A 72089-nucleotide genomic window follows, 5' to 3' on the forward strand; every position below is an offset into this window, starting at 1 on the left:
TATACAACTCTTCTTCCAAAAATCCATTCAGGAATGCAGTTTTGACATCCATCTGCCACATTTCATAATAATAAAATGCGGCAATTGCTAACATGAATCGGACAGACTTAGGCATCGCTACGGGTGAGAAGGTCTCATCGTAGTCAATCCCTTGAACTTGTCGAAAACCTTTTGCGACAAGTCGAGCTTTGTAGACAGTAACATTACCGTCAGCGTCAGTCTTCTTCTTGAAGAACCATTTATTCTCAATTGCTTGCCGATCATTGGGCAAATCAACCAAAGTCCACACTTTGTTCTCATACATGGATCCCATCTCAGATTTCATGGCTTCAAGCCATTTTGCGGAATCTAGGCTCACCATCGCTTCTTCATAGTTCGTAGGTTCATCATGATCTAGTAGCATGACTTCCAGAACAGGATTACCGTAACACTCTGGTGCGGATCTTACTCTGGTTGATCTACGGGGTTCAGTATTATCTTGTTCTGAAGTTTCATGATCATCATCATTAGCTTCCTCACTACTTGGTGTAGGTGTCACAGAAACCGGTTTCTGTGATGTACAACTTTCCAATAAGGGAGCAGGTACAGTTACCTCATCAAGTTCTACTATCCTCCCGCTCACTTGTTTCGAGAGAAACTCCTTCTCTAGAAAGTTTCCGAATTTAGCAACAAAAGTCTTGCCTTCGGATCTGTGATAGAAGGTGTATCCAATAGTTTCCTTTGGATATCCTATGAAGACACATTTCTCCGATTTGGGTTCGAGCTTATCAGGTTGAAGCTTTTTCACATATGCATCGCAGCCCCAAATTTTCAGAAACGACAACTTTGGTTTCTTGCCAAACCACGGTTCATAATGCGTCGTCTCAACGGATTTTGATGGTGCCCTTTTTAACGTGAATGCGGCCGTCTCTAGAGCATACCCCAAAACGATAGCGGTAAATCAGTAAGAGACATCATAGATCGCACCATATCTAGTAAAGTACGATTACGACGTTCGGACACACCATTACGCTGTGGTGTTCCGGGTGGCGTGAGTTGCGAAACTATTCCACATTGTTTCAAATGTACACCAAACTCGTAACTCAAATATTCTCCTCCACGATCAGATCGTAGGAATTTTATTTTCTTGTTACGATGATTTTCAACTTCACTCTGAAATTCTTTGAACTTTTCAAACGTTTCAGACTTATGTTTCATTAAGTAGATATACCCATATCTGCTTAAGTCATCTGTGAAGGTGAGAAAATAACGATATCCGCCACGAGCCTCAACATTCATCGGACCACATACATCTGTATGTATGATTTCTAACAAATCTGTTGCTCTCTCCATAGTACCGGAGAACGGTGTTTTTGTTATCTTGCCCATGAGGCACGGTTCGCAAGTACCAAGTGATTCATAATCAAGTGGTTCGAAAAAGCCCATCAACATGGAGTTTCTTCATACGCTTTACACCAATATGACCTAAACGGAAGTGCCACAAATAAGTTGCACTATCATTATTAACTTTGTATCTTTGGCTTCAATATTATGAATATGTGTATCACTACGATCGAGATTCAACAAAAATAGACCACTCATCAAGGGTGCATGACCATAAAAGATATTACTCATATAAATAGAACAACCATTATTCTCTGATTTAAATGAATAACCGTCTCGCATCAAACAAGATCCAGATATAATGTTCATGCTTAACGCTGGCACCAAATAACAATTATTTAGGTCTAATACTAATCCTGAAGGTAGATGTAGAGGTAGTGTGCCGACCGCGATCACATCGACTTTGGAACCATTTCCCACGCGCATCGTCACCTCGTCCTTAGCCAATCTTCGCTTAATCCGTAGTCCCTGTTTCGAGTTGCAAATGTTAGCAACAGAACCAGTATCAAATACCCAGGTGCTACTGCGAGCATTAGTAAGGTACACATCAATAACGTGTATATCACATATACCTTTGTTCACCTTGCCATCCTTCTTATCCGCCAAATACTTGGGGCAGTTCCGCTTCCAGTGACCAGTCTGCTTGCAGTAGAAGCACTCAGTTTCAGGCTTAGGTCCAGGTTTGGGTTTCTTCTTTTGAGTAGCAACTTGCTTGCTGTTCTTTTTGAAGTTCCCCTTCTTCTTTCCTTTGCCCTTTTTCTTGAAACTAGTGGTCTTGTTGACCATCAACACTTGATGCTCCTTCTTGATTTCTACCTCCGCAGCTTTCAGCATTGCGAAGAGCTCGGGAATAGTCTTATTCATCCCTTGCATATTATAGTTCATCACGAAGCTCTTGTAGCTTGGTGGCAGTGATTGGAGAATTCTGTCAATGACGCAATCATCTGGAAGATTAACTCCCAATTGAATCAAGTGATTATTATACCCAGACATTTTGAGTATATGCTCATTGACAGAACTGTTCTCCTCCATCTTGCAGCTATAGAACTTATTGGAGACTTCATATCTCTCAATCTAGGCATTTGCTTGAAATATTAACTTCAACTCCTGGAACATCTCATATGCTCCATGACGTTCAAAACGTCGTTGAAGTCCCGATTCTAAGTCGTAAAGCATGGCACACTGAACTATCGAGTAGTCATCAGCTTTGCTCTGCCAGACGTTCATAACATCTGGTGTTGCTCCAGCAGCAGGCCTGGCACCCAGCGGTGCTTCCAGGATGTAATTCTTCTGTGCGGCAATGAGGATAATCCTCAAGTTACGGACCCAGTCCGTGTAATTGCTACCATCATCTTTCAACTTTGCTTTCTCAAAGAACGCATTAAAATTCAACGGAACAACAGCACGGGCCATCTATCTACAATCAAACATAAGCAAGATACTATCAGGTACTAAGTTCATGATAAATTTAGGTTCAATTAATCATATTACTAAAGAACTCCCACTTAGATAGACATCCCTCTAATCCTCTAAGTGATTACGTGATCCAAATCAACTAAACCATGTCCGATCATCACGTGAGATGGAGTAGTTTCATTGATGAACATCACTATGTTGATCATATCTACTATATGATTCACGCTCGACCTTTCGGTCTCCGTGTTCCGAGGACATATCTGTATATGCTTGGCTCGTCAAGTATAACCTGAGTATTCCGCGTGTGCAACTGTTTTGCACCCGTTGTATTTGAACGTAGAGCCTATCACACCCGATCATCACGTGGTGTCTCAGCACGAAGAACTTTCGCAACGGTGCATACTCAGGGAGAACACTTCTTGATAATTAGTGAGAGATCATCTTAAAATGCTACCGTCAATCAAAGCAAGATAAGATGCATAAAAGATAAACATCACATGCAATCAATATAAGTGATATGATATGGCCATCATCATCTTGTGCTTGTGATCTCCATCTTCGAAGCACCGTCGTGATCACCATCGTCACCGGCGCGACACCTTGATCACCATCGTAGCATCGTTGTCGTCTCGCCAATCTTATGCCTCCACTACTATCGCTACCGCTTAGTGATAAAGTAAAGCATTACAGCGCAATTGCATTGCATACAATAAAGCGACAACCATATGGCTCCTGCCAGTTGCCGATAACTTGGTTACAAAACATGATCATCTCATACAATAAAATTTAGCATCATGTCTTGACCATATCACATCACAACATGCCCTGCAAAAACAAGTTAGACGTCCTCTACTTTGTTGTTGCAAGTTTTACGTGGCTGCTACGGGCTTAAGCAAGAACCAATCTTACCTACGCATCAAAACCACAACGATAGTTTGTCAAGTTGGTGAACATGCCCTGCAAAAACAAGTTAGACGTCCTCTACTTTGTTGTTGCAAGTTTTACGTGGCTGCTACGGGCTTAAGCAAGAGCCAATCTTACCTACGCATCAAAACCACAACGATAGTTTGTCAAGTTGGTGCTGTTTTAACCTTCGCAAGGACCGGGCGTAGCCACACTCGGTTCAACTAAAGTTGGAGAAACTGACACCCGCTAGCCACCTTTGTGCAAAGCACGTCGGGAGAACCGGTCTCGCGTAAGCGTACGCGTAATGTCGGTCCGGGCCGCTTCGTCCAACAATACCGCCAAACCAAAGTATGACATGCTGGTAAGCAGTATGACTTATATCGCCCACAACTCACTTGTGTTCTACTCGTGCATATAACATCAACACATAAAACCTAGGCTCGGATGCCACTGTTGGGGAACGTAGTAATTTCAAAAATTTTCCTACGCACACGCAAGATCATGGTGATGCATAGCAACGAGAGGGGAGAGTGTGATCTACGTACCCTAGTAGACCGACAGCGGAAGCGTTATGATAACGCGGTTGATGTAGTCATACGTCTTCATGGCCCGACCGATCAAGCACCGAAACTACGGCACCTCCGAGTTTTAGCATACGTTTAGCTCGATGACGATCCCCAGACTCCGATCCAGCAAAGTGTCGGGGAAGAGTTCCGTCAGCACGACGGCGTGGTGACGATCTTGATGTTCTACCGTCGCAGGGCTTCGCCTAAGCACCGCTACAATATTATCGAGGATTATGGTGGAAGGGGGCACCGCACACGGCTAAGAAAATGATCACGTGGATCAACTTGTGTGTCTATGGGTGCCCCCTGCCCCCGTATATAAAGGAGCAAGGGGAGGAGGCCGGCCGGCCCTATAGGCGCGCCAAGGAGGAGTCCTCCTCCTAGTAGGAGTAGGACTCCTACTAGGAGGGGGAAGGAAGTGGGGAGGGAGAAGGAAAGAGGGGGCGCCGCCCCTCTCTCCTAGTCCAATTCGGACCAAGGGGGGAGGAGGCGCGCGGCCCACCCTTGCTGCCCTTCTCTCTCTCCACTAAGGCCCATATGGCCCATTACTTCTCCCGGGGGGTTCCGGTAACCCTCCGGTACTCCGGTTTCCTCCGAAATCACCCGGAACACTTCCGGTGTCCGAATATAGCCATCCAATATATCAATCTTTATGTCTCGACCATTTCGAGACTCCTCGTTATGTCCATGATCACACCCGGGACTCCAAACTAACTTCGGTACATCAAAACTCATAAACTCATAATATAACTGTCATCGAAACCTTAAGCGTGCGGACCCTACGGGTTCGAGAACAATGTTGACATGACCGAGACACGTCTCCGGTCAATAACCAATAGCGGAACCTGGATGCTCATATTGGCTCCCACATATTCTACGAAGATCTTTATCGGTCAGACCGCATAACAACATACGTTGTTCCCTTTGTCATCGGTATATTACTTGCCCGAGATTCGATCGTCGGTATCTCAATACCTAGTTCAATCTCGTTACCGGCAAGTCTCTTTACTCGTTTCGTAATACATCATCTCGCAACTAACTCATTAGTTGCAATGCTTGCAAGACTTATGTGATGTGTATTACCGAGAGGGCCCAGAGATACCTCTTCGACAATCGGAGTGACAAATCCTAATCTCGAAATACGCCAACCCAACATTTACCTTTGGAGACACCTATAGAGCTCCTTTATAATCACCCAGTTACGTTGTGACATTTGGTAGCACACAAAGTGTTCCTCCGGCAAACGGGAGTTGCATAATCTCATAGTCATAGGAACATGTATAAGTCATGAAGAAAGCAATAGCAACATACTAATCGATCGGGTGCTAAGCTAATGGAATGGGTCATGTAAATCACATCATTCTCCTAATAATGTGATCCTGTTAATCAAATGACAAGAAATGTCTATGGTTAGGAAACATAACCATCTTTGATTAACGAGCTAGTCAAGTAGAGGCATACTAGTGACGTTTAGTTTGTCTATGTATTCACACAAGTATTATATTTCCGGATAATACAATTCTAGCATGAATAATAAACATTTATCATGATATAAGGAAATAAAATAATAACATTATTATTGCCTCTAGGGCATATTTCCTTCAGGGTAATGCAAGAACGGGAGCATGAGTAAGCAAATTCTTAAGCTCATTGAAAGCAATATCTTGAGATGTTCCCCAAACAAACGGTGCATTTTTCTTACTCAAAGCATGCAAAGGTGAAGCAATGGTGCTAAAATCCATCACAAATCTACGGTAGAAACCGGCTAAACCAAGAAAACTACGCACTTGTTGCAAATTGGTTGGTTGGGGCCAAGTTTTAATAGCATTGATCTTAGATTCATCAACATGAACACCCTTAGAAGAAACTACGAAACCCAAGAAAACAAGCTTGTCAACGCCAAATAGGCATTTTTCCATATCAGCATAAAGTTGCTCTTTTCGAAGAGTTTGTAGCACGGTTCGAAGGTGGGTGACATGCTCTTTGAGATATTTTCTAAACACAAGGATATCATCAAAGTAGACAACAACAAATTCACCAATGTAAGGGCGAAACACGTAATGCATAAGACGCATGAAAGTACCGGGTGCTTCCGATAAACCCATAGGCATGACTAACCACTCATAGAGACCAAACTTTGTTTTGAAAGCGGTTTTCCATTCATCACCCTCTTTTATGCGGATTTGATAGTAACCACTTTTAAGATCAATTTTTGAAAAGATAGTGGCACCGCTAAGTTCATCAAGCATATCATCGAGGCGTGGAATGGGGTACCTATATCTAACGGTGATAGCATTGATAGGTCTACAATCGGAGCACATGCGAAAGCTACCGTCACATTTTGGCACAAGAATGACCGGTACGACACAAGGACTCAAACTTTCACACACATGTCCATGGTCTATGAGATGCTTTACTTGCCTTTGTATTTCTTTGGTTTCTTCGGGGTTGACATGGTATGGAGCTTTGTTGGGAAGCGGCGCTCCGGGGATGAGATCAATTCGGTGCTCAATGCCTCGTAGTGGAGCTACGCGAAAACATCTTGGAATTCCTGCAATAGAGAAGATAACACCACAGGTAGATCGTGAGAGTTGTTAGTTTTTGTGACCTCGTCCTTGCACAATAGGACATAGTGTAGGACACTTGATGGGTTCTCACACACTTCTCTCATCTCACATTTGGTGGCAAAGAGAACTAAGTTTTTCTTGTCGCTCATCGTGGAGGCACTCAATTTGGGCTTGTGGCGCTCACTCTCTTTTTGGTGGGTCGCTCTCTCACTATTTTCTCCACGATGGGTGGCTTGCTTGTCGGCGAGCACTTGGCTTGGAGACATAAGACGTAGCACAAACTCTTTCCCTTTCATCTTGAAGCTATAGTGATTTGTACGCCCATTGTGAATGGCACCACGGTCAAATTGCCATGGCCGTCCAAGGAGGAGGTGGAAAACGGTCATCGGAAGGACATCACATTCCAATGTGTCTTCATAGGCGTCGATCTTGAAAGAGACTTGTACTCTATGCTCGACTTGTATGGTCCCGGTGTCGCTTAGCCATTGAACCTTGTAGGGGTGAGGGTGCTTCATCTTGACCAATTGGAGCTTGGAGCATAGTTCTTCACTTGCTAAGTTGTGGCAACTACCTCCATCGATGATGACCTTGACGGAACGTCCATTGATGCCGGCCTTTGTGTGGAAGATATGGCATCTTTGATCTTCGTCTTGTTGATGTTGAAGGGTCAAGACCTTGGAGACAACAAGAGCGGGACTTGAATCTTCATCGCAAAAGACTTGGTCATCTTCATCGTCATTGTTCACTTGTCGGTGCATGGCCACTTGCTCAAGAGCTTCCATTTCTCCTTCACTCATGGAGTCATAGGTTCCTTCGTCGTTGAGGATCATGGTGCACTTGTTTGTGCACTCGAAGGACTTGTGGCCTCGGCCTCCACATGTGAAGCATTTGATAGAACTTGTCTTGATGGTCTCATCGGGTGGAGTAGATGATGATGGAGCTTTCTTGAAGTCGCTTGTAGTAGGAGGACAACTTGAGCTTGTCGAAGCTTTCTTGTAACTTGACTTGTCGCCGTTGCTTGTAGAAGGCTTGGTTGAGGTAGAAGGTGTTGGAGTCGTCGAAGCTTGATTGTTGGAGAGGCCATAGGACTTGGATGAGAACTTGGCATACTTGAAGTCATCTTGTACTTGCCGTTCTCCTTTGGTAGCTTGATGCACTAGCTCGATGAGGTTCGAGTATGGTTGGAAGTCGGCGATCTTCTTGATAGGATGGTTGAGTCCATTCAAGAACCTTGCCATAGTTTGCTCATCATCTTCTTTGACATTGGCTCGTATCATGGCAATCTCCATTTCCTTGTAGTAATCTTCAACGCTATTGGTTCCTTGCTTGAGTTGTTGAAGTTTCTTGAAGAGGTCGCGGTTGTAGTAGGTAGGCACGAATCGTGCTCTCATGACATCCTTCATTTGTGCCCAAGTAGTGATGGGTGGATCACCTCTTGCCTCGCGGCGCTCAATGACTTGTTCCCACCAAATGAGGACATAGTCTTGGAACTCAAGGGATGCCATCGCGATCTTCTTCTCTTCTTCGTAGTTGTGCAAGCGGAAGATTTTGTCAACCTTCAATGCCCATGAGATGTACTCTTTGGGGTCATTGCTTCCATTGAACTTGGGCATGGTGAACTTGAGCTTGCCGTAGCGTTGCTCTTCATTGTGTTGGGGTCGGGGATGATGACGCCCATGTTGTAGATGATTGTTCAACTCGTGGTGCTCTTGGCGAAGATTGGGTCCATTGTCTTCTTGCTCTCGATGGACTTGATGTTCTTGTCTCGCTTGAGGGGGAGCTTGTCTATCTTGACGAGGAGCTTGTCTATCTTGACGAGGAGCTTGTTGATGCACATGTCTTTGGAAAAGTCTTTCTTGAGCTTCATCGCGAAGTGCTTCTTGATGTAGTCGAGCTTGTCGGCCTCGGTCGGCTACGGCACGACTTGATTCATGAAGGGCACGTTGCGCTTCAAGTGCTTGAGCTTCACGGAGTTGTTGTTCTTGGCGTTCCGCCTCGGCGTCTTGTGCATCTTGATGTTGTCGCGCTCGCTCCTCTTGTTCTTGTTGACGTTGGCGTTGCCGTTCTCTAGCTAGCGCAAAGGCTTCTTCGGCTTGACTTCGTCAATGTTCTTGCGAGTCGGTGTCTCGAAGTGGATTGAGGTTTGCTTGACGCTCGTTGCACGCGGCTCGACGAAGAGTGTTCGATGTCGGTGTACTTGAGCCGGAGAGGGTGAAGTCGGAATGGTGACTTGAACGGCTCCTTCTTGAAGTGGAAGAAGAGCGGTTGAGCAACAAAGCGCGAATCTCGTCCATCCTTGTGTCATTCTCTTGCTTGTGATCGTCGAGCTTGTGGTCGAAGTAGTCCCTTGTACGTTGCTCGGAAATTCGCAAGTCGGCGGCAAGGTTGTCGATGCGTTCACTCATAGCTTGTTGCTCTTGATGCAAAGCACGTTGTGCACCAAAGAGGTGACTCTTGGTGACGAAGGAGTTCATGTCGTCGTCTTGCTCCATGAAGAGCGGGTTGGTAGAAGTACTTGGCCTATCCATCATTCCAAGACAAGTGTGAGTGGAAGAAAGGGAAGAACCAATATCAAATGTACCTTGACCGATGTTGACAATGGATCAAAGATGATTCCAATGTGTAACAAGGAAATAGCACAATTGGTACCAATTCTTGTCGGTTCTCACACCTACACAAGTAAAAGCTTATGGTGGAGCTCGGTTAGGATGGTGGCACAAAATTTGATGCAATTGTAAGTGAGACTCAATAATGCTGGAAAAGATTCACGAATTTGCAAATGCAACAAGTAGACCAAAAGCAAGATATGGTACACGGAAACACACACGCAAATAGATAAGATGGGGTTATGCAACCAAGGATGAGCCAAAATGTGGAATTCACCAAGATGCTCTTGTTGCACAACACTAGAGAGACGCTAGCACGATTGCACAATAGGTGGATACGAACTTGTGCACAACCTACTAAGCAAAAATGCAACGACTTCTATCCCAAGTATGCTATATGTATGATGTTCCTATGCATTGATCCAAGATTATCGAGTATGACAATCTTAATGTTGTATGATGCTATGGTTCTTGCTCTTTGCTTGTCTTTCCTCTTTTGCTTAAAAGCTTGTTTGGCTCTTTGATGTTTGAGCTCTTTTCTCATGCAATGCTTCACGAAGCAAGAGAGCAATTGTGTATGCGACAACAACTTTGTGACACAAGTGATGATACCAAGAGATGCAACACGATGATGGTATGTATGCTATGGGAAGTATGAACACTAATGTGCACAAGTCACGTTGCCGGCAATACTCAAGGGCTAGTCTCGATGGGTAAGTGACGCAAAAGTAAGGCTATGATGGCTATCAATGTAATGGCAAGAATGATATGTCCAATACCAAGATGAGGTTACCGGTCTTGCTTCCGGTATGGTGTTAAAAATGGTGGCACGAAAACCAAGTCGTAGTCGAGGTGGTCGTTGTTGATGACGCGTCCGTGGCGAAAATGAGCAGCGGTAATGTCGATGTCGAACCGTACCGAGATAGCCGAAACATAAAAGGATATGGTACCGCAACTCAAATTCTCAAAGCAAAATTTGGCAAAATTGTCGAAGTTAGTAGCGGGAAAGGCTAGGGTGGTGCTATGCGAGAGTGGTGGGGGTATGCAGAAGTGGATGTGGGCACCGGGACGAAATTTGGCGAGAGTTAGGCGGGAAACGTATGGTGGATGGGTTGTTTTGCTGCCAGGGGCCGGATGTCCGGGGGTGATGGCCGGATGTCTGGGGTGCCAGATGTCCGGGCTGGTCGGGCCGGATGTCCGGGCGCTGGATCCGTGGACCAATTCGAAGAAAACCGCGTGGAGAGGTCAAATCCGGGGCAAAATTCGGGGGATTTTGTGGATGGAATTTGGGGAAAAGATGGGGGAATGCTAGATCTACCTGCAACACACGAAATCCGCGAATCAAATCCAACAAAACTTCATCACACCAACAAATCACAAAATTTTTTGGGGCTATTTTTGTGGGGCAATTTTCGGATTAGGACGAAAAACAACAAAATCAAGCTAGAAAACAAAAAGAGGGGGCTCCGAAATCGTGATCAACGTGGCTCATGATACCAAGATGATGTAGGGTGGAACCCTAGATGGCCGATCTTTCACGAAAGGAGCGGATCCCAAAGAGAAACACGAGGACCACCAGGGGATACACGAGGGGAAACACGAGAGAATCACTCAAACCAACAAGATTCGATTACACATGCGCTAGATCCAAATAACACAGAGGTACACGATGATCCAAGGTCAACAAAGGATGATACAAAGTAACCGGTTCTTCTCCTAGAAGGAGGTCTTGATGGGGCCGCCCAAGAGGGGGGTCTTGAATCCAAGTCGATCTTCTCCGAAGAGGGGCCACAGTCTCTCTCGAGGAGGAGATCTGTATGGATGAGCGAAGCTCTATCTCACATATGAGCAAACAAACGCTACCCCTAGAAAGAGGAAGGGGATGAAGTATATATAGTCTAGGGGGGGCGAGAGGGTACATGGGCTTCGGCCCTTCACTGTTCACAAACAGGCGAGGCCGGATGTCCGGGCGTCGGGCCGGATGTCCGGGGCTTCAGGAGTGGCCGGATGTCCGGGCTGGGGAGCCGGATGTCCGGGCTGGCGGTGAAGACTTCTGCGGGCTCTGGATAGACGAGGCCGGATTTCCGGGCAGAGGGCCGAATTTCCGGGGCTTCGGGGAAGGCCGGATGTCCGGGGCGCGGGGCCGAATGTCCGGGCCCTGTAGTCTTTTCTGGCTGGGCTGCGGCTGCTGTGGTGGCATCTCCAGGGGCCGGATGTCCGGGGCCTGAAAGGTGAACTTGCCCGTTTCCGTTGGTTCTCTTCATCCGTGGACTTGGCGGCTTGTCCGTCTTCACGTGCATCTTCGGGAGGCTCCTCTTGACACCTGATCATGCATAGCATATCGGACTTAGGTAGTAACCATGTCTCGAGTGGATCATATGTGATATCACTAAGGAAAGAAGTCACCTCGTTCTCGAGAGCTCTGGCTCGTGCTCGTGTCACGGGTCCTCTTGGCTCTTGATGCGACGATGGTAGGTCCATGGGGATGATCATGGGATGCTCCGCATCAAGCTACCACTAAACGTCACTGAAGTGTGGTCATGCTTTTTTTGAACTCATGAACGCTGGGATCATGCGACAAAGAACAGTTCAGTCTGAATTCTGAACATAAGATTTTGTTCATTTGAATACACTATGCATTTACACAGATCATATTGAAAGGCAAAGCCTCGCTTAAAAGTGTCACACTTAGTTTAGATAGTACTACCAAAGGAGCGGTGGCAACAACGGATGTCATGTAATACTTGAAGAACTATTCAATCTGGAATTTGAACAGAAGGCCTTCTGCATTTGTAATACACTACTTATTGACTCGGATCCTGTACAACCTTGTCCAGCAGTTCAATCATTACACATTCTTGTTGAATAAAGTAGGTGAAATAGGGGGGAGGGGGGGGGGATCCTGCAATGGAGCACTGCCAGCAATTGCTTGATATGGTTTTTGAAAGCTTTTCTTGGCTAATATTGGTAATAGTGGTACACCAAGAAAGCTAGAGGTATGTTAAGAGATCATACGTTGTGCTGAGAATGTTAGGATAGACATTGTACTCTTTGGCAAAGACGAATGGTACGACCCCTTGCGGAAGAGCAGCATGCAATGCGAATTCATCACGTTACTCAACTCTTGATCTGATTTTCTTCAGTTGATTATACTTGCTATGTGTAGAACAACAGCGATGTGCAAAGAAGTCTCCAAATTGGGGTGTACGTACTTGAACAATGGGGATGTGCAGAAGAACCCCGCGAATCCCAAAAACCAGAGAGGCGGCGGCCATGATCATCGGACCCACAAGAAACCTCACAACCATCGCATAAGTCTTTTGACAGCCCTAATGGATAAAGGGAAGTTTCTACTGGCTGCTCGAATATTCAGACACGGGCACACACCGAATATACCATCTCTTATGACTCTGATGATGTATACCCATGAAGTGATTCAGGTGTTCGAAAGCTGAGGTGAGGTCTAAACATTCTGTAACTTCGGTTTTGTTACCTGGTTGGTGGATTATTCATGACTACTGGATTACAAAGTAGACCCCCTTTTTTTTATCAAGTTTCAGTTGAGGTCACTAGCAGAATATGTGATCATCAAGCATTGGAATCACGCACCATGCTCCTTCATGTTAGCCTCGTCTTCATTGCTGACGTGTTGTTCCAAACAATCTTATTACCGTTTCGATGTGATGCAAAGTGAATTAATGAACATCCCATCTCTCAGTTTGATACTAAAGTTGTAGTAATGCTGCGTCAGTTAATTTGGATCAGGGAGTAACAAATTCATCATGTCCTTTGGTTACGTCATGTATTGAAGAAAGTGCTAGGAGATCTGCGTCATGATTTTATCGTGTGACAGTTGATGTCATCGTGTGTTGTGTACTTGTGAGCAGGGTGGTTGATGAGCATCCTGAACTCTTATGCTCTGTTAATTCGGGAGAAAGGAGTGATACATTGTATTCCCTCCGTCCGCGAATAAGTGTACTTCCACCTTTTATCCTAAGTCAAAGTTTTAGAATTTTGACCAACTTTATAAGGAAAAGTAGCAGCATTTATGACACTAAATTAGTATCATTGGATCCGTTTTGAAATGTACTTTCATAATATACCAATTTGATGTCATATATGTCACTACTCTTTTCTATAAAGTTGGTCAAATATTGAAAACTTTGCCTTAGGACAAAAGGTAGATGTACACTTATTCGTGGACGGAGAGAGTAGTATGTACTATGTACTCGCAATCTCTGCTGTCTCCTTTCTCCTCTGAAGATGGATGTGGATTTGACTCTGTGGTGGTGAATGCTGTTTGTAAATGGCACTCCATTTCTTTGGGCGAGTGTGGTGCGCCTTCCTCCAGTGCCGTTTTACTCCTCAAGGTAGATAGATAGAAAGAATCTAGACATGGTTTCGGGCTGCAAATCTGCATTGATAAATCATAATGAACCATGTAACCCTTGTACATGTCATTATGATTACCTTCCTCCAATGCCGCTTTACGGGCAATGTAACCCTTTTGTGGTCATTGTGACTTGATGTACCTAAGCCGAGGTAAAACAAGTATCGACTGAGAAATGCAGTATTACATCTGCAGACCTATACACTGAACTAGGCGCACTTCTGGAGCTGCAAACGATGGCGCCAATGGAGAACACCCGCAATTCACCGCCATGGAACAAAATGGACGCAACTGAGCAGCAGGATGAGCTTATTACTTTTACTAGAGATTGAGCTGTGGAGCAACGCATGACCAGATCATAACCAAATGGATGCAACTACACTAGCAAGGATCATATATTCGTATCTGCCGTGGCCTGGCGCCATGATCGACAACCTTGGCCTGATCGCTGGAGCACCAGCGAGACGGAGCGCGCTGATTCCTGAGCTGCTGCACGTGGAGCCCCATGAACGAAGTGGCCGTCAGCCTGTTCGACGACACGGTCGGCAGCGTACGCGAGAGCCACGACTCCGATGGCGTCTTGGGCGACGGCAATGCGAGCACCATCTTGTCGTCACGGCGAGCCATGGTCCTCTCCTGCGAGGGAGGTAGGGCGGCGGGAACCTGGCCGACGCGTTGAGCTGCGGGGTGTCTTCCCGCGCGTCGCCTTCGCCGTCGGCGGCCTGACGCAACTTGGGATTGGGGAGGCGGCAGCGGCGAGGCCGCACCGCCGTCGGCCCCGTCGAGGACCAGGAGCAGGCCAAGATGGGGTGGCCTTGGGATGCACGGCGCCTCGGTCCGATCGCCGCAGCGAGCTGATGTACACCTCCTCCCAGCTGCTTCCCTGCAGAGCACACCCAGAGTCAAGATCAAGACGTGCATGCATGGCTTGGCTAGTGATACTCCATGAGAACGTGAAACAAGCTGCTGCTCACCGTGACCGTGCCAGCGTCGAGATCAGGGTGCTGCCCGACCCGCGGCAGGAGCGGGTTCGTCTCGCGCCGGCTGCTGCCGCAGCCGGACAGGAAGCGTCGCGCGCCTCGGCGGCGCCTCATCGTGGACCGCGCCGGGTTCAGGAGCAGCAGGGCGCTCTTGGCGCACCGCGCGGGGAGCAGCCCGCACTTCCTTTTGGACGCGAAGCCCGCCGTGCTGTGCACCTCCCACTCGTCGTCCTCCCCGTTGCCGTCCGCGTCCTTTACATGGTTACGCTGCACGTGGACGTGGCTCGCCGGCAGGTGCTGGACAGGGAGGCGCCCCGGCAACCTGTCGCTGGTGGGGGTGCGCGTGTTGGCAGCAGCGGTGGCGGCCTTCCGGAAGACGCACTGCTCCTTGGCCGCCAGCAAGAAGCGGTCCATCATGACGCTGCCGCGGGGGCTCGGGCTCGGGGCCGCCGACGCCGTCGCGCCGGCCGCGTCGCTGCAGCTCACGGTGTAGCAGCTGTCGGGGCGGGAGAGCGCGTCCGAGAAGCGCACCGCGGCCTCCTGGTCCGGCCCGGGCAGCGGTGGCGTGCCTACGCCCTTGGGGTGGCCGGGCCGGCGCTCCCACCCGAACGGCACGCCTCCGGGGCGGGGGGTGGCATCGTCGCAGCGTTCGCCGTACCGCAACGCGCCGCCCAGGCCCAACCCGCCGTGGCGCCGCACGGAGAGCAGCGGCGCGGCGAGGTCGATGCGCTTGCTCGCCTCGGCCATGGCCGAGCACTAGCTCTAGCTGCGTGATAGTGTGAGCGACCTCGATCGATCGCCAATGAGCCACTCTAACCACCGATCTGGCCCTTAATAAAATAAAACGCAACCCGTTGGATGGATGGACCTGCTCAATCAAGTGGAGTAGATCGTTGTGATAATGCCGGCAATGCACGGACGTGGCCACATGATCCAGCACGCAGGGGGTAATAACACTGTTCACCTTGTGCCGCTGTACGTGGTCGATTTGGTTTGCTCGTCGTCGGCTGTCGCTGGATGCATGCTGAAAGGGGAAAGTACTTGGACGATCCGGCGTCCTCCTAGGCTGGCTGGTAAATTCTCTGGGAACTTGCACCCCAATTTCGATGGTATATACGTACTGTGATGTGAGGTTGTCGTAACAACCGGTGGGTGACATTGTCCATTTTGTCGGCCGGACAGTACCGTTAGTACTTGGGTAGACGCACGGTCATGGTCAATCATACATGGTCGTGACTCGTGATAGGATACCATGCAGCTTGCATCGAGACACGTCGTTTTCGTCGTCGCCGGGAGCGAGAGAGAGCACCGTCGATCGACACTGTCCATTCTACTCTCCTGGTGTGATATGTGCCTCGGGCCCTCGGCTAGTAGTACTATAGTCCAGCACCACTAGACTGGGGGAGTGGCGCTTTAAATTAGGTGGTCTTGGTTTTTTGCATTTAAGCTGTAATGCTGGGTGCATCTATGCGGCCAACGACTCTGATCTGTATTCTGTCTCGCTCACTAGCTTGTTGTTTTGCATTCAAGTGCCAATTTACACCTCTGGACCAGACCAACACAAACTTAATACTACGATCATTCTTGTATTCTGTTGTAGAAATATCTACCACTAATAATACATACAAGTAGGGAACAATGCAAAAATTCGCAGGGGCACGCGAGTGCGGGGGCACGCACCTGTCAGGTCCCGTCGTCCGCTCATTTTGCTCGCGTGTAGAAATATCTCCTTATATCATGATAAATGTTTATTATTCATACTAGAATTATATTAACCAGAAACTTGATACATGCGTGGATACATAGACAAAACACCGTGTCCCTAGTAAGCCTCTACTAGACTAGCTCGTTAATCAAAGATGGTTAAGTTTCCTAACCATATACATGTGTTGTCATTTGATGAACGAGATCACATCATTAGGAGAATGATGTGATGGACAAGACCCATCCATTAGCTTAGCATAATGATCGTTCAGTTTTATTGCTATAGCTTTCTTCATGTCATATACATAATCCTTTGACTATGAGATTATGCAACTCCCGGATACCGAAGGAATGCCTTGTGTGCTATCAAATGTCACAACGTAACTGGGTGATTATAAAGATGCTCTACAGGTATCTTCGAAGGTGTTTGTTGGGTTGGCATAGATCGATATTAGGATTTGTCACTCCGAGTATCAGAGAGGTATCTCTAGGCCCTCTCGGTAATGCACATCACAATAAGCCTTGCAAGCAATGTGACTAATGAGTTAGTTGCGGGATGATGCATTACGGAACGAGTAAAGAGACTTGCCGGTAACGAGATTGAACCAGGTATGAAGATACCAACGATCAAATCTCGGGCAAGTAACATACCTATGACAAAAGGAATTGTTGGGGAACGTAGTAATTGTTGGAAATATGCCCTAGAGGCAATAATAAATTGGTTATTATTATATTTCCTTGTTCATGATAATCATTTATTATCCATGCTAGAATTGTATTGATAGGAAACTCAGATACATGTGTGGATACATAGACAACACCATGTCCCTAGTAAGCCTCTAGTTGACTGGCTCGTTGATCAATAGATGGTTACGGTTTCCTGACCATGGACATTGGATGTCGTTGATAACGGGATCACATCATTAGGAGAATGATGTGATGGACAAGACCCAATCCTAAGCCTAGCACAAAGGTCGTGTAGTTCGTATGCTAAAGCTTTTCTAATGTCAAGTATCATTTCCTTAGACCATGAGATTGTGCAACTCCCGGATACCGTAGGAATACTTTGGGTGTGCCAAATGTCACAACGTAACTGGGTGGCTATAAAGGTACACTACAGGTATCTCCGAAAGTGTCTGTTGGGTTGGCACGAATCGAGACTGGGATTTGTCACTCCGTGTAAACGGAGAGGTATCTCTGGGCCCACTCGGTAGGACATCATCATAATGTGCACAATGTGACCAAGGAGTTGATCACGGGATGATGTGTTACGGAACGAGTAAAGAGACTTGCCGGTAACAAGATTGAACAAGGTATCGGGATACCGATGATCGAATCTCGGGCAAGTATCGTACCACTAGACAAAGGGAATTGTATACGGGATTGATTGAATCCTCGACATCGTGGTTCATCCGATGAGATCATCGTGGAACATGTGGGAGCCAACATGGGTATCCAGATCCCGCTGTTGGTTATTGGCCGGAGAGTTATCTCGGCCATGTCTGCATGACTCCCGAACCCGTAGGGTCTACACACTTAAGGTTCGATGACGCCAGGGTTATAGGGAATAGATATGCGTGGTTACCGAATGTTGTTTGGAGTCCCGGATGAGATCTCGGACGTCACGAGGAGTTCCGAAATGGTCCGGAGGTAAAGATTTATATATGGGAAGTCCTGTTTTGGTCGCCGGAAAAGTTTCGGGTTTATCGGTAATGTACCGGGACCACCGGGAGGGTCCCGGTGGTCCACCAAGTGGGGCCACCAGCCCCAGAGGGCTGCATGGGCCAAGTGTGGGAGGGGACCAGCCCCGGGTGGGCTGGTGCGCCCCCCCACCAAGGCCCAAGGCGCAAGGGAGAGTGAAAGGGGGCAAACCCTAGGCTCAGATGGGCCTACCTAGTGGTGTGCCCCCCTCTCCCCCCCTTGGCCGCCCCCCTAGATGGGATCTAGGGCTAGCCGCCACCCCTAGGGGTGGAAACCTAGGTGGGGGCGTAGCCCCTCCCCTCCCCCTATATATACTTGAGGTTTTGGGCTGCCATAGACACGAGAACATCTCCTTCTTGGCGCAGCCCTACCCCTCCCCCTCCTCGTCTCTTGCGGTGCTTGGCGAAGCCCTGCTGGAGTACCACGCTCCTCCACCACCACCACACCGTCGTGCTGCTGCTGGATGGAGTCTTCCCCAACCTCTCCTTCTCCCCTTGCTGGATCAAGGCGTAGGAGACGTCACCGGGCTGTACGTGTGTTGAACGCGGAGGTGCCGTCCGTTCGGCACTAGGATCATCGGTGATTTGGATCATGATGAGTACGACTCCATCAACCCCGTTCACTTGAACGCTTCCCTTAGTGATCTACAAGGGTATGTAGATGCACTCTCCTTCCCCTCGTTGCTAGATTACTCCATAGATTGATCTTGGTGATGCGTAGAAAATTTTGAATTTCTGCTACGTTCCCCAACAGTAATTTCAAAAATTTCCTACGCACACGCAGGATCATGGAGATGCATAGCAATGAGAGGGGAGAGTGTTTTCTACGTACCCTCGTAGACCGTTCGCGGAAGCGTTATATCAACGCGGTTGATGTAGTCGTACGTCTTCACGTCCGACCGATCCAAGTACCGAAAGCACGACACCTTGGAGTTCTGCACACGTTCGGCTCGGTGACATCCTCGCCTTCTTGATCCAGCAAGAGGGGCGAAGTAGTAGATGAGTTCCGGCAGCACGACGGCGTGGTGACGGTGTTGGTGAAGAACAATCTCCGCAAGGCTTCGCCTAATCACTACGAAAACTATGACGGAGGATAAACTAGAGGGGACGGGGTTGCCGGCACACGGCTTGGTGTTTCTTGATGTGTCTTTGGTGCTAGCCCTGCCCCTCTATTTATATGTTGAGCCCTGGGGTCTAAACTTGGAGCAAAAGCCTCCTCAAAGTCGGTTTTGCCCAAAAGCCAAGAGTCCCACTCGGACTCCAGGACCAAACGCCACAATCCTTGGCGTCTGGCCCAGACGCCAGGGTCTCCGGCGTTTGCCCCCTGGTCTCCGCAAAACTCCTTTTGCACCGACTTATAGCCTCATGGGCCTGACCCCTTGGCCAAACCATATCATCCAATATATGAATCTTTACCTCCGGACCATTCCGGAGCTCCTCGTCATGTCCGTGATCTCATCCGGTACTCCGAACAACATTCGGTCACCAACATACATAACTCATATAATACTATATCGTCAACGAACGTTAAGCATGCGGACCCTACGGGTTCGAGAACTATGTAGACATGACCGAGACACCTCTCTAGTAAATAACCAATAGCGGGACCTGGATGCCCATATTGGCTCCTACATATTCTACGAAGATCTTTATCGGTCAGACCGCATAACAACATACGTTGTTCCCTTTGTCATCGGTATGTTACTTGCACGAGATTCGATCGTCGGTATCTCAATACCTAGTTCAATCTCGTTACCGGCAAGTCTCTTTACTCATTCCGTAATACATCATCCCGCAACTAACTCATTAGTTGCAATGCTTGCAAGGCTTATAGTGATGTGCATTACCAAGTGGGCCCAGAGATACCTCTCCGACAATCGGAGTGACAAATCCTAATCTCGAAATACGCCAACCCAACAAGTACCTTCGGAGACACCTGTAGAGCACCTTTATAATCACCTAGTTACGTTGTGACGTTTGGTGGCACACAAAGTGTTCCTCCGGTAAACGGGAGTTGCATAATCTCATAGTCATAGGAACATGTATAAGTCATGAAGAAAGCAATAGAAACAAACTAAACAATCAAGTGCTAAGCTAACGGAATGGGTCAAGTCAATCACATAATTCTCCTAATGATGTGATCCCGTTAATCAAATGACAACTCATGTCTATGGTTAGGAAACATAACCATCTTTGATCAACGAGCTAGTCAAGTAGAGGCATACTAGTGACACTCTGTTTGTCTATGTATTCACACATGTATTATGTTTTCGGTTAATACGATTGTAGCATGAATAATAAACATTTATCATGATATAAGGAAATAAATAATAACTCTATTATTGCCTCTAGGGCATATTTCCTTCAGTCTCCCACTTGCACTAGAGTCAATAATATAGTTCACATCGCCATGTGATTTAACATCAATAGGTCACATCACCATGTGATTAACACCCATAGTTCACATCGTCATGTGACCAACACCCAAAGGGTTTACTAGAGTCAATAATCTAGTTCACATCGCTATGTGATTAATACCCAAAGAGTACTAAGGTGTGATCATGTTTTGCTTGTGAGGGAAGTTTAGTCAACGGGTCTGCTACATTCAGATCTGTATGTATTTTGCAAATTTCTATGTCAACAATGCTCTGCACGGAGCTACTCTAGCTAATTGCTCCCACTTTCAATATGTATCCAGATTGAGACTTTGAGTCATCTGGATCAGTGTCAAAACTTGCATCGACGTAATCCTTTACGACGAATCTTTTGTCACCTCCATAATCGAGAAACATATCCTTATTCCACTAAGGATAATTTTGACCAATGTCCAGTGATCTACTCCTAGATCACTATTGTACTCCCTTGCCAAACTCAGGGCAGGGTATACAATAGGTCTGGTACACAGCATGGCATACTTTATAGAACCTATGGCTGAGGCATAGGGAATGACTTTCATTCTCTCTCTATCTTCTGCCGTGGTCGGGTTTTGAGTCTTACTCAACTTCACACCTTGTAACATAGGCAAGAACTCCTTATTTGACTGTTCCATTTTGAACTACTTCAAAATCTTGTCAAGGTATGTACTCATTGAAAAACTTATCAAGCGTCTTGATCTATTTCTATAGATCTTGATGCTCAATATGTAAGCAGCTTCACCGAGGTCTTTCTTTGAAAAATCCCTTTAAAACATTCCTTTATGCTTTGCAGAATAATTCTACATTATCTCCGATCAACAATATGTCATTCACATATACTTATCAGAAATGCTGTAGTGCTCCCACTCACTTTCTTGTAAATACAGGCTTCACCGCAAGTCTATATAAAACTATATGCTTTGATCAACTTATCAAAGCGCATATTCCAACTCTGAGATGCTTGCACCAGTCCATAGATGGATCGCTGGAGCTTGCATATTTTGTTAGTACCTTTAGGATTGACAAAACCTTCTGGTTGCATCATATACAACTCTTCTTTAATAAATCCATTAGGGAATGCAGTTTTGTTTATCCATTTGCCAGATTTCATAAAATGCGGCAATTACTAACATGATTTGGACAGACTTAAGCATAGATACGAGTGAGAAACTCTCATCATAGTCAACACCTTGAACTTGTCGAAAACCTTTTTGCGACAATTCTAGCTTTGTAGATAGTAACACTACTATCAGCGTCCGTCTTCCTCTTGAAGATCCATTTAATCTCAATGGCTCGCCGATCATTGGGCAAGTCAATCAAAGTCCATACTTTGTTCTCATACATGGATCTCATCTCAGATTTCATGGCCTCAAGCCATTTCGTGGAATCTGGGCTCATCATCGCTTCCTCATAGTTCGTAGGCTCGTCATGGTCAAGTAACATGACCTCCAGAATAGGATTACCATACCACTCTGGTGCGGATCTCACTCTGGTTTACCTACGAGGTTCGGTAGCAACTTGATCTGAAGTTACATGATCATCATTATTAGCTTCCTCACTAATTGGTGTAGTAGTCACAGGAACATATTTCTGTGACGAACTACTTTCCAATAAGGGAGCAGGTACAGTTACCTCATCAAGTTCTACTTTCCTCCCACTCACTTCTTTCGAGAGAAACTCCTTCTCTAGAAAGGATCCATTCTCAGCAACGAATATCTTGCCTTCGGATCTGTGATAGAAGGTGTACCCAACATTTTCTTTTGGGTATCCTATGAAGACGCACTTCTCCGATTTGGGTTTGAGCTTATCATGTTGAAACTTTTTCACATAAGCATTGCAACCTCAAACTTTAAGAAACGACAGCTTAGGTTTCTTGCCAAACCATAGTTCATACGGTGTCGTCTCAACGGATTTAGATGGTGCCCTATTTAATGTGAATGCAGCTGTCTCTAATGCATAACCCCAAAACGATAGTGGTAGAACGGTAAGAGACATCGTAGATCGCACCATATCTCATAAAGTACGGTTATGACGTTCGGACACACCATTACACTGTGGTGTTCCAGGTGGTTTGAGTAGTGAAACTATTTCACATTGTTTTAACTGAAGGCCAAACTCTTAACTCAAATATTTTACCTCTGCGATCATATCGTAGAAACTTTTATTTTCTTGTTACGATGATTCTCCACTTCACTCTAAAATTCTTTGAACTTTTCAAATGTTTCAGACTTGTGTTTCATTAAGTAGATATACCCATATCTGCTCAAATCATCTGTGAAGGCCAGAAAATAATGATACTTGCCGTGAGCCTTAACACTCATCGGACCGCATACATCAGTATGTATTATTTCCAATAAGTCAGTTGCTCGCTCCATTATTCCAGAGAACGGAGTCTTAGTCATCTTGCCCATGAGGCATGGTTCACAAGCATCAAGTGATTCCAAAAGTCCATCAGCATGGAGTTTCTTCATGTGCTTTACACCAATATGACCTAAACGGCAGTGCCACAAATAAGTTGCACTATCATTATTAACTTTGCATCTTTTGGTTTCAATATTATGAATATGTGTATCACTACGATCAAGATCCAACGAACCATTTTCATTGGGTGTGTAACCATATAAGGTTTTATTCATGTAAACGCTGCGACGATGCCACCCCCCCGCCCCGGAGGCGTGCCGTTCGGGTGGGAGCGCCGGCCCGGCCACCCCAAGGGCGTAGGCACGCCACCGCTGCCCGGGCCGGACCAGGAGGCCGCGGTGCGCTTCTCGGACGCGCTCTCCCGCCCCGACAGCTGCTACACCGTGAGCTGCAGCGACGCGGCCGGCGCGACGGCGTCGGCGGCCCCGAGCCCGAGTCCCCACGGCAGCGTCATGATGGACCGCTTCTTGCTGGCGGCCAAGGAGCAGTGCGTCTTCCGGAAGGCCGCCACCGCTGCTGCCAACACGCGCACCCCCACCAGCGACAGGTTGCCGGGGCGCCTCCCTGTCCAGCACCTGCCGGCGAGCCACGTCCACGTGCAACATAACCATGTAAAGGACGTGGACGGCAACGGGGAGGACGACGAGTGGGAGGTGCACAGCACGGCGGGCTTCGCGTCCAAAAGGAAGTGCGGGCTGCTCCCCGCGCGGTGCGCCAAGAGCGCCCTGCTGCTCCTGAACCCGGCGCGGTCCATGATGAGGCGCCGCCGCCGAGGCGCGCGACGCTTCCTGTCCGGCTGCGGCAGCAGCCGGCGCGAGACGAACCCGCTCCTGCCGCGGGTCGGGCAGCACCCTGATCTCGACGCTGGCACGGTCACGGTGAGCAGCAGCTTGTTTCACGTTCTCATGGAGTATCACTAGCCAAGCCATGCATGCACGTCTTGATCTTGACTCTGGGTGTGCTCTGCAGGGAAGCAGCTGGGAGGAGGTGTACATCAGCTCGCTGCGGCGATCGGACCGAGGCGCCGTGCATCCCAAGGCCACCCATCTTGGCCTGCTCCTGGTCCTCGACGGGGCCGACGGCGGTGCGGCCTCGCCGCTGCCGCCTCCCAATCCCAAGTGCGTCAGGCCGCCGACGGCGAAGGCGAATGTCGGCGGGAAGACACCCCGCAGGCTCAACGCTGTCGGCCAGGGCTTCCCCCGCCGCTACCTCCCTCGCAGGAGAGGACCATGGCTCGCCGTGACGACAAGATGGTGCTCGCATTGCCGTCGGCCCAAGACGCCATCGGAGTCGTGGCTCTCGCGTACGCTGCCGACCGTGTCGTCGAACAGGCTGACGGCCACTTCGTCATGGGCTCCAACGTGCAGCAGCTCAGGAATTCAGCGCGCTCCGTCTCGCTGGTGCTCAGCGATTCAGGCCAAGTTGTCGATCATGCGCCAGCCACGATAGATACGAATATATGATCCTTGCTAGTGTAGTTGCATCCATTTGGTTATGATCTGGTCATGCGTTGCTCCGCAGCTCAATCTCTAGTAAAAGTAATAAGCTCATCCCGCTGCTCAGTTGCGTCCATTTTGTTCCATGGCGACGAACGCTGCGACATTTTCTCTAGGGCATATTTCCTTCAGGAATAACGTATGTTGTCATTACGGTACGACTGATAAAGATCTTCAAAGAATATGTGGGAACCAATATGAACATCTAGGTTCCGCTATTGGTTATTGACCGGAGAGGTGTCTCGGTCATGTCTACATAGTTCTCGAACCCGTAGGGTCCGCATGCTTAACGTTCGATGATGATTTGTATTATATGAGTTATGTGATTTGGTGACCGAATGTTGTTCGGAGTCCCGGATGAGATCACTGACATGAGGAGGAGTCTCGAAATGGTTGAGAGGTAAAGACTCATATATAGGACGATAGTATTTGGACACCGGAAGCGTTCTGGGGGTACCGGATACGTATCGGGTCACCGGAAGGGGTTCCGGGCAACCCCCGACAAGCTATATGGGCCTTATGGGCCAAGAGGGGAAACACACCAGCCACAAAGGGGCTGGTGTGCCCCTCCCCATATGGGTTGGTCAAATTGGAGAAGAAAAGAGGAAGGATGAAAGGAAAAAGGGAATAGGATTCCTGAGGGAGTCCTGGATTAGGGGGTGTTCGGGTAGCCGGACTATACCTTCAGCCGGACTCCTGGACTATGAAGATACAAGATTGAAGACTTCGTCCCGTGTCCGGATGGGACTTTCCTTGGCGTGGAAGGCAAGCTTGGCAATGCGGATATCCAAGATCTCCTACCATTGTAACCGAGTCTGTGTAACCCTAACCCTATCCGGTGTCTATATAAACCAGAGGGTGGTAGTCCGTAGGCAATCAACTCCATACACAACAATCATACCATAGGCTAGCTTCTAGGGTTTAGCCTCCTTGATCTCGTGGTAGATCTACTCTTGTACTACCCATATCATCAATATTAATCAAGAAGGAGTAGGGTATTACCTCCATCGAGAGGGCCCGAACCTGGGTAAACATCGTGTTCCCTTGTCTCCTGTTACCATCCGGCCTTGACGCACAGTTCGGGACCCCCTACCCGAGATCTGTCGGTTTTGACACCGACATTGGTGCTTTCATTGAGAGTTCCTCTGTGTCGTCGCATTCAGGAAGGATGCCTCTTCCCGTCTTTAAAGACGGCGCCGTTACTAAGGGAGCCTTGGCTGTCGGCCAAACCCTCCGGCTAGGTGGTTTTCTCATGACCGCCTGTTCGGCCGTTGCGCCGACGGTGACCTCTTGGGTCATCGAAAGCAACCTTCACGTCAGCTCGGAGCTTGTCGAGCAGCTAGATCCGATGGAGCTCTCTTCCGTAAATGAGCTCTTGGATCGCATCGCCGCCCTGGGGTCGCTATGGATTACGACCAGGTTGGGCTTAAACCCGATCTAAGAGAAATTAACTCTCCCCAAGTCACCCACCACGTTGCCGTGGTAGAGGCGCAGTGCGGCGACCCTTCACCTATTTTAAGGACAAGTTACGTCCGAATTCCCGACCCCTCCAAGCCGGATACCCGCGGAGAGGAGGATGTAACTCAAGACCTGAGCTTAGGATCAGGCAACGGGCTAGATTCGTTGGACAACATCCAAGAATCCGAACTTCAGAGTTCGGAAACTCTTCGGCCTCCGAATCTTGGATTGGGTGAGGTTTCAGATTCAACGACACCCGCCCACCCGAACATAAGCGATCTCTCCCAAATCAGGCAAAAGCCCGAAGAAACAGTACATCATTACTGGGCCAGATTCCTCCTAGTTATGAACAGGATAAAGGATTGCCGCGAGGGAGACGCAATATCAATCTTCTGCAGTAATTGCACGGATGAGGGAATCCTTAACGCCATAAGTCGTCGTGATATTACACGCTTCGTTGACTTGGCGTCCATAGTACAAAAATACTGTGTGATGGAAAGCGCCTGGAAAACCGAAATAAAGTTTTGGGATAATCCGGCCTCGAATAGTAATCCCGTCCGAACTAAGAGGGTGCATCATCATAGGACACCCGGGATAAACACCAAAAAGCCAAAACCCTCTACAGGGCATGGAACCGTACTGGAAAGGTGGCTTGATGGACCCTGTAGAATTCACAGTACAGAGGACGCCACACCAACTCACGGCCTTAGAGCATGTTGGATACTCCGGCAGGTGGCCAAAATTGGCGAGGACCTCTTAATTCTGGAGGCTGCAAAAAGCCAGCCCGAGGACACCAGTACCGTTCTCACAGTCTTCGAGACTTTCGCATCAAACAATATGCGAAAAAGAACACTCCACAGCCTCGCCGAAGTCTATCAAGTTGCAACAATAAATCCATGGAGCGACACTGCTATTACCTTCAACGCAAGTGATGAACCTAGATTCCGAACAGCCCGAGCACCAGCCGCATTGGTCCTCAGTCCCATAGTGGACAGCTTTCGCCTCACCAAGGTGCTCATGGATGGAGACAGCGGACTGAACCTCATTTATGAGGAAACCCTTCAAAAAATGGAAATAGACTGGAACCGCGTCGAGCGAAGTAGCACAACCTTTAGAGGAATAATCCCGTCGGGAAGCGCGCTGCACAGGAAAAATCACACTAGATGTGGTGTTCGGCACGCCGGATAATTACAGGTCCAAAGAAGTCACGTTTCAGGTGGCCCCGTTTAAGAGCGGATATCACGCTTTACTAGGATGGGAAGCATTCACAATCTTTCAAGCAATACCCCATTACGGGTACATAAGCTTAAGATGCCCGGGCCGAATGGAATTATCACTCTAGCTAGTGATCCGGACATAGCACTCCGCGCCGAAAACAAGACGGCCGCATTAGCCATTGAGGCGCTATCCGAAGCCTTAGCGGCCGAGGAACTGACTGCGCTGCGCTCCACGGTTAACAGGGATGATGTGATACTCGATAAGAGATCCAAATCCACATCCTTCAAGCCAGCCGACGAAATAGTCAAATTCCAGGTCCATCCAACGGACCCCAATAAAACAGCTTCAATTGGGGCACGACTGATCCCTGAGGCAGACGCCGCACTGCGAGAGTTCCTACGAGAGAACTGGGACATCTTCTCCTGGCACCCTTCAGACATGCCAAGGATCCCACGCAGGCTGGCCGAACACAGCTTAAATATCCTAAAAGGATTTAAAACTGTCAAACAAGCCCTTCGGCGTTTTTCCGAACCCAAGAGACAGGCTATGGGAGAGGAGCTAGCCAAGCTATTGGAGGCCGGATTCATCAGAGACATAAAACATCTGGACTGGCTAGCAAACCTGGTGATGGTACCAAAGAAGGACAAATCCTGGCGCCTGTGTGTCGATTTTAAAGACCTTAACAAGGCTTGCCCAAAGGATCCCTTCCCCCTCCCCCGCATCGATCAAATTATCGATGCCACCGCAGGACACGATTTGTTGTGTTTCCTCGACGCATACTCCGGTTACCATCAAATCAAGATGGCAGAATCAGATCAAGCTGCAACAACATTCATCACACCATACGGCCCATTCTGCTTCAACACAATGCCCTTCGGGCTGAAAAACGCCGGCGCAACATATCAGCGCATGATCCAGACATGTCTGGCAAACCAGATCGGCAAAACAGTGGAGGCGTATGTGGATGATGTGGTCGTCAAATCAAGACGTGTCGAATCCCTAATAAACGACTTGAGGCTTACATTCGATAACCTCCGACAATATGACATCAAGCTCAATCCAGAAAAATGCGTCTTCGGCGTTCCAGCCGGAAAGCTCTTGGGCTTCATTGTATCCGGCAGAGGAATTGAAGCAAACCCAGCCAAGATCCGAGCTCTGTCACAATTGGATGTCCCAAAGGACCTCAAACAAATACAAAAATTAACCGGATGCGTGGCGGCTTAAGCCGCTTCATCTCCCGCTTGGGGGAAAAGGCACTACCCCTTTATCGCCTCCTTCGGCGCACCGAACACTTCGAGTGGACGGATGCTGCCACGGCCGGACTCGATGAAATAAAAGCCATATTGGCAACAAACCCAGTCCTGGCCGCGCCGAACACCGGCGAACCAATGCTATTGTACATTGCAGCAACACATCAAGTTGTCAGCGCAGTGCTCGTCGTCGAACGGGAAACGGACGGACACAAACTCCCCCTTCAAAGGCCGGTCTACTATGTGTCCACTGTCCTCACTCCATGAAAATCACGGTACCCGCATTATCAAAAGATTGCATACGCAGTATTCATGGCATCCCGAAAGCTACGACACTACTTTCAAGAGTGTTCCATAATAGTAGCCTCGGAAGTACGACTTAACGATATTATCAACAACCGCGATGCAACGGGCCGGATCGCAAAATGGGCCATCGAGCTCCTCCCGTTCGATATAACCTATAAGCCACGTCGAGCTATCAAATCGCAAGTTTTGGCCAACTTCGTCGTAGAATGGACGGAGGCCGAACTCCCTAAAGAGTACGGCACATATTCAAACTGGATTATGCATTTCGACGGCTCCAAAATGTTGGCCGGACTGGGGGCTGGCGTCGTCCTGACGTCCCCCACAGGAGACGCAGTCCAATATGTGCTCCAGATCATGTACACGGATTCCAACAATGCAGCCGAATATGAGGCCCTCCTACATGGTCTCCGGATAGCAGTATCCATGGGTATCCAGTGCCTAGAGGTACGCGGGGACTCAAACCTCGCGATATCCCAAATAAATGGAGACTTCGACGCCAAGGACCCAAAAATGGCAGCCTACCGCAACGCCGTCCTAAAAATGTCAGCTCGGTTCGAAGGCCTGGAGTTTCACCATATAGCCCGAGAAAACAATCAAGCAGCGGACGTCCTGGCACGCATCGGAGCAAAACGCGATGCAGTCCCCCCCAACATCTTTTTGGAAAGATTGTTCAAGCCATCCGTAGCATGGGAGGGGGAACCCGCAAACAACAGCCCGGACCCAGCCGCACCACTCGACGCCGAACAAACTGACACAATTGGAGGCTCTGCCAATGAAATTACACCTTCAGCCCACGTAATAATAGCGGTTATCGCCCCGTGGACAGAACCATTTCTAGCCTACCTTACTAGGCAGGAACTCCCGGAGGACCAAAACGAGGCCCGCTGCATAGTGCGGCGATCTAAAGCCTATAGAGTCCATGAGGGAGAGCTTTATAAGAAAAGCACTACCGGAGTCCTTCAAAGGTGCATCTCCGAAGAGGAAGGGCGGAACCTTCTGGCTGAAATTCATGCCAGACTCGGTGGTCACCACGCCGCTGCTCGGTCCCTTGTTAGCAAGGCTTTCCGTACAGGCTTTTATTGGCCGACGCCCCGGGTAGACGCTCAGGACCTAGTCCAACGATGCGCTGGTTGCCAACTTTTTGCCAACCAAAGCCATATGCCACCCACTGCACTCCAAACTATACCCATCACCTGGCCTTTTGCGGTCTGGGGGCTTGACATGGTCGGACCCCTTAAAGGTGGGACCGATAGGAAAAAATACTTACTGGTCATGGTGGATAAGTTCACCAAATGGATAGAAGCCAAGCCTGTTAAAACGGCTGAATTCAGACCTGTGATAGACTTCATATCCGGGGTTGTACACCGTTATGGCGTCCCCACAGCATCATAACCGATAACGGTACAAACTTTACCGCCGACGAGGTAAAACTCTGGTGCAAAAACATGGGCATCAAGCTCGATTATGCTTCCGTCTATCACCCACAAACCAACGGCCAGGTCGAACGTGCAAATGGTCTTATCATGAGCGGCATTAAACCCATACTGGTGCGGTCCCTCAATGAATCTAACACGCACTGGGTAGAGGAGCTCGACTCCGTGCTATGGGGGCTGCGGACCACGCCAAATCGCACCACCGGATACACACCATTTTTTATGGTGTACGGCGCAGAGGCAGTTCTGCCCTGCGACATAATTCATGACTCACATAGAGTGCGCATGTACGAAGAAAGAGAAGCCGAGCTCGATCGGCAGGACAACTTGGACGCCCTGGAGGAGGAGCGTGACGTGGCAAAAGCCCGTTCCGCATTTTATTAACAGCAGGCCCGAAGATATCAAAGCAGAGAAGTACGGGCCAAAAATTACAATGTTGGCGAACTAGTTCTACGCCTGTCGGATAAGAAAAAGGACAAACTCAAGACCAAGTGGGAAGGTCCATTCATAATCGACCAAGTCCTGACTGGCGGGGCGTACCGCCTGCGAGATGTGTCGGATAACCGACTCGAGACGAACCCGTGGAACGCCACCCGTCTCCGAAGATTCTATGCCTAGCGCCGGACCCTGTGTTCGTCTCCTTCCTCTGTCCATTTTTTACCCCAGGCTTTACACTTTATGCTTCCGGCTCGTATGTTGTGTGGAATTGTGAGCGGATAACAATTTCACACAGGAAACAGCTATGACCATGATTACGCCAAGCTATTTAGGTGAGACTATAGAATACTCAAGCTTATTTATACGGGCTTCACGCCCAACACATGCGTCAAACTTCCGCATGTACCTTTTTCTTCACCATTATATGCATCGATATGACTTAAGTTTTGGCCAAGCTGGGTTGCCTGGCTCCTGTGCTTACCCCTACATTCCCGATTGTTCGGCTAGGCGGTAAAGGGAGCACCTCTGCAATTGTTACTGCCGGGTCAGCCGAATGTGTACCTCAGACTGGGTGAAGCCGAAAGCTAGCATTCTTAAGGGAATATTCGGTCGGTGAAATAAAAGATGATCTTTTTACTCATTTTATGCGCCCCCAGATGCTTTTTTTTCTGCGTCTCTTCACGCAGTCCGGACATGCACCTTAGGGCATGCCTCCCAGCGAAAGGAACCCTTAACGGAACTATTCTCTCTGGAAGATGTTTCTTACTAACCATGTAATATAACATAACTAGTTGGGCACTTGTCTGATAAAGCACTGATGACCCCTACGCCTGGTCTCCACGCATACCCCAGTTCTTATATAACTGCTAGGGTATTCGGACACACTCCGGACCGTCAGGTCCCGAGGTTGAAGCAAAAAGGTCGGCAACGACAAATGATCTACAATCCGGCTAGAAGGCATTACACATGTCAATTCAAAATTACACAGTCATTCTGACTGATTGTATTCCTCTTCTATACCATCTAACAGGCTGTCTAATTTACAGTCCTGCTGGGAATACTTCGCGGCCAACTCTACTTGGCCGTATACTAAGCTTACAGGGATCTCCTTCCCGTCAGGCCCCACTGGTCCGACCTCGGCCATGTGGTTTGGGTCAGACTTCGTAAAACGGGTCTTCACCATGGCCCAGGCCTCCCTAGCGCCTTGTCGGCAGGCCGATATCTTCCACAACCGGAAGCGCCGCCGAGCTCCCTTCAGCTTCTCCGCAAGCTCTCCAAGGCCCTCGGGCACGGAGTGGGCAGGCCATAAGGCTTGGGCAATACCCCGCATCGCCTGCCGAATTCGCTCGTGCAGTTGCAAGAGTTCGGGAAGAAGGTCACCCGTAGAACCGGGCATCTCCTCTGCAGGACGACCTGTGAGCATACCTACAGACATTACTCTGTTAGTCGACTTCCTCGCCGAACTCTTTTTTCAAAGTTCGTTCAAGCACTTACTAAAAATGCCACGCCGAAGTCGCTGATTCTCCTTTGTGGAGTCCGAAAGCTGGCCACGAACATCTTTAAGTTCGACGTCCAGCTTGGTGTTGGCATCCTGAAGATCATTCTTCTCTCGCCTCACCTTTGTCAACGTACTCTCACCGGCCTTTAGCCGGCGTAAGAGTTGTTGCTTGTCCGGATCGAGTCCGGCGCCACCTGCAATATGATTTGTCAGATTTGCACCCACACCGCACAATACTAATCTTTCGAAATGTATCTTACCTGAGGGGGGCTCTTTGGGCTCCCCTGCTGCGGCTAGTGCGGCCTCTAGTTGGGCCTTGCACTTTTCCAGCTCCTGGGACAGCACGGTATTCTTATCTGTAAGAAGCTGCATTTTAAATGATCCTTAAATCAGTTGCTCTAACTGCTTCAAGTCTCGGGGGCTATTGGCATATATATATATATATATATATATATATATATTTAACCAAAATTTTCTTACCCGTATATCTTCTACATACTGCTCCGTGGCTCTGGCTAAACCATTTTGAGCGGCATGGAGGTATGCTTCTCCCGAATTAAAGGCATCTAAAGCCTCTTGGGAGAAACAAGCGTCGCGTAGAATTGTCCGGCGACGCCTGTGGTTCATGGCACTCTCCACTTCAGAATTTGTGGCAGACAGCCTGTCCGCATCCTCTGTCAGAGGAGCGTCCGGTGCGCGCCTTGTGCTCGCCTCCGCTTCCTGGCCAGACGTTGGAGCCTGGCTGGTGGAGGCGCGATTGGCAACCTCTCCGGATGTAGTCCGGCGAGGTCTCTTCGTTCTGAAGATAGCACGAACGTTAATATGCCCTGATAGAATAACTCCAGGGAAACAGAGGGTGCACTATACCTTTGTGCCGGCATCTCAGTCCGGACTACATTCCTTTTTGCCCCACGGGGCCCTGCGGCCCCTCGTTGGCTAGCCGCCGCAGGTTCGGCCTCCTGCCTCGGAAATCTCCCCTGCAAAACACGGCTGTCGTCAGAAACACCGGGCTACGTGAGGGTGGAATCTCTTTCAAGGGAATAAGACCCCGGTTTCTGTCACCTGGGAGGCCGGGATTAACCTTGGGTAATCCGCTATAATGGCTACCAAGGTATTGTCCTTGCTTAGCTGATGGAACACCCCGTCGATAAGCTCCACCGATATGTCCGGATCCTCTTCGGAGTCAGGATTAAGGGACCGTTCTGGGTCCTCGGGCTGTGGAGGGCGGCTGTTTATATCCCTTACCTCCTGTCGCAGTTCCTGCATTGAAGTCGTTAGACTACCTATCTAACCATGGGAGTATAAAACAAACGGGCAAGCGCAATTGTTCACTTACCCAACTTGGAGGATCGTACATACTGAACCCGGCTCGCGGGTTGACGCGGAGGAATTCCTCCTTTTCTCCCTTGTACAAAGAGGATAAGATCTTTACTAAGGCGGCGACTGAGGCCGGCCCCTTACGACCGTAACGTGTGGCGTCATCCTCCCCGTTGAAATCCCACATGGGGTGGCCTCTATATTGAAGCGGCTGCACCCCCCGCATAATGCATGCGGCCATGACTCCAATCATGGTTAGTCCGGAATGAGCCAACAGTCTTATCCGGCCCATCAGGTAAAGGACGTCTCTGTCGCTTTCTCTCTGAGAGCTCCGCGGACGCCAGCTCAAGCGTTTCTTCAATGGAGCACTGTTGAACTCAGGGAGACCGACCCGGATAGGGTCCGGTAGCGGGACGTCATCTATGTAAAACCATTCCGAAGGCCAGTCCTCGGATGCCTTCTTTGGGGTTCCGGATAGGTATCCGGTCCCGGCGATGCGCCATACTTCGGCTCCGCCCACTTGGTATATAGACCCCTCTTGAGAACAGGGCACTAGGCAGAATAACCTCTTCCACAGCGCGAAATGAGCCTCAACGCCTAAAAATAGCTCGCAAAGGGCGATGAAACCCGCAATATGCAATATGGAGGCGGGCGTGAGATTGTGCAGCTGGAGGCCGTAGAACTCCAGAAGCCCGCGGAGAAATGGATGAATTGGAAATCCCAGTCCCTTATTAGATAGGGGACGAGGCACACCCGCTCTCCTTTAGAAGGATTGGGGGTGCTCTCCGCTTGTTTTCCGCCATTGTAGGTGGCGAGACCGGCTCGGACCAGGACCATGTATGCCTGAGGGAGAAATCCCTTGGCCTGAAGCGACACTAACTCGCTATGCGGGATGGTGCAACTCTCCCAGTCCTCGGGTTTGGGACCGGAGGGGCGAGGGAAGGAGCTGCGACGGCTGGTCATGTTGGAATGGACCTTTGCTGGAAGCGCTCTGATGATAACTCGCGGAGAGGAGAAGATGTGGTTTGGACCTAAATCCCCATCCCGTTAAATAGGCGGCTCGTTTATACGGCTAGGGGTGTGGATGTAAAAATGCCCCGGCTTTTCGCATTTCGTTTTGACACATGGAAGATGGCCATTATTGGGCGTGGAAGCCGAACATTACAAAAATCGGACATTATTCCTACAAGTACACAAGATTTGGAGAAGAACCCGCCTTGCAATGCCGAACAATCTGCGCGCCGGACTCGTCGTCATTGAAGCCTGGTTCGAGGGCTACTGAGGGAGTCCTGGATTAGGGGGTGTTCGGGTAGCCGAACTATACCTTCAGCCGGACTCCTGGACTATGAAGATACAAGATTGAAGACTTCGTCCTGTGTCCGGATGGGACTTTCCTTGGCGTGGAAGACAAGCTTGGCGATGCGGATATCCAAGATCTCCTACCATTGTAACCGACTCTGTGTAACCCTAACCCTATCCGCTGTCTTTATAAACCGGAGGGTGGTAGTCCGTAGGCAATCAACTCCATACACAACAATCATACCATAGGCTAGCTTCTAGGGTTTAGCCTCCTTGATCTCGTGGTAGATCTACTCTTGTACTACCCATATCATCAATATTAATCAAGCAGGAGTAGGGTATTACCTCCATCGAGAGGGCCCGAACCTGGGTAAACATTGTGTTCCCTTGTCTCCTGTTACCATCCGGCCTTGACGCACAGTTCGGGACCCCCTACCCGAGATCTGCCGGTTTTGACACCGACAATTCCCCTTTCCCCTCTTCCCTTCCTACTCCGAATAGGAATAGGAAATGGGGGAGGCCGAATTGGGAGGTGCCCAAGTAGGATTCCTCCTACTTGGGGCGCCCCCTTGGCTGCCTCCCCTCCCCTCTGATCTATATATATGAAGGGGGGACCGCTAGAACACACACGAACCATAGTTAGCCGTGTGCGGCGCCCCCCTCCACAGTTTACGCCTCTGGTCATATTCACGTAGTGCTTAGGCGAAGTCCTGCGCAGATCACTTCTCCTTCACCGTCACCACATCGTCGTGCTGACAAAACTCTTCCACGACACTTTTCTGTATCAAGAGTTCAAGGGACGTCATCGAGCTAAACGTGTGCAGAACTCGGAGGTGCCGTATGTTTGGTGCTTGATCGGTCGGAACGAGAAGAAGTTCGACTACATCAACCGCGTTGTCAAACGCTTCCGCTTTCGGTCTACGAGGGTACGTGGACACACTCTCCCCCTCTCGTTGCTATGCATCTCCTAGATAGAGTTTGCGTGAGTGTAGGAAATTTTTGAAATTGCATGCTACGTTTCCCAACATGTATCTGAGTAGATCTTGGGAAAAGTACAAAGAAAAAGAGCTTGGGAACATTGAGTGCATTTCTTTCCTCTTTAGAGCATGTTAATAATATAGCCAACTGCCGGCTATATGATGTTGTCATATCATCTGTAGTCATCATTTATAGTCAGTCATACAACAAGGTTAACTATAAAGTTAATATTTTTTGCTACCTTCTCTTTATCACTTTCTTTATTTTTATTGTATCTGCTTAGGAGCACGCGTACAACCAGACTATTGCACGAGTGTCCACTTCCCATATTTTTGCATGTCTCTCTTTTCCACATAGGCAAAATTGCCATATAAGGGCACCCATAGTGTATGATTTTTGCTGCCTCCACTAGTAGAAAAAGGACCTAATGTGAGACACATTAGTCCCGGTTTGATTTTGATCCGGTACTAATGGTACCATTAATGCCGGTTCGAACGGCTATGCATTAATGCCGGTTCGTGTTGAACCTTTAGTACCGGTTCGTGCCACAAACCGGTACTAAAAGGGTGGTGGCAGGCTGGCGTCAGGCCGGGGCCCCACGATCACCTTTAGTACCGGTTCATGGCACAAACCGGTACTAAAGGGCCAACCTTTAGTACCGGTTCGTGGCATGAACCGGGACTAAAGGGGTCTGACCTATAGTTCCGGTTGGAGACACAAACCGGGACTATAAGGCAATTTTCAAACTCTACCCCCCCCCCCCCCCCCCCCCCCGCGTGTATCGCCATTTCATTTTTGAAAAAATCAAAAGAAAATGATAAAAACTTCAAAAAATAAAATCCTTCGAGAGGTAGTTATATTACTACATCTACTAGTTAGGAAAATTTGAAAACTTAAATTTGGACATGTTTTGCAAAAAGTGTAGGGAAAATGTAAAAACGGCTATAACTTTTGCATACGATGTCGAAAAAAAACCGTATAATTTATCAAAAAATTTAGCACGAAAATCCGCATCCAATTTTGACTGTCTATGGCCTGTTTGCAATTTTTTAGAATCCTCATATTCCAAAAGGAAAAAAAGATATGCCCAAATTTCAGTTTTTTTAATTTTGGTTAAATCTGGTCAAACTATGGTCAAACTACTTATTCAAGAAGTATTAATGTTACTACATAATTAGTCAAGAATATTAGTGTTACTAAATAATTATTTCAATTTTTTGAATTTTGGTCAAATCTGGTCAAACTATGGTCAAACTTATTCAAGAAATATTAGTGTTACTAAATAATTACTGTTCTTTAGAATAATAGCTTCAAACTCAAACGGTGAAATGTGTAACCTAATGCTCAAGCTAAACTGCTGAGGGTTAATAGGTTTGACAGCTTACGTTTGTCAGGAAAATAACAAGTGCAAACTTGGAAAGTAGGGGGAATAGAACTCCGAAGTTAAGCGTGCTTAGGCTGGGGGAGTGAGAGGATGGGTGACTGGTCGGGAAGTTGGACGATTTGGAATGAGTGATCCACACTTTGAGAAGTTAAGAGGGGTGACTAGAGACTAAATCATCAAATAATTCAGAAAATCAAAAATTGAAAAAAAATCAATTTTTTTTCTTCAAAAATTTCAAAAAAAACCCTTTAGTACCGGTTGGTAACACCAATCGGTACTAAAGGTCCCCCATACCACGACGCAAGCTCAAGCCACGTGGTGAGCCTTTAGTAGCGGTTCGTGCCGAACCGGTACTAAAGGGGGGGGGCTTTAGTGTCCACACTTTAGTGCCGGTTACAGAACCGGCACTAAAGGCCCTTACAAACCGGTTTTAAAACTCCGTTTTCTACTAGTGCTCTAAGCCCTCTCTCTCCTCTTAGAGGTAGCCTCTATACACTGTGCTAGTTGCCTCTAATCAAAAACCAGCTACGGACGCCTCTAACCTTAGAGGTTGCCTCCAACATGCCATCAAATCATTTGGCCCCACTTATCATCCAAGGGAAACCCAAGAAAAGGGTGATTTGTTGGATGAATGTGGCGTTATTTACCATTTTTTAAATCTCTACTAGGGTTCATCTTAGAGGCTAGTTTTAGTCTTCATACATTGTGAGTTTTTTCATTTGGTTAGACGCAAGTCATGTGGGCCCTACCTTAGAAGCAACCAAGTAAGGTTGGCCCTATACCCCGGTGATCCTCTTAGTGGGCCATAAGCTTGCTATTGTACCTGCTCTTATAAAGCTTGGAGTTCGGGTAAGTTCACCTATGGGGCCAACAACCTTCACCATAAACAAAGACAGTCTCTTCCTCTTCACATGTGGAAGTAGCAAACTTACAAAAGATATATAAATAGTTGTATTTTTACTCATGTGTAGGACCAAACACAAAAAATAAACTACTACTTTAATGGAAAACCAACACTCATGTAGAAGACACAAATAACAATTGCAAAAAATGTGACTCCAACTCAAAATCATGATTTTGCTTTTTGTTTCTCTCCCCAATTTTTTTTGAAGTTCTATACCATACCGTAGGGGATATGGATCCATCATAGAGGATTTTAGTTTTTTTTTAGAAACTCATAGAGGATTTTAGTAGCGAGACGCAGGGCAGCCTCACCTGAAGCAAGCGCCTGACTAGGCCGGCCTAGCGTGTGGGAGGCCACTCCCTCTTTTTTTAGGTTTCTTGTTTCATTTTCTGCTTTATTATTTTATTCTTGTTTATACTTCCAAATATTATAAATATATATTACAAAAAAACTTTACATCAAACATTTTAAAAAATGTTAACCAAGTACATGAAAAAAATGTTAAATGTGTATATAAAAAATGTTTCTCATGTATACAAAAAATATACAATCTGTATGCAAAAAGTTAATCATGTATTTAAAAAAAGCTAATCAAGCATTTCAAAAATGTTAATCATGTATTTGAAAATTTTTAATCAAGCATTTGATAAAAGTTAAATATGTATAGAAATAGTGTGTATGGAAAAACATATTGACCATGTATTTAAAAAAATGTTAAAACATGTATAAAATATGTTTCCGGTGTATACAAAAAGTGTACAACATACATTAAATAAAAATAGATACTCCCTCCATTCCTTTATACAAGGCTACAAACTCAAATTACAGGTAACAAGATAAAATTTAATGATTGCTTTGCAAGTCAATTAGTCTTTTCGTTAACCTGGATCATTAATACGCCCGCATGCATGCAAAGAAGGAATGGGAAGGAAGTAGCACAGTGTCATTATGACTACATGCATGCAAGTATTAAATATGTTGGTAGTATGAGAAAAACATCATTAATTTTTGCCTCGATTACTGTTAGTGGCTTTGTATAGATACAAATTGTATTTTTCATAGTGGCCTTGTATAAGGGAATGGAGGGAGTATCAAAAACATATATTTAGAAAGTTAGTTCTATATTTAAAAAATGTTAAACAAGCATATAAAAATGTTTCTGATGTATACAAAAATATACATTGCGTGTGAAATAATGATTATTGCCATTAAAAAAATGTACACCGTGTAATGAAATGTGTTGACCATGTATTCAAGAAATATTAGTCTTGTATTTGAGAAAATTGTAAACATGTATAGAAAATGTATTAGACCTAAAATGTACAGTGTGTATGGAAAAAAGTAGACATAGAAAATATAAATTTTCAAAGAAAAAGCTATTCATGTATTTAATTTTTTTAAAGGTGTATATAAAATATGTTTCTAATGTACATGAAAAATGTTGAGTATGTAATTTGCTCATTTGATTCTGGATTTATTTTATTTTGAAATAAAAGGAAGATTCATATTCTACCTTATTCCTTTCAAATAGGCAATGCCTGAATGGCCGATGCCATTTACATGAATGAGAACGCTAGACCAAAGTTGTAGCCGGCAGAAGGGGATATCACAGAGTTACAAGGGTACCCAGGGAGCTAGATAAGTGAGTTCACCCATTGCTTCTCTTTATCCGTTATCGAATCGCATGATTGCATCAAAGCTTGACATGATCAACCACAATAGCAAGCACCCTTGAATCAGGCAAGATCTTCTTGTCGAACACTCTGTCGTTTCGAGCATGTTATAGTGACACAATACAAGCAGCAAATATACCAGCCCACATGCGACCAAATATGTCCGCAGGTGTCCGCCATTGTGCTAAGTCGGTGTTGTAGTAGGCCGACACCGGAGTAGACGGTGACCCGTTAACTTGCTTTTATAGTTTTCTCCCGTTGCAACACACGACTGCACGTATATGTTTCCTAGTGTACACGTAAGCGAACCAGCGCTTCCACGTGGGCACGCCTATGTCTCGCTTGACACAAGGCCACAATCTTCTTTTTTTTGGTTTATTTTTCACCTTTTTTGCATTATTTTGTCACTTTTGTTTATATTTCAAATATTATAAGTATTTATTTCAAAAACATTTTACGTAAAACATTTGAAAAATGTTAAATATGTATGGAAAATTTCTTTCTCACGTATACAGAAATGTATAAAAAAAATATAATGTGTATGCAAAATTTGATCATGTACTTAAAAAATGGTAACCAAGCTTTTGAAAAAAAATCTAGTATTTGAATTTTTTTAATAAAACATTTGAAAATATTAAATGTGTATAGAGAAATTGTTGCACATGTATCAGAAAAATGTATTAAAAATATACAACGTGTAGGAAAAGCAAGCTGGTCATGTATTTATAAAATGTAAACCTGTATAAAACATGTTGATCATGTATGTAAAAAAAGTTAAACTTGTATGAAAATGTTGGTCATGTGTTGACCATTTTGTTAATGGCAACGAACATTTTTTTCACACACAATGTACATTTTTTAAATACATTAGAACCATTTCTATATGCAAGTTTAACATTTTCTAAATACAGAATCAATTTTTAATATATGTTTTAGGTGTCTACGTCCATTTGCGTATGGTGTATATGTTTTGTGTACATTAGGAACATTTTTTTGTGTGTTTAACATTTCGAAAATACAAGCTCACCATTTTTTATATAGGCAAAAAACACAAAAAAAACACCTAATGAAAAACCAAAAAGAGACAAAGGACATGAAAAGAAATAAGGGAAAGAACAAACCCAAAACAAAACCAATGCAAAAAGACTAGAAAAGAGCCAAACCGAGAAAGAAACAAAGAAAACCTACAAAAATAAGAAAGATACAAAAAGAAACCCGAAGAAACAGAAAACAAATGAAAGAAAAGGTAAAACCAAAGAAAACGATGAACAAAAAGAATGATACAAATAAATCCGAAGAAAAAGGAAAACAAAAAAAAGAAAATCAAAAAAGAAAAATGAAGAATACCGATGAAGAAACAAAGAAAACCAAGGTGTAACAAAATAGAAAGAAAACCGATGAAAAAACAAAGAAAATGAAGTACAAAAAAAAAGAAGAACTGAAGAAAACCAATGAAGAAACAAAGAAAAACGATGTATAATGAAAAATAAGAACCGAAGAAAAAAGATGAAAGAACAAATGAAACCAAAGAAAAAACAGGAACAATCCGAAGAAGAGAAAAAAAAACAAAAAAGTAACGAGCTAGTGATCAATGCGCGAAAAATAGGCCGATCTGTTACCATAGCGCACAACAAAAACCTTAGGCCTCCTTTGGTTTGGAGGAATTTCATAGGAATTCTAGAGGATAGGATTTTTATAGGATTTTTTTTCTTTAGAGCCCTTTGGTTCATAGGAATAGATTCCTATTCCTACATAGGATTGGTTCCTATCCTCCACATTTCATAAAAAAATAAAAATGAGCCTAAACTCAATGAAAAAATACCTTTGGTGTCAACCAAATGACATCTCGTTTCCTATTCCTACTCATAGGATTTGAGATACATGCCATATCATTTCCTACAAAATTTCTATTCCTACGATAATCCTATCCTATAAACCAAAAGAGGCCTTAGGAAAGAGAACCTTCTATCTCGCATGAAGCAAGATATAGGTCCCGCATTATAGTTTTCTCCCGTTTCCTTAGTAGAGCTGCAAATCTTGGCCCTAAAGCTAGACTTCCTCTTGCCTGCGGGCCAACTTGTTGTAAACTCAGTGCAATAGCAAAATATTCTTGTCTACTTCATCAGAAAACCTCTCAACCACAGGGCGCCTCTATGTCTTGCTTCACACGAGACAGAGGGAACCCTTGCCGAAGCGTCGCGCGAGTTGGGCCGACCCAAGCGCGCCGGAACAACAACCTCATTTTTTTACTTTTTTTGTTTTCCTTATTACCTTTTTATTTTTGTTTATTCTTCAAAATATTCTAAATAAATATATTACAAAAGTTAGTCTACAATTTTAAAAATGTTGTCCATGCATTTAAAAAATGTTAAATGTGTATAGAGAAAATGTTTACCACATATAGTAAAAATGTATAATAAATAAAATAAAATGTGTATTAAACAATTAGATCATTTATTTTAAAAATTATAATCAAGCATTTTAAAAAAGGAACAATATTTTGAATTTTTTTAATTGGTATAGAAAAAAATCTTGACCATGTATTAAAAAATGATCAATTTTTTTGGTTACGTATATAAAAGTTTAGTCAAGCATTTGGAAATTGTTAATCAAGCATTTGTAAAATGTTAAATGTGTAGAGAAACAATGTTGACTGTGTATTTGAAAATTGATAATTTTTTTATCATGTATATAAATTTTTTGATCAAGAATTTGTAAAAGCATTGACCAAGTATTTGAGAGATATGAATTAAGGATTTGAAAAATGTTAAATATGCATAGAAAAAAGGTTGACCATGTATGAGAAAAATTCCTCGCAGTAGGCTGGACCAAAATCCAGCCAAGAGAGGGCAGCCTTTAGAAGCAACAGGTTGGGAAACCAAGAGAAGGCTTCGCCTTTTCTTATCTTCTTCCCAGCACAAAAAGAGGGATTAGCATTATTGTGCTCGAAATAATCGAGCACGGGCTTTTCTGGTCAAAACGTATCTTGTTTGGATATTTTTTGATCATGTATATAAAAATGTTAATCAAGCAGTTGACAAAATGTTGAACAAGTATTTGATTTTTTAATCAAGCATTTGAAAAGTATTAGATGTGTTTAGAAAAACATTATCATGTGTTAAAAATGTTAATATTGCTTTGAAAAATGTTAATCAAGCATTTAAAAAAAGTTAAATGTTTATTGAGAAAACCTTGACCATGTATTAGAAAATGTTAATCTTGTATTTATAAATTGTTAATGAAGCATTTGAAGAACTTTAAAGTGTGTATAGGAAAAATGTTGATCACGTATTCAAAAAATGGTAATCTTATATTTAAAAAATGGTAATCAAACATTTACAAAATGTTAAAAATATGTATAGAAAAAGCTTGAACATGTAGTTAAAAGATGATATATTTATACTGGAAAAGTGATAAACATGTATTAAAAAAATATTGCTGACATGTACAAGAATGTAGAATGAAAACCAAAAGAAACAAAGAAAGCAAAAAAAATGATAATTGAAAAAGAAGAAAAATAAACCAAAGAGAAAAAAAATTGAAAAATAAAACCAAAGAAAAAAAATGCAAAAAGAATAAAAACCAAAAAAGGGAGAAGAAAAAGAAAAGAAACAAAAAAGGGAAAAAGAATAAACCCAAAGAAAACAGAATAAAAGAGAAGAAAAAAGAAAGAAACTCTGCTCTTCAAGTGATTCGCGCCCAAGTAGTATAACATGAACTCGATGTTAGCGCATTAACATGCAGCATTACGTTGGGACAGGGAGGTCTTGGGTCTGAGTCCCTACATGATCCTTTTTCTCTACCTTTTTTACTTCCCTCGCGCGCAAGTGCGTTGTGTTTTGTCAATTGGCCAAGCCGAGCTCAGAACTATGCTTGCACTTTCTTTTTGCCGGTTAGGAACAATTAATTAGTTGAAATATGTATGTGGCAACCGTGTGGCAAATTGCAAAACCGCCACACGCATCCAGCGCAGCCAGATCTGACCACCGCACCTCACCTATGACACTCATTGTTGAACAAGCTAAGGAAAATACTGTTTTTGACATGTTTTACCTTTAATTTGTTAGCACTGAAAAACTTTTTGTTTCACCTATCAAACCTGGCACATAAACTTTTCCCGTGGTAAATTCTCTATCACCATCACGATAAATGATGCACCATCAACACGATAACTTTTGTATACCACGCGGTACATTATGTGTAAGTAGCATGGTCATAAGCACTAAAGGCGTGATAACTTTGATGAAAGTATCGTGGTAACTTTGATCATTGGGAAGAAATTTGTTGAACCCTCCCCCACCCCCCACCCTCGGTAATTTCTGTAAATAGCACGATAACATTCACGTCATAGACCCGATAATTTAGATACAAACATCGGGGAAACTTTAACCATTGGGGAAGAAAAAATGTGAAAAGATACCCGATAATTTATGTGTAAATAGATGGTAATATACGCAACACACATCTGATAACTGAGGTAAAAACACCATGGTAACTTTGACCATAGGGAAGATTTTTTTGAAAAGATACTCCGGTATCTTCCGTGTAAATAGCACGGTAGTATACCTCCCTCCCCTGGTATTTTTATGTGTAAAAAGCATGAAAACATATGCATTGCAATAACTAAACATCATGATAAGTTTTTGATCCGTGGGGGAAAATTTTGCTTAAATATACCCCTGATAAATTTTGTGTAAATAGCATGATATTTTAAGCACTATGGGCTTGATATGTTACCTAGAATCACTATCATGATAACTTTTTGTCCCAGGAAAGATTTATTCAAAACATCCCTGATAATTTTTGTGTAAATAACATGATAATAAGGACCGCATAATCGATAACTTACATATAAACATGATGGTAACTTTTTATCAAAGGAAAACAAGTTGTTAAAAATGTACACTCGCCTCGTGGGGCCTCTTGGATGAACAAACCACATGGCGTGCCACAGGAAAGTCACATAATATTTAGTGTCACGAGGGGCACACGTGCTCATGGGTTGGCCCCAAAAAACGGCCCCACTTTGACCCGCTATAGGTGTGATAAGTTACGCAAAATCATCATGGTAATTTTTGACCTATGAAAAAAGCTACCGAAACACACCCAGGTTTTTATGTGTAAGTACCATGATAATATACGAACTGTAGACCCGGTAACTCATGTACAATCCCCTATGGTAACTTTGACCGGGGGGAGGTTGATGTAAACATACCCTGATAACTTATGTGTAAGTACCACGGTATTTTACGCATCGAAGACCTTATAACTTGTGTATAAAACACAGTGGTAACTTTGAAAAGGGTGTAGTTATTGAAACATAGTACCTGATAAGTTCTATGTAAATAGCGCGGTAACTTACGCAACACATGCCTGATAATTTGCATACGAATACCATGGTAACTTTGACCTGAGGGGAAATCATGGTAATTTTCTATAATAACACAATTGTAAAAAAGGGTGAAAATGATTAGTTTCTTTAGTTTGAGCAACAAATACCTAAGGGTGGGTTGTGGTGGTACGCTTTGGTGCCAGGGAGTTGTTGGTTCGAATCCCACAGGCGCAATATTTTTTTTATCATGTGGGAGACGTGAAGAAGTGCCAGTTTTCTTGGGGCTGGGCGCACGAGATGTGCGGTAGAAGCAGGTTTCTCGGGCGAGCCTGCGCGGTCGTTCGGGAGGAGGCGAGGTCGAAGGAAGGGGGCTCGTGTGGTATTTTTTGCAATCTGCCACACGGTCGACAGATATAACAATCCTTAACTAATAGGGGATTATTTAGCGAGTCGGTAACAGAAGCGTCACTGTCCAAGACGTTGGGCCGTGGACTGTTTGCCTTCTCGGGATATGATACCCTTCCCAAGGGAGGATGACTCCCTTCTCAGGGGTACGTGGGTCGACTCGGTCGTGGGCCTAAGCCCATGCCCACTACTCCCTACATGACAACCTATATATCAGAGGCATTGGCTAGTGCAGTAGACATACTCCATCCCTCCTCGCGCAATCCTAGCCGTCATCTACTGTTAAGCTCTTTGCTGCTTCAGGCGATCCCATTCCAGCGACCGCATGCATGATCGTTCGGCAGAGCAGGCCTATGGAACCCTGTCCTTCAAGATCCTGCACCGGGAGAAGGGCGATAAGGTTTTTGGGGTGTGTCTCGATACGACTGCTCCCGGTCCGTCCCCGTCTCCCTCCTCTGCTTTGATTATTTTGCTTGTGGCCTCCGCCGCTGTCGTGGATCTAAGACTGACAGTAGAATGAGGGGTAGGTATGAGGAGGCAAGATCCTAGCTATGGAGTAGTTGTACACACGAGTTTACGAGTTCAGGCCCTTCGCGGAGGAAGTAATAGCCCTACGTCTCGATGCCCTGAGGCGGTCGACTGGATTGTATGTGTGTGTGAGTTTACAAAAGATGTGAACCCTTGTCCCAGAGGAGGGGGTGGCTTATATAGAGTGCGCCAGGACCCCAGCTCCCCTCCGTTACACAGGGTTCAATGTACATTAAGAGTGGAACGTTACTGGTAACGCTAGCAATTAAGTGGTATAAATGACAATTAAGTCTATAAGTAAATGCCCGACCGTTGTTTGTGCAGAGTGGCTTTAGATCTTCTGTACATAGAGTGGCTTCGGTGACAGCCGAGTGACATTGATTCTTCCGAGTGGAATGTCTCTGATCGAGTGGATGATGGTACCCTTTGAATGCTTCTGGCTTTAGGGTGATGTCCTTTGGGAGGGCATCTAGGTCAGGCCTATGACCCTACCCTAGGTACATAGCTTCATCATTAGCCCTCGAATGGTTCGGGGCTTGAGTGGAGAAGGAGTTGAGAATTCCTCCGATTCAATTTTTGTGCTCCGGGAGTGACTTATTGTGACCAAGCGAACAACCATGATGATCTCAACTCCTTTTCAGTCGCCTTGATCCATTCTTAAATCTACCGAGTGAACTTTACTGTGATGTCTTGAATACTGATATGGAGAAGATATTCCATCTGACAGATTGCCTTGCTGCGCACGGATATCATGGGATTCGGATTTGGGGAAGCGCGCGGGATGGGGGAGGCCGCAGTAATTGGAAGGGATTAGGTGAGGCTGCCTCGATCACCGCGCCACCTTTTTCGCCACGTACCCTACGCGCAACTGTTGCGGGATTTGATTGGGTCGTCCGGACCCACAGGTCAACCACTCGGAAGCGGCCCCATATAAGGCATCAGGCCGGGGTTTTCTTTGAACAGTGCGTCTTCGTTCTTCTCTTTTCCTCCCATTTTTCTCCGCTGCATCTGCTCCTGCCCCAGCGCCGCCGCCCCGTTCGAGCTCTGCTCGCCGCTATGGGGAAGGAGAAGATGGTGGCATTGGAGCGCGCGAAGAAGGCGAAGGGGAAGAAGTCCGGCCGGGGCGGATCTTCCTTGAGGCCGGCCTGCCGCCGGGCTGGATCCAGGGCGACTGGATTCGCTCGACGATCTGTCAGGACGACATCAATGACCTGGTCGAGGGGGGACTGATCCCCCATGAATCGGCGCGACTCCCGGGGAACGAGACCGAGCCGCAGCCACAGGAGGGTGAGTGCGTTCTCCTCGCTACTCACGTCGACCGCGGGTTTTCCTTGCCTCCTCACCCTTTCTTCTGAGGTTTCTTGAACTTCTTTGGGGCGCAACTCCACCACTTTACCCCAAACACCATCGTGTATCTTGCCGCTTTCGTGTCCATGTGTGAGAACTTCCTGGGCCGTCGGCCACACTGGGGCCTCTTCAAACACATATTCATGTGCCGTCCCCAGTCGGTCAAGAAAGCCAACCCGAGTGACGAGAGGACGCATGTGATCCAGATGTGCAGGGGCCTTGGAATTCAGATGAGGAACAAAAGCACCTTTCCAGCCATGATCCTTCCCGATTCGGTCCGGGGTTGGCAGTCGACCTGGTTTTGTTGTAAAGACCAGCCGACTCCAGGTCAGTCGACCGGGCTCCCTGCCTTTTCCATGGCTCGGGTCGAGAGGCCTTCCGCATTGAAAGTGATCCCAAAGGAGATAGCACAGGTGAATGTGTTGGTCGAGCGGGTGGTCCAGCTCGTCCGGGACGGCGTGACCGGTATGGATCTGCTGGAGGTATTCCTCAAACAACGCATCCAACCGCTCCAAGGTCGCGACCATCCAATGTGGATGTACTCGGGCATTGAGGATTCCACTCGGATCCACCCGGAGGAGATCGACGAGGGAACAGTGGAGAAGTGGCTGAGAGGCATCACAGGCAACAAGGATAACCCCAGAGGGTCCAGGAGGGTCGTTCCATTCGACAATTCGCGCCAGCCAGATCAGGTCTGATTCTGGATTGCCGAGTACTTTTTTGATTAATCATGTAACCGCATATTGACGATTAGCTGTTTTTGGTTTGCTTGTTATCTTTCAGGCTCTTACTGAGATGTATTCAATGCCCAACAGACAGCAGGAGCAGGACTCGGAGGAGGAGGCGAGTGGAGGCGATAGCGGCGAGTGGCACTCGGACAAGGAGGATGGTGAGGAGAGCGGCAACCCGAGTGATGAGGAAGAGGTCGACTCGCCTCCTCGCAGAGAAAAAAGGTCTAAGCACGCTCACGACCCGGAAAGCCTCCACGCCATGGTGACTGCTCCGACTGGGCAGTCTTCAAAGCGTCCTCGGACGTCCTCTCCAGTGCCGACTGAGAAGACGCCGAAGCAATCAAAAGTTGCACCTCCTCCAGCTCCGAAACCACCGAAGGCTGCGTCATCCAAACCTCCGAAGGCTTTTCCCAAGATCAAAATTGTTATTCCTACTATCTCTGGGTGTAACAAATGTGACCGACTGAATATTGAAATTTGCAGAGCTGCCACCTCTGGGACTTCCACTCGTCAGTATGAAGACGAGGACATGGAAGATGCAGTCACCTCCAACCCGGGTACAATTCTCGTGATCTTGTTCTTGATTGTATGATCGATTAAATTCTGGTGACTCATCTAGGGTCGGCGGATTTCTTTGCAACCCTCCCAATGTCATTGACCTTCCGGATGATGACGAGGACGTGCCGCTTAGGCCCAGGAAGAAGAAGGCAATAGCTAGCAAGACATCTCAGTCAGAGCCGGCGGCAGAGCGGGTAGTTCAACAACTCGAAGATGTGAGTAAGATGTCTGTAACCTTTGCTGACCTAGTGTCGAGTGCGCGTCCTGCATCATCGACTGCTCCAGAGCTTGTTTCAACCATCCAACTTCATGCCTCGGATCTCCAAGCCGCTGCGTATGGACCGTCCGTCCCCTTCTTTGCCACTCATCATGTTCCAGAGAGCCAGTCGGACGCCGCTGCGGAGGCCATTCGTCAGGCTGGCATAATGATGGAGCGGGTGAAGGCGGTGCACGAAAGTAGTCAGGCTGCTTATGACGCCAGCGCGGCTCTTCGAGCCAATGTCCAGGTAAGTTAACTTCCGACTGAACTTGTTCTTTTAGGATATGCTACCCGAATATTTTCCTTCGCGCAATCTTTCATTGTCTTGAACTTCGAGATTGTACACCCACTGGGTGCTTTGTCATCCTCTTTTTTTATACTCGGTCTAGGCGGACCAGCCGAGTGGGATCCAAACCACTGGGGGCACGCCAAGTGCACCCACTGGGTGTAGTCCCCAAGACCACAGTCGACTGCTGGCAGTCGGTTGGGGTCTGAGCACTTCTTTCTCTCCCCCTTTTTTATATGCTCGGTCTGGGTGGACCAGCCGAGTGGGATCCGAACCAGTGGGGGCACGCTAAGTGCACCCACTGGGTGTAGTCCCCGAGACCGCAGTCGACTGCTAGCAGTCGGTTGGGGTCTGAGTAGTCTTGAAGTTTTATTCACTCGGAAGTAAATAATCTTTGATCTTGTCGATTGATATGTCTTTTACCCACTGTAGAAATCTTGTACGCTTATCTCCAAGTTCGCCGAATTTGAGGAAAAGCAAAGGCAACTCAACCTTGACCTGGAGTTGGCTCAGCAGAACTTAAAGAAGGCTCAAGATGAAGTCGCTGGTACGGAAGGTAACGGCCTGTCGACTGCTTATCTTGACCATCCTTCAAGTTATCTCTTCGTTCTTCTGTTTGATCTAAATGTGTATTTTGCAGAGAAAATGAGGCTGGCCCTGGAGAAGAAGGACTTGGACCTTGCAGCTGCGTAGAAGGAGGCTCAGGAGAAGACTGCCCTTGCTGACCAGAAACTGGCTTCGGTCGGAGCGCTAGAGGAGGAAATCAACAAGTTGAAGTCGTCTCTCACTGAATCCAATCGAGAGGCGACTCGTCTGAAAAAAGATAAAGTGGCTCTGAACGACCAGCTGGAAAGCATGACTCGTAGGAGGAACGATTTGGAGGCTTATCTGAAAGCTCTCTCCAAGAAACTCTTTCTTATGCTCGAAGGTATCCCCTTTTTACCGGACTGTTTTACTGTTTGCAAGTTAGTCCTGGCCAGTCGACTCATTAACTCCTTGACTCTGCAGAATTCTGCCAAAACTTTGAAGAAGAGACTGGACGGATCGAGACGGGCTTGGACCCTATCCTTTCTCCAGTCGGTGACGAGGCTGCCATGAATGTGCTTCGACTGAATCCCGCGTTGCCAGTGTTACAAGTTATCTTGCTCGTCTGAAGGTGGCCGTTTCACGCATCGACTCATCGCTCTGGCCAAGGGCAACTCTTCAGAATGATCTCGAGTCTCTGATGACTCGACTCAATGAGGTCCCCGGTCGAGTGTAGGAATGGAAGAAGTCCTCTGCCCAATGCGGTGCTGACGTGGATTTGTCACTGGTCAGGGTCCACTTCAAAGAGGCCCACGAAGAGAAGCTGGCGGCGATCAAGGTCGCCAACACAAAAAGGCACGACTTCCAGTCCTTCATGGAGACTTTCATTGCTGCCGCCACTCGGATCGCTGACGGGATTGATTTGGACGAGTTCGTCGAGCCTCCGAGTCCTCCTCTTGCTGAGTAAACAAACTTGATACTTGAACTTGCTTTAAATTTGCCTCAGAATACCGAGTGGTTTTTGTAACCATTAAACTTCTTCGGGCCTGACGCCCGAGTACTTTTATATTCGTCCTGAAACTTTTGAGATTTTATACGATCTTGGTTTATCTTCTGCATGTGCTTACATTCGCCTTCGAGCGGAACTTATTCTTCACTTGGAATATTCTTTGAGATGCAACTCTGAGGGAGATATCCGAGTCGATCTGCACCTCATCGTCCTTGCGGATAGGGATGGAGCGCTCATTTTACTTGTGGCGTAGCTCTGAGGAGAGGTTTGCAATCGACCTGCAGCTCGTCGTCCTTGCGGATAGGGATGGAGCGTACATTGTACTTGTGGCGCAGCTCTGAGGAGAGGTTTGCAATTGACCTGCACCTCGTCGCCCTTGCGGATAGGGATGGAGCGCACATTGTACTTGTGGCGCAGCTCTGAGGAGGGGTTTGCAATCGACCTGCACCTCGTCGTCCTTGCGGATAGGGATGGTGCGCACATTGTACTTGTGGTGCAGCTCCGCGGGGAGGATTGCAGTCGACCTGCACCTCGTCGTTCTTGCGGATAGGGATGGAATGCACATTGTACTTGTGGTGCAGCTCTGCGGGGAGGATTGCAGTCAACCTGCACCTCGTCATCCTTGCGGATAGGGATGGAGCACACATTGTACTTGTGGTGCAGCTCCGTGGGGAGGATTGCAGTCGACCTGCACCTCGTCATCCTTGCGGATAGGGATGGTTTTTCAACTTAGGCGAGTACTAGACCACAACTAAGCCCCCGAGTGTGAGGTTTGCTCATCACTCAATAGGATTTTTGAAACTTAGGCGAGCACTGGGCTGCAGCTAAGCCCCTGAGTGTGAGGTTTGGTCATCACTCAGTAGGATTTTTGAAACTTAGGCGAGCACTGGACTGCAGCTAAGCCTCCGAGTGTGAGGTTTGCTCATCACTCGGTAGGATTTTTGAAACTTAGGCGAGCACTGGACTGCAGCTAAGCCCCCGAGTGAGATGTTTGCTCATCACTCGGTAGGATTTCTGAAACTTAGGCGAGCACTGGACTGCAGCTAAGCCCCCGAGTGAGAGGTTTGCTCATCACTCGGTAGGATTTTTGAAACTTAGGCGAGTACTGGACTGCAGCTAAGCCCCAGAGTGAGAGGCTTGCTCATCACTCGGTAGGATTTTTGAAACTTAGGCGAGTACTGGAATGCAGCTAAGCCCCCCGAGTGAGAGGTTTGCTCATCACTCGGTAGGATTTCTGAAACTTAGGTGAGCACTGGACTGCAGCTAAGCCCCCAAGTGAGAGGTTTGCTCATCACTCGGTAGGATTTTTGAAACTTAGGCGAGTACTGGACTGCAGCTAAGCCCTCGAGTGAGAGGCTTGCTCATCACTCGGTAGGATTTTTTCAACTTAGGCAAGTACTGGACTGCAGCTAAGCCCCCGAGTGAGAGGTTTGATCATCACTCGGTAGGATTTTTTCAATCTTAGGCGAGTACTGGACTGCAGCTAAGCCCCCGAGTGAGAGGCTTGCTCATCACTCGGTAGGATTTTTTCAACTTAGGCGAAACAGATTCGCAGCTAAGCCACCCACTGGGGGATTGCAGAAACAAGCGTAAGCAATCGACAATCATTTTAGAAGACTGTAAAAACTCTTGTCTTTGATAAACGAACTACAAAGGTGCTTCTTATTACATCCCAATAGACTGAGTGCTTAAGTATAAAAGGGGCGGAGCAGCTCCGCATTCCAAGCTCGCGGCTCATCTTTCTTGTGCTCGACGTTGTAGAGGTGGTACGCTCCATTTTGGAGCACTCTGGTGACAACGAAGGGGCCTTCCCAGGCAGGAGCAAGCTTGTGAGGTTTCTGCTGATCCACTGGGAGAACCAAGTCTCCCTCCTGAAATGCTCGACCCCTCACATTTCTGGCATGGAATCGACGCAGGTCTTGCTGATAGATGGTTGATTGGATCAAGGCCATCTCTCTTTCTTCTTCCAGGAGATCGACTGCATCTTGCCGTGACTGTTCTGCTTCTTCTTTTGAGAAAATCTCGACCCGAGGCGCATTGTGGAGCAAGTCACTCGGAAGTACAGCTTCGGCTCCATAAACCAAGAAAAAGGGGGTTCTGCCAGTCGACCGATTGGGAGTTGTCCTCAATCCCCACAATACTGATGGAAGTTCACCGACCCAGGCTCCTGCTGTGTGTTTGAGGTCACGCATCAGTAGGGGTTTTAGTCCTTTGAGAATCAATCCATTTGCTCTTTCAGCTTGCCCATCCGACTGGGGGTGGGCGACTGAGGCATAGTCGACTCGAGTACCTTGGGAAGCACAGAAGTTCTGAACTCATCAGAATCAAAGTTTGACCCGTTGTCAGTGATGATGCTGTGTGGAACACCATATCTGAATGTTAACTCTCTGATGAAGCTGACAGCAGTACTGGCTTCAAGGTTCTTGATAGGCTTGTCTTCAATCCACTTGGTGAACTTGTCGACTGCTACAAGCACATGAGTGAATCCACTCCTACCAGTCCTCAGAGGTCCAACCATGTCCAATCCCCAAACAACAAAGGGCCAGACGAGTGGAATGGTCTTCAGGGCCGACGCAGGCTTGTGAGACATGTTGGAGTAAAACTGGCAACCTTCACATTTGTTGACTATTTCTTTTACCATGTCATTTGCCCGTGGCCAGTAAAATCCCGCTTGATATGCTTTGGCCAGAATGGTCCGAGAGGACGCATGGTGACCACAGGTCCCCGAGTGGATGTCATTGAGGATCACTCGACCTTCTTCAGGTGTTATGCATTTGTGGAAAACTCCAGTCACACTTTCTCTGAACAACTGTCCTCTTATCACAGTAAAGGCTTTAGATCGACAGACGATCTGTCGAGCCTCTTCTTCATCTTCTGGGAGTTCCTTTCTAAGAATGTACGCGATATATGGTACTGTTCAATCAGGGGTGATGACCAAAACCTCCATAATCAAATCGACCACGGCTGGAACCTTGATTTCAGTCGGATCGGTGGCACTCTTCGGCTGCGGGGGCTGTTCAGTGAAGGGATCTTCTTGAACTGAAGGTGTATGGATATGCTCCAGGAACACATTGCTGGGAATGGCTTCCCTTTTGGAGCCTATCTTTGCCAGATCATCGGCTGCTTGATTCTTCAGTCGAGGGATGTGATGGAGCTCTAACCCCTCAAACCTCTTTTCTAACTTCCTCACTGCATTGCAATAACCAGTCATAGCTGGGCTTCTGACGTCCCACTCCTTCATCACCTGATTGACCACTAAATCCGAGTCGCCATAGACCATGAGGCGACGGACACCGAGTGAAATGGCCATACACAACCCGTACAGGAGTGCCTCATATTCAGCTTCATTGTTGGAGGAGTCAAAGTGAATCTGGAGAACATAGCTGAGTTTTTCACCACGGGGGATACCAATACCACCCCAGCACCGGAACCATTCCGCATCTTGGACCCATCGAAGAACATGGTCCAATGCTCTGAGTGAATTTGGGCCGGAAGTTGCTGTTCGATCCACTCGGCGAGGAAATCAGCTATTTCTTGGGACTTGATAGCTTTCTTTACCTCAAATTTGATGTCCAGGGGAAGGAGTTCAATCACCCACTTTGCCACTCGACCAGTTGCATCTCTGTTGTTCAGAATCTCTGATAATGGAGCGTCGCTGACGACTGTAATGGAATGATTAGAGAAATAGTGTGCAACCTTCTTCGTGGTCATGTAAATCCCATAAACAAGCTTCTGATAATGTGGATATCTTTGCTTTGACGGAGCCAGAACTTCAGAAACATAATATACTGGGCGTTGAGCTGTATAGGCTTTTCCTTCTTCCTCCCGCTCGACCGTGATTACTATACTAACAACTTGTCCAGTGGCATAAAGCAGTAAAGGCTCTTTGCTGCAAGCACCGACTGGGTGGAAAGCAGGGCTTTGAGCTCTGCAAACGCTGCATCAGCTTCCAGAGTCCACTCGAACTTATCAGACTTCTTCATCAGTCGGTAAAGAGGCAATGCCTTTTCACCGAGGCGAGAAATGAATCGAATCAAGGCGGCCAAACAACCAGTAAGCTTCTGGACATCGTGCACATGCACAGGGCGTTTCATCCGAAGTATAGCACCAATTTTCTCTGGGTTAGCGTCGATCCCTCGTTCGAAAATGAGGAAACCGAGTAACTTTCCGCCAGGAACTCCGAATGTGCACTTTGATGGATTAAGCTTGATATCATATCTTCTGAGATTGGCAAAGGTTTCAGCAAGGTCAGCCAGCAGGTTGGAACCTTTACGTGACTTGACCACAATGTCATCCATGTATGCTTCCACATTCTGACTGATTTGAGTGAGCAAACACTTCTGGATCATCCTCATGAATGTGGCTCCGGTGTTCTTCAAGCCGAATGGCATGGTGACATAACAGAAGCATCCGAATGGAGTGATGAAAGCCATTTTTATCTCATCAGGTCCATACAGTCGGATTTGATGGTACCCGGAATAGGCGTCCAAAAAAGACAAACACTCACACCCCGCAGTTGAGTCAACGATTTGGTCGATGCGGGGGAGAGGAAAATTATCTTTCGGGCAGACCCAATTGATATGCTTGAAGTCAATGCACATGCGAAGTGAATCGTCCTTCTTGGGGACCATGACAACATTGGCGAGCCACTCGGAGTGGTAGATTTCTCGGATGAACTCAGCTGCCAGGAGCCGAGCTAGTTCCTCACCAATTGCTTTTCTCTTCTGGACGGCGGACCGTCGGAGATGTTCCTTGACTGGTTTTACTTTTGGGTCGACTCGCAAACGATGCTCAGCCAGTCCCCTGGGTACACCCGGCATGTCATAAGGTTTCCATGCAAAGATGTCCCAGTTCTCACGGAGGATCTGGATGAGCGCTTCTTCCTATTTGCTGTCGAGTGTTGTTGAGATATGGGTCGGAGCAGCATTGGGATCGGTCGGGTGAATATGAATCTGTTGGGGAACGTAGCAGAATTTTAAAATTTTCTACGCATCACCAAGATCAATCTATGGAGTCATCTATCAACGAGGGAGAGAGGAGTGCATCTACATACCCTTGTAGATCGCACGCGGAAGCGTTCAAGAGAACGGGGTTGATGGAGTCGTACTCGTCGTGATCCAAATCACCGATGACCTAGCGCCGAACGGACGACACCTCCGCGTTCAACACACGTACGGTTGGGAAGACGTCTCCTCCAACTTGATCCAGCAAGGGGGAAGGAGAGGTTGATGAAGATCTAGCAGCACGACGGCGTGGTGGTGGAAGCAACAATGATCTCGGCAGGGCTTCGCCAAGCACAGGGAGAGGGAGGAGTGTCACGGGAGGGAGAGGGAGAGGCAAGGGGCTAGGGTGCGGCTGCCCCCCCTCCCGCCACTATTTATAGGACCCCTAGGGGGGGAGGCGCCGGCCCTAGGAGATGCCATCTCCAAGGGGGGGCGGCGGCCAAGGGGGGTGGAGTGCCCCCCAAGCCAAGTGGGGCGCCCCCACCCCTAGGGTTTCCAACCCTAGGCGCAGGGAAGGCCCATGGGGGGCGCACCAGCCCACTAGGGGCTGGTTCCCCTCCCACTTCAGCCCATGGGGCCCTCCGGGATAGGTGGCCCCACCCGGTGGACCCCCGGGACCCTTCCGATGGTCCCGATACAATACCGAGTACCCCCAAAACTTTCCCGATGGCCGAAACTTGACTTCCTATATATAAATCTTCACCTCCGGACCATTCTGGAACTCCTCGTGACGTCCGGGATCTCATCCGTGGCTCCGAACAACTTTCGGATTACCGTATACTAATATCTCAACAACCCTAGCGTCACCGAACCTTAAGTGTGTAGACCCTACGGGTTCGGGAGACACACAGACATGACCGAGAGGACTCTCCGGTCAATAACCACCAACGGGATCTGGATACCCATGTTGGCTCCCACATGCTCCTCGATGATCTCATCGGATGAACCACGATGTCGAGGATTCAATCAATCCGTATACAATTCCCTTTGTCAATTGGTACGTTACTTGCCCGAGACTCGATCGTCGGTATCCCAATACCTCGTTCAATCTCGTTACCGGCAAGTCACTTTACTCATACCGTAATGCATGATCCCGCGATCAACCACTTGGTCACATTGAGCTCATTATGATGATGCATTACCGAGTGGGCCCAGAGATACCTCTCCGTCATACGGAGTGACAAATCCCAGTCTCGATTCGTGCCAACCCAACAGACACTTTCGGAGATACCTGTAGTGTACCTTTATAGTCACCCAGTTACGTTGTGACGTTTGGCACACCCAAAGCACTCCTACGGTATCCGGGAGTTGCACAATCTCATGGTCTAAGGAAATGATACTTGACATTCGGAAAAGCTATAGCAAACGAACTACACGATCTTAGAGCTATGCTTAGGATTGGGTCTTGTCCATCACATCATTCTCCTAATGATGTGATCCCGTTATCAATGACATCCAATGTTCATAGTGAGGAAACCATGACTATCTTCTGATCAACGAGCTAGTCAACTAGAGGCTCACTAGGGACGTGTTGTGGTCTATGTATTCACACATGTATTACGATTTCCGGATAACACAATTATAGCATGAACAATAGACAATTATCATGAACAAATAAATATAATAATAACCATTTTATTATTGCCTCTAGGGCATATTTCCAACAGTCTCCCACTTGCACTAGAGTCAACAGTCTAGTTACATTGTGATGAATCAAACACCCATGCAGTTCTGGTGTTGATCATGTTTTGCTCTAGGGAGAGGTTTAGTCAACGGATCTGCCACATTCAGGTCCGTATGTACTTTACAAATCTCTATGTCTCCATTTTGAACACTTTCATGAATGGAGTTGAAGCGACGCTTGATATGCCTGGTCTTCCTGTGAAACCTGGGCTCCGTGGCAAGGGCAATAGCTCCATTGTTGTCACAGAAGAGAGTCATCAGGCCCGACGCATTGGGTATGACTCCTAGGTCGGTAATGAACTCCTTCACCCAGATTGCCTCTTGTGTTGCCTCCGAGGCTGCCATGTACTCTGCTTCACATGTAGATCCCGCCACAATGCTTTGCTTGCAACGGCACCAGCTTACTGCCCCACCATTCAAAATATACACGTATCCGGTTTGTGACTTAGAGTCATCCAGATCTGTGTCGAAGCTAGCATCGACGTAACCCTTTACGACGAGCTCTTCGTCACCTCCATAAACAAGAAACATATCCTTAGTCCTTTTCAGGTACTTCAGGATATTCTTGACCGCTGTCCAGTGTTCCATGCCGGGATTACTTTGGTACCTTCCTACCAAACTTACGGCAAGGTTTACATCAGGTCTGGTACACAGCATAGCATACATGATAGACCCTATGGCCGAGGCATAGGGGACGATACTCATCTTTTCTCTATCTTCTGCCGTGGTCGGGCATTGAGCCGTGCTCAATCTCGTACCTTGCAACACAGGCAAGAACCCCTTCTTTGACTGATCCATTTTGAACTTCTTCAATATCTTGTCAAGGTACGTACTCTATGAAAGACCAATGAGGCGTCTCGATCTATCACTATAGATCTTGATGCCTAATATATAAGTAGCTTCTCCAAGATCCTTCATTGAAAAACACTTGTTCAAGTAGGCCTTTATGCTTTCCAAGAATTCTATATCATTTCCCATCAGCAGTATGTCATCCACATACAATATGAGAAATGCTACAGAGCTCCCACTCACTTTCTTGTAAATGCAGGCTTCTCCATAAGTCTGCGTAAACCCAAACGCTTTGATCATCTCATCAAAATGAATGTTCCAACTCCGAGATGCTTGCACCAGCCCATAAATCGAGCGTTGGAGCTTGCACACCTTGTCAGCATTCTTAGGATCGACAAAACCTTCCGGCTGCATCATATACAATTCTTCCTTAAGGAAACCATTAAGGAATGCCGCTTTGACGTCCATTTGCCATATCTCATAATCATAGAATGCAGCAATTGCTAACATGATTCGGACGGACTTTAGCTTCGCTACGGGTGAGAAAGTCTCATCGTAGTCAACCCCTTGAACTTATCGATAACCCTTAGCGACAAGCCGAGCTTTATAGATGGTCACATTACCATCCGCGTCTGTCTTCTTCTTAAAGATCCATTTATTTTCTATGGCTCGCCGATCATCGGGAAAGTCAGTCAAAGTCCATACTTCATTTTCATACATGGATCCTATCTCGGATTTCATGGCTTCCAGCCATTTGTCGGAATCCGGGCCCGCCGTCGCTTCTTCATAGTTCGAAGGTTCACCATTGTCTAACAACATGATTTCTAAGACAGGGTTGCCGTACCACTCTGGTGCGGAACGTGTCCTCGTGGACCTACGAAGTTCAGTAGCAACTTGATCTGAAGTTTCATGATCATCATCATTAACTTCCTCTCTAGTCGGTGCAGGCACCTCAGGAACATTTTCTTGAGCTGCGCCACTTACCGGTTCAAGAGGTAATACTTCATCAAGTTCTACTTTCCTCCCACTTATTTCTTTCGAGAGAAACTCTTTCTCTAGAAAGGACCCATTCTTGGCAACAAAGATCTTGCCTTCGGATCTGAGGTAGAAGGTATACCCAATAGTTTCTTTAGGGTATCCTATGAAGATGCATTTTCCCGATTTGGGTTCGAGCTTTTTAGGTTGAATTTTCTTGACATAAGCATCGCATCCCCAAACTTTTAGAAATGATAGCTTAGGTTTATTCCCAAACCATAATTCATACGGTGTCGTCTCAACGGATTTCGACGGAGCCCTATTTAAAGTGAATGCGGCAGTCTCTAAAGCATAGCCCCAAAATGACAGTGGTAGATCAGTAAGAGACATCATAGATCACACCATATCCAATAGAGTGCGATTACGACGTTCGGACACACCATTACGCTGAGGTGTTCCAAGCGGCGTGAGTTGTGAAACTATTCCACATTTTCTTAAGTGTGTGCCAAATTCATGACTCAAGTATTCTCCCCCACGATCTGATCGCAAGAACTTGATTTTCTTGTCACGTTGATTCTCAACCTCACTCTGAAATTCCTTGAACTTTTCAAAGGTCTCAGACTTGTGTTTCATTAAGTAGACATACCCATATCTACTCAAGTCATCAGTGAGGGTGAGAACATAATGATAGCCACCGCGAGCCTCAACACTCATTGGACCGCACACATCAGTATGTATGATTTCCAATAAGTTGGTTGCTCGCTCCATTGTTCCTGAGAACGGAGTCTTGGTCATTTTACCCATGAGGCATGGTTCGCACGTGTCAAATGATTTGTAATCAAGAGACTCCAAAAGTCCATCTGCATGGAGCTTCTTCATGCGTTTGACACCTATGTGACCAAGGCGGCAGTGCCACAAGTATGTGGGACTATCATTATCAACCTTACATCTTTTGGTATTCACACTATGAATATGTGTAACATTACGCTCGGGATTCATTAAGAATAAACCATTCACCAACGGAGCATGACTATAAAACATATCTCTCATATAAATAGAACAACCATTATTCTCAGATTTAAATGAGTAGCCATCTCGAACTAAACGAGATCCTGATACAATGTTCATGCTCAAAGCTGGCACTAAATAACAATTATTGAGGTTTAAAACTAATCCCGTAGGTAAATGTAGAGGAAGCGTGCCGACGGCGATCACATCGACCTTGGAACCATTCCCGACGCGCATCGTCACCTCGTCCTTCGCCAGTCTCCGCTTATTCCGCAGCTCCAGCTTTGAGTTACAAATGTGAGCAACCTCACCGGTATCAAATACCCAGGAGCTACTATGAGTACTGGTAAGGTACACATCAATTACATGTATATCACATATACCTTTAGTGTTGCCGGCCTTCTTGTTCGCTAAGTATTTGGGCCAGTTCCGCTTCCAGTGACCACTTCCCTTGCAATAAAAACACTCAGTCTCGGGCTTGGGTCCATTCTTTGGTTTCTTCCCGGCAGCTTGCTTACCGGGCGCGGCAACTCCCTTGCCGTACTTCTTGAAGTTCTTCTTACCCTTGCCTTTCTTGAACTTAGTGGTTTTATTCACCATCAACACTTGATGTTCCTTTTTGATTTCCACCTCTACTGATTTCAACATTGAATATACCTCAGGAATGGTCTTTTCCATCCCCTGCATATTGAAGTTCATCACAAAGCTCTTGTAGCTCGGTGGAAGCGACTGAAGGATTCTGTCAATGACCGCGTCATCCGGGAGATTAACTCCCAGCTGAGTCAAGCGGTTATGCAACCCAGACATTTTGAGTATGTGCTCACTGACAGAACTATTTTCCTCCATCTTATAGCTGAAGAACTTGTCGGAGACTTCATATCTCTCGACCCGGGCATGAGCTTGGAAAACCATTTTCAGCTCTTCGAACATCTCATATGCTCCGTGTCTCTCAAAACGTTTTTGGAGCCCCGGTTCTAAGCTGTAAAGCATGCCACACTGAACGAGGGAGTAATCATCAGCACGTGACTGCCAAGCATTCATAACGTCTTGGTTCTCTGGGATGGGTGCGTCACCTAGCGGTGCTTCTAGGACATAATCTTTCTTGGCAGCTATGAGGATGATCCTCAGGTTCCGGACCTAGTCCGTATAGTTTCTGCCATCATCTTTCAGCTTGGTTTTCTCTAGGAATGCGTTGAAGTTGAGGACAACGTGGGCCATTTGATCTACAAGACATATTGTAAAGATTTTAGACTAAGTTCATGATAATTAAGTTCATCTAATCAAATTACTCAATGAACTCCCACTTAGATAGACATCCCTCCAGTCATCTAAGTGAAACATGATCCAAGTTAACTAGGCCGTGTTCGATCATCACGTGAGACGGACTAGTCAACATCGGTGAACATCTTCATGTTGGTCGTATCTTCTATACGACTCATGCTCGACCTTTCGGTCTTCCATGTTCCGAGGCCATGTCTGTACATGCTAGGCTCGTCAAGTCAAACTAAGTGTATTGCGTGTGTAAATCTGGCTTACACCCGTTGTATTCGAACGTTAGAATCTATCACACCCGATCATCACGTGGTGCTTCGAAACAACGAACCTTCGCAACGATGCATAGTTAGGGGGAACACTTTCTTGAAATTATTATGAGGGATCATCTTATTTAAGCTACCGTCGTTCTAAGCAAATAAGATGTAAAACATGATAAACATCACATGCAATCAAATAGTGACATGATATGGCCAATATCATTTGCTCCTTTTGATCTCCATCTTCGGGGCTTCATGATCATCGTTGTCACCGGCATGACACCATGATCTCCATCATCATGATCTCCATCATCGTGTCTTCTTGAAGTTGTCTCGTCATCTCTTACTTCTACTACTATGGCTAACGCTTTAGCAATAAAGTAAAGTAATTACATGACGTTTATGTTGACACGCAGGTCATAAATAAATAAAGACAACTCCTATGGCTCCTGCCGGTTGTCATACTCATCGACATGCAAGTCGTGATTCCTATTACAAGAACATGATCAATCTCATACATCACATATATCATTCATCACATCCTTTTGGCCATATCACATCACACGGCACATGCTGCAAAAACAAGTTAGACGTCCTCTAATTGTTGTTGCAAGTTTTTACGTGACTGCTATAGGTTTCTAGAAAGAACGTTTCTTACCTACGCCAAAACCACAACGTGATATGCCAATTTCTATTTACCCTTCATAAGGACCCTTTTCATCGAATCCGATCCGACTAAAGTGGGAGAGACAGACACCCGCCAGCCACCTTATGCAACTAGTGCATCTCGATCGGTGGAACCAGTCTCACGTAAGCGTACGTGTAAGGTCGGTCCGGGCCGCTTCATCTCACGATGCCGCCGAATCAAGATAAGACTAGTAACGGCAAGCAAATTGACAATATCCACGCCCACAACTGCTTTGTGTTCTACTCGTGCATAGAAACTACACATAGACCTAGCTCAGGATGCCACTGTTGGGGAACGTAGCAGAATTTTAAAATTTTCTACGCATCACCAAGATCAATCTATGGAGTCATCTAGCAACAAGGGAGAGAGGAGTTCATCTACATACCCTTGTAGATCGCGCGTAGAAGCATTCAAGAGAACGGGGTTGATGGAGTCGTACTCGTCTTGATCCAAATCACCGATGACCTAGCGCCGAACGGACGGCACCTCCGCGTTCAACACACATACGATTGGGAAGACGTCTCCTCCAACTTGATCCAGCAAGGAGGAAGGAGAGGTTGATGAAGATCCAGCAGCACGACGACGTGGTGGTGGAAGCAACGGTGATCTCGGCAGGGCTTCGCCAAGCACAGGGAGAGGGAGGAGTGTCACGGGAGGGAGAGGGAGAGGCCAGGGGCTAGGGTGCGGCTGCCCTCCCTCCCCCACTATTTATAGGACCCCTGGGGGGGCGCCGGCCCTAGGAGATGCCATCTCCAAGGGGGGCGGCGGAGTGCCCCCCAAGCCAAGTGGGGCGCCCCCACCCCTAGGGTTTCCAACCCTAGGCGCAGGGGAGGCCCATGGGGGGGGGGGCGCACCAGACCACTAGGGGCTGGTTCCCCTCCCACTTCAGCCCATGGGGCCCTCCGGGATAGGTGGCCCCACCCGGTGGACCCCCGGGACCCTTCCAGTGGTCCCGGTACAATACCGAGTACCCCCGAAACTTTCCCGATGGCCGAAACTTGACTTCCTATATATAAATCTTCACCTCCGGACCATTTCGGAACTCCTCCTGACATCCGGGATCTCATCCGGGACTCCGAAAAACTTTCGGATTACCGTATACTAATATCTCAACAACCCTAGCATCACCGAACCTTAAGTGTGTAGACCCTACGGGTTCGGGAGACACGCAGACATGACCGAGATGACTCTCTGGTCAATAACCAACAGCGGGATCTGGATACCCATGTTGGCTCCCACATGCTCCTCGATGATCTCATCGGATGAACCACGATGTCGAGGATTCAATCATTCCGTATACAATTCCCTTTGTCAATCGGTACGTTACTTGCCCGAGACTCGATCGTCCATATCCCAATACCTCGTTCAATCTCGTTACCGGCAAGTCACTTTACTCGTACCATAATGCATGATCCCGCGATCAACCACTTGGTCACATTGAGCTCATTATGATGATGCATTACCGAGTGGGCCCAGAGACACCTCTCCGTCATACGGAGTGACAAATCCCAGTCTCGATTCGTGCCAACCCAACAGACACTTTCGGAGATACCTGTAGTGTACCTTTAGTCACCCAGTTACGTTGTGACGTTTGGCACACGCAAAGCACTCCTACGGTATCCGGGAGTTGCACAATCTCATGGTCTAAGGAAATGATACTTGACATTCGGAAAAGCTATAGCAAACGAACTACACGATCTTTGAGCTATGCTTAGGATTGGGTCTTGTCCATCACATCATTCTCCTAATGATGTGATCCCGTTATCAATGACATCCAATGTCCATAGTCAGGAAACCATGACTATCTTTTGATCAACGAGCTAGTCAACTAGAGGCTCACTAGGGACGTGTTGTGGTCTATGTATTCACACATGTATTACGATTTCCGGATAAACAATTATAGCATGAACAATAGACAATTATCATGAACAAAGAAATATAATAATAACCATTTTATTATTGCCTCTAGGGCATATTTCCAACAGAATCGACTTCGTTTCACCGGACGACTGAAATGCAGAATCTGTGGCAGGCTTCTTGGCTTGCAGCAAATCACTCGGATCTGCATTTTTCTGATATTCTTGCAGTTCTACTACTCCCATTTGTGCATCGGCAATTTTTGAGCCCTTTTGGAAGCACTCTTCTGCCTTCTGCCGATTACTAGTGACAGTGATTACTCCTTTAGGACCAGGCATCTTCAATTTGAGATACACATAACATGGTCGAGCCATAAAACGTGCATAAGCGGGCCTACCCAGAATAGCATAGTAAGCACTCTTGAAATCCACTAACTCAAATGTCAACTTTTCTTTGCGGTAATTCTTGGAATCACCGAAAACCACATCAAAGGCGATCTGGCCGAGTGACTGAGCCTTCTTGCCAGGTATAACGCCGTGGAAACTCATGTTGCTTTCACTAAGCTTGGACATCGGAATGCCCATTCCCTTCAAAGTTTCAGCATAAAGGATATTCAGGCCACTGCCACCATCCATCAACACTTTAGTCAGTCGAGTGCTTTCAACTACTGGGTCGACCACCAGTGCTTGCCTCCCAGGGGTGGCTATATGTGCTGGATGGTCAGACTGGTCGAATGTGATGGCAGTCTGGGACCACTTCAGATAACTGGGTGTTGTAGGAGCAACCATGTTTACTTCTCTGTTAATAACTTTCAACTGAATTTTGCTTTCAACATCAGCAAAAATCATCAGCGTGGAATTGACATTGGGAAAACCATCATCATCTTCTTCCCCATCCTCACCTCCGTCCGACTCCTTTCCCTTCTCCTTGGGTTGTTTCTCTCGGAACTGCTGGATCAGGAAACGACAATGTCGAGTGGTGTGTTTAGGGTAAATGATGTTCCCCTCTTCATCTTTTTTGGTATGAATATGGCACGGTAAATCCAAAACATCATTCCCATCTTTATCCTTAACTCTTTTGGGAGTCCGGGGCCCTTTGGGCTTTATTTTGAACTTTCCTTGGGCAACAACCAAAGCTTCACCAGGAGCATCTGGTTCGGCCTTTCGCTTCTGTTTCCGACTGGAATTCCCTCCTCCGGTTTCTTGGGCGACTGTTTTGTGCTTGCCACTCCGGAGTCGGTCTTCCTCTTTGCCGTTAGCGTATTTGGTGGCAATCTCCATCATCCGAGTCAGAGTCATATCTCCTGTCCGACCGAATTTCAGATTCAACTCTCGATACTTAACGCCTTCCTTGAAGGCACAAATTGCTTGGTGATCTGACACATTCTCCACTCTATGGTGTAACGTGATCCATCTCTGGATATAGTCTCTCAAGATTTCATTCGGTTTTTGAACACAACATCGCAATTCTGTCAACCCTGCAGGCCTTTTGCAAAGTACCTTCAAAGGTTCTAACAAACACTCAAGCAAGTTCCTCCCAACTATATATGCTGCCAGGAGCCAACTGATTCAACCACGCTCTGGCTGAGCCCTCCAACATCAAGGGAAGGTGCTTCATAGCCACATCATCATTGCCGCCACCAATCTGTACAACCACTCGGTAGTCCTCAAGCCAAGTGTCTGGCTTGGACTCACCGGTGAACTTGCTGACTCCAGTCGCCAACCTGAAGTTGGGAGGAATCACTGCTGCTCTGATGGCTCTGCTGAAACACTCGGGTCCTGAAACGTGCACCCTGCTTCCAGTCGGATGATCTCTATCGTGGCCTTATCTGTGAGCCCTGTTCCTATCAACCAGACCTTGAACGAGGATAGATCTTGCATCAAAGCCTGACTCTCTAGGGTCGACCGGAATTCTTCGTTCGCCGCTGTGGGAGCGCCTGTCATCATCTTGCCGCCGAGGCACGTATGACCCACTCCTCGGAGGAGGCGTGGGCACTCGACGACGGTCATCGTGGTCGAGTCGATGATCATACTGCTCACGGTTCCTGTACTGATTTTACCGGTGCCCACGTCCCTCACGCCGCGGAGGCGATCTTGGGTTGTGAGCAGATTGGACAGTATATGCCACCATAGATCTGCTATGAATTCTATTCCGCGACTGAGATACTGCTGTATTCTGCTCTCCTACTGCCCGGAGTAAAGTCCGGATCTGCATCAAACCTCGGCCAGCTTCTGACTGGGAAGGTTGAATTGACTCTGCTATTCGAGCTGCAGTTGTGAGATTCTGGATCGGAGTTCGGTATACCTGAGTCGGGGGCGGAAAAAGTTGTCGTCGACTGGACTCAGGAATCCGCTGCCGAGCACGCTCGTCGAGTGCGCGCTGGAGGTTCTCCAGTCGAGTGCGCTCAGCCAAGTTGGCCAGGCGCGCCTCCTCCAAGGCCTGGGCCTCGAAGGTCTCTCCAACGATAGGAGTGTGAAGTGCATCCATATTACGGCGGCGAAGATCTTCCCTCTGCTGCGAAGAGAGGGGTTCGGGGTGGTACTCCTCATGGACATGTGATGGATCGCCGACGCCATCACCACCGTCTTCACGGGAGAAGCCAGGAGGACTGCGTGGTCCATTGACCATCAAGACTTCCGCCGTGGGGTCGCTGCTGTCAAACTCGGATGCAGTCTCGACGGAGCCAGTCGACAGATCAAACATGCCGTAGAGAGTTTCATCGGGCTCGATCGCCGCAATTTGTGGGGTGGCCGATTGGCGGGCCACCACATGCCTCGCCCATCGCTGAAGCCGCGACCGACCGGATCGCCGGCGCCGGCGAACAACGGGAAGCGAGGATGCCGTAGGAGCCGACTGATACTGAGTTGACGACTGTCGAAGAAGGACGCCGTGGACGCATGCGCGGAAGTGCGTCGCCCCACGGACGGGGAGCGCCTCGACGTCGAGTGGAGCCTCGTGGAGCCAAGCGAAGTCGTCGGCGATGAAGACGAGCGCGCCGAGACAGATCTCGTGGCATTCAGCCAATCCTCCGCCGGAAACCATGATGATGGGAATCGGAAGAATCGCAACTTCTCCAACAAACTTCTAAGACACCTGCCCTATGGTGGGCGCCAACTGTCGTGGATCTGAGACTGACAGTAGAATGGGGGGTAGGTATGAGGAGGCAAGATCCTAGCTATGGAGTAGTTGTACACATGAGTTTACGAGTTCAGGCCCTTCGCGGAGGAAGTAACAGCCCTACGTCTTGGTGCCCTGAGGCGGTCGACTGGATTGTATGTGTGTGTGAGTTTACAAAAGATGCGAACCCTTGTCCCAGAGGAGGGGGGTGGCTTATATAGAGTGCGCCAGGACCCCCAGCTTCCCTCCGTTACACAGGATTCAATGTACATTAAGAGTGGAACGTTACTGGTAACGCTAGCAATTAAGTGGTATAAAGGAAAATTAAGTCTATAAGTAAACGCCCGACCGTTGTTTGTGCAGAGTGGCTTTAGATCTTCTGTACGTCGAGTGGCTTCGGTGACGGTCGAGTGACATTGATTCTTCCGAGTGAAATGTCTCTGGTCGAGTGGATGATGGTACCCTTTGAATGCTTCTGGCTTTAGGGTGATGTCCTTGGGAAGGACGTCTAGGTCAGGCCTATGACCCTATCCTAGGTACATAGCTCCATCAGCCGCCGCCAAGAAGAAAGCCATGAAGGAAGCTAAGGCTGTTGCTACCGCCGCGACCCTTGTGTGGCCTACTGGAGGGCATGACTTGTTCATCTCCTACTTGCTCGTTCATGTGCTAGCTTTATATGCTCTGTTCATAAATGTCTCGGTTCTATGCTATATATGTGCACACATGTTCAGGTATCGGCATGAGTTGCATATTGTGAATGCCATGTTTACTCTTTACTCATGGATTAGATTAATAAAAAAAATGCTAATATATCTAGCAAAAATGTCTGAATACAACATCATTACTGCACAGAAAACACTTTTCAACAGAAAGAAATAAAGAAGCCCTAAAGAAAGAAAGAAGGAAGAAAGAAAAATCTAAGTCTAGCTACAAAGTGGCAGAAAAGCCCTAAAGCAAAGCTTTCGCATTGGCAGGGAAAGCTCAAAGCTAGCTAGCGAGGAGTCCATCGCCGGAGCCTTTCCAACCGAGACGATTCGCAAGCATTTCCCTTTGGAAAGGCACTGTTAGCAGTGCCGTGCCACCATACGGGAAAAGACACAAAAGGCGCCCCCTTTCCGCAGCCAAAGCGAGTAAAGCGACGCACCTTGGTTTCGGATAGTCTTTATCGCTTTTCCCCCCGCCACGAAAAAGCCATCAAATGTCCAGTTGATTGTAAAGCAAGGAAGCCATCTTTCGTCGCTTTTACATCCCCTGCCGCAAAAGTGATTAGGGATGATCATCAAGACTCTTAGTGGGTAAGTATCATCGCGCTCGTTGACGACGACGGTGCGTCGAAAATGGGCCGTTTCTTGCTGCTGAAACAAGCTTAATTTGGCCCTGTTTGGAACGCTGGAGTTTTTTGGTCGATTTCAGCGGAAATTTGGCACCGTGATCTTGATCTTTTTGCAAAGTTCACGTAGCCAAATGGGTCCTTGATCGAGCTAGTCGTGGCGGCAATGGAGTGTGGCCGCGGGCAGGCCAGGTGGCGGGACGGGGACGCGAACCGAACGGCATCGCACGTCACCGTATCCCACATGCACTGCACCGCAGTTAGATGTTCCTTTTCCTTCGCCTCGCCCTGTTAAAGGAAAGAGGAAAGGAAATCACGGCGCCCACCCAACACCCACCACAGAGCACGTATCCTATTCGTGCTCCTAGCTAGCAAGCGAGCTATATATACGGCCGATGAGACACACTTCTCCGTGGCATCGGAGAGCGCGGGGCACACACTGACCGACATGGTGTCTCACTCTCACCTCGAGATGGGCGGCGCGGCGGGGATCAAGCTCTTCGGCAAGGTCATCACGCGGCAGCCGACACGCACGGGCGCAGACGGCGGCGGTGGCGGCGTGGTGGTGTCCAAGACGCAGCAGGCGGCGCCCATGTCGTCGTCCTCGTCGTCTTCGGGGCGCGGGAGCGCCGAGCAGCTGGAGGAGGCCGCGAGGGCGCGCGCGGCGGCGGCGGAGGCGCGGCTGCCGTGCCCGCGGTGCCGGAGCGAGGACACCAAGTTCTGCTACTTCAACAACTACAACGTCAACCAGCCGCGGCACTTCTGCCGGGCCTGCCACCGCTACTGGACGGCCGGCGGCGCCATCCGCAACGTGCCCGTCGGCTCCGGCCGCCGCAAGAACCGCCCGGTGCTGCACGGTGCCTCCACGGTCATGAGTGTTGCCGACCACCACTTGGCGGGGCCGGCGTCTCCGGGGATGCCGAATGGGCTTGGCTTCCACCCCGATCATGGATGGTCTCAGGCCGTCCCGCCGACGGCTTACCTCGGCCACGGAGAGATGGAGCAGTGCTGGTGGCTCGTTCATCAGTACCCAGCCCAAGGCCAGGTCAACGGGGACGTCCAACTAAGCCCTTCGTCTCTGCGGATCAACCAATACGCATGAATAAAATCTAAATTTGTTGCCGTATGTTCCAACAATGTAAAAAGTTGCAAATTCAGGCTTCCCAGCTCCTGTCGATTGAAACTTCGGGTTTGCTGTTTCTCAATCGATCGGAATAGTTATAGCTCAATCGATGCTATAGTGGTCAGATTGTACGCAGAGATTCGTTCTCATTTTTGTTTTTATATTGTTGTTATTTCTTCTACTGTTTTTATTGGAGACAATTGAGAAATTCAATTGAGCTCTAGGCGCTCCCTTGAAACTAGGGATGAAAAAAAGAGTGGGAACGGACGAAATTGGGTGCTGTCATATATGTTTTCGTGTTTTTTTTCTGAATACGGAAGCCAATACAGAAATGCCGGAAACAAATACAGAAACGAGTACTACCTAAAATGAAAATGGAGCTAATACAACATGGACACAGGGATGGAAGCGAAGTGTTCACCGAAACTAAAGAGATCCGTTGAAACATAGACAAAAAGACAAGGAAACCAACATAAGTTGTTCAATTGATCCCCACGTCGCCCAATTTTAGACACCCCCCCTCCCCGCCCGCCCGCGTCGCCCCCGCTCGGGCGACTCGGACGGGGTTGCAACCCTAGCCGCCGGGGGCTCCCCGTCCTTCCATCCCTCCCTCCGCCGCCGTCGAAGGACGCCGCCGGCTTATAACGCGGGGGCTAACTGCGGTGGCAGGGGCCTCCCCTCTTTCCTGCGCCATGGGGGCGGTGCGGATCCCCCCGACATGTGGTCGCATGGCCGATCTGGCCTTGGTGGCGTGGCGGGCCTGCTTTCCAGCGGCGGCGCCTCGGCCTAGGGCGGCGATGGTGGCGGGTGCGGCGGTCGGCCTTGCTTCGGGCAGCGGCCTTGGCTACGTTTAGCGGCGACGGCCGGGTCTGCGGCGACGGACCATCTGACCTCGGATCGGCGGTGGCGGCATGGAGGGCCTAGTGGTTGGGTCAACGCAATGCGTGGTTTGCCCTCCGGACAAATCTGATCTGACCGGTGCGGCCTGCTCGATGTGCGGCGGCTCAGATCGGCGGCGACCCGTGCACACATGCTTGATGGAGGTTCTTCGAGCGGATCTGGGTGAAAGCCTCGTTCTCGGCTTGATGACAAGACCGGCGTTGGCGACACTTTTTTGTGTCATTACCTTCTTGAAGGCATCGCTGTGGAGAAGCTCCAGACCTCTATCTGCTACCTCCAAGGGAAACCCTAGATCAGTAGATCGGATGACGACGGCGCATTGGTGTCGTTTCCTCCTTGGGGGCGTCATTCTTGGAGGCGTACACAGGATCGAGGGACCAGTGGGCGGCTTTTTTGATGGAGCGGTGCTTCCTCCTACACATTGATGACGGCGGATCCCGGTGGCGTGGCGCAGTGAAGACTCGGCGCCCGATGCGCGGTGATGGACTCACGCAAGAGAAAGTAGTTGTCTGGCGCATGGTGGCGTTGATGGCAGAGTGGCCTGACAAGATAGAAGTCTCAATATCCGCTCTGAAGATGAACATGTGAAAGATGGCGGCGACGACACATATGAGTGCGTTAGACCAGTTTATGCTCCAGACCCGATATGTGGCTCGGCTGGGGTTTCTAGCTTTTGATGATAGGCTTAGGTGAGTCGTTTGGGTATTTGACCCAGCTAGCACCCCTTCATCATATGTATAGAATTAGTTGCATATGTTGTGAAGATGGCGGATTCAGACATATTTTTGTAATACCTTATAAGGTCCTCGAGAATAATTAATAAAATGGCCGCATGCATCTTCCAAATGCAGAGGCCGAGGGTCATCCTTCTTTTCTAAAAAAAAGTTGTTCAATTGATAAGATGGTTACTAAATATTGTGATATATAATATGGCGACATGCTCGCTTAGGGATTAGGGATTCTGCTCGCGTGCTGCCATGCTTGGTGTATTAGTAGCACCGTAGAAGTTGGGTCATCTGGGCAATTTGGCTCATCATTTGTTGGGCCTAATTGTATGTTTGTTGGGCTGCAAAATAACCGTGTGCTCATATTCAAAGCAAAAAGTTCCGTATTAACGTAAATGAAAAATTCATCTGAGAGCGAGCCTGCGAAGAAAAAAGAATATGATAAAAGCTTTGCAAAATTCTTTAGAGGCAATTGTAGTTGACCTGGAGGAACTTAAAGCGATGGCCAACAGTTTCTATCAAACATTATATACTTCAGAAGGGATACATGATTTGGATGTCGTGCTAAACCATGTACCAAGGAGGGTAACAGATGAGATGAATGTGAGTTTGAATGCGTAATACACTGCTAAGGAGGTAAAAATGACACAGTTTCAGATGTTCCCTACAAAAGC

General features: G+C 47.4%; 2 protein-coding genes and 1 pseudogene across 2 annotated transcripts; 2 read left to right on the forward strand and 1 right to left on the reverse strand.

Annotated features, from left to right (window-relative positions):
* Positions 1-14118: 14118 nt before the first annotated feature.
* On the reverse strand, positions 14119-15744 carry LOC125533024. Its single transcript, XM_048696831.1, has 3 exons — positions 14809-15744; positions 14562-14717; positions 14119-14497 (listed from the first exon to the last, which is right to left on the reverse strand). The coding sequence occupies exons 1-3, from the start codon at positions 15559-15561 to the stop codon at positions 14216-14218; spliced, it is 1191 nt and encodes a 396-aa protein (XP_048552788.1). The 5' UTR covers positions 15562-15744; the 3' UTR covers positions 14119-14215.
* Positions 15745-23283: 7539 nt separating this feature from the next.
* Positions 23284-24502, forward strand: LOC125533025 (annotated as a pseudogene).
* Positions 24503-69029: 44527 nt separating this feature from the next.
* LOC125537222 (dof zinc finger protein 5-like) lies at positions 69030-70003 on the forward strand. Its single transcript, XM_048700531.1, has one exon. It carries the CDS (start codon positions 69116-69118, stop codon positions 69767-69769), a length of 654 nt encoding a protein of 217 aa, XP_048556488.1. The 5' UTR covers positions 69030-69115; the 3' UTR covers positions 69770-70003.
* Positions 70004-72089: the final 2086 nt, after the last annotated feature.

The sequence above is a fragment of the Triticum urartu genome, chromosome 1, assembly GCF_003073215.2.
Source record: "Triticum urartu cultivar G1812 chromosome 1, Tu2.1, whole genome shotgun sequence".
In the NCBI taxonomy this organism is placed as follows: domain Eukaryota; kingdom Viridiplantae; phylum Streptophyta; class Magnoliopsida; order Poales; family Poaceae; genus Triticum; species Triticum urartu.

What these genes read in the sequence shown, in the direction of transcription:
- LOC125533024 (XM_048696831.1), bottom strand. Translation starts at nt 15,561, where the DNA reads ATGGCCGAGGCGAGCAAGCGCATCGACCTCGCCGCGCCGCTGCTCTCC. An exon ending in TCGACGCTGGCACGGTCACG is followed by an intron (nt 14,718 to 14,808) that starts GTGAGCAGCAGC and finishes TGTGCTCTGCAG; the next exon opens with GGAAGCAGCTGGGAGGAGGT. An exon ending in CCTCCCCAATCCCAAGTTGC is followed by an intron (nt 14,498 to 14,561) that starts GTCAGGCCGCCG and finishes CGCGTCGGCCAG; the next exon opens with GTTCCCGCCGCCCTACCTCC.
- LOC125537222 (XM_048700531.1), top strand. Translation starts at nt 69,116, where the DNA reads ATGGTGTCTCACTCTCACCTCGAGATGGGCGGCGCGGCGGGGATCAAG.